The sequence below is a fragment of the Coloeus monedula genome, assembly GCF_965178545.1.
Source record: "Coloeus monedula genome assembly, chromosome: 9".
NCBI lineage: Eukaryota > Metazoa > Chordata > Aves > Passeriformes > Corvidae > Coloeus > Coloeus monedula.
The window spans coordinates 23,734,001-23,804,171 of NC_138789.1; the positions used below are offsets into that span (position 1 = coordinate 23,734,001).

The following is a 70,171-nucleotide window of genomic DNA, read 5'->3' on the forward strand; positions in this document are numbered from 1 at the left end:
GCCTGTTTATGCCTTTGGCTGTCTGGGAATGGGCCACCCTGGCATCGTCACCCCTCAACACTCAGGGATGAAACACCAAAGTAATGATGGATTCAAGTGGTGAGGTGGGACAGAGGCAGACAGCGAGTGGAGGCTGCTTTGTAAAACTTTATTTAGAAATATTCTTGATATATTCATTATATATATATATTTATATATACACACACATTACGACAAATGTGTTTTCTAAATAGCACATCCACAGTGGGTTGAGACTCAGGGTACCAGGTCTGGTTACTTCATTTCTGCAGAAAAAATGCAGAAATCCAAGGGGAGGGTGGCAGAGAAAGGGGCGGGGCTGAAAAAAACAAAATTCATAAGGCAGGAATTCACTCACACGGTACGACACTGCCCCAGAGCGCTGTTTCCAACAGGAATGGGGGGTGATGGCCCACACAGCGAGAGGTGAAGCAGGCAGGAGGAGAGGTGGGCAGAGGAAATGTACCATTCAAATCACAATTAAAGTACAACTGTACATACCCCGGGAGACCTGCGGCACTCCCTGCAGGAGTGCGAGTGCCTGGGGGCGTTTGGGGGTGCTGCCAAGGTTGTACCATTTTCCCGACTGCTCAGCTACCGAGAAAATATAAACAAGAAGTGATGGATTTGTGTGGAATGAGGGATTTCTGAGTATTGGTGAATTTTTTTTCTTGCGACAGTTTAATAACAAGGGTGCAAAACCCCCACATAGCCCACCCAGGGTTCTTTGGGAACCAGGAACAGTTTTACCTGTGTGACAGCACCGCCCTCCCTTCCCCGAGGGCCCCCTGGCAGCCCGCTGCTGCTTGCCCGTCCTACCCCTGGCACCAGTACCAGTCCAAACCTCTTCCTCAGCGTCACTTCCTCACCCACCAGCACCTTCCCTGGCCCAGCCCTGCAGGTAACCTCCTCTAGGAAAAACCCCCATGCACAATCCAGACCCAAGAGTTTTCCTCCTTTTCCCCAATTTAAGATGGGGGAGATTGGTGCTTTCCAAGAATTTGGGGGCTATGCTGGAAATCCTTGCATGGGCCAGGATCCCTTCCCAGGCAACTAATTCCGCCTAACAAGCCAAGCCACACGCCAGACTTTTACCTATTATTTACAAAGAGGTATCAAAACCAAGCAGGGATGGAAATGACACGGCTCTGAATTAAGCCTGGACAGGCTTGCAGACACGCACTCAAATTCTCTGTGTTCCCTTGTACCTCAGCACCCTTGGGAAGGCACGAGTGCGGTGGAAGATGTCCCCACTCAAAAAGATTTATTCCCTTCCAAAGGATGTTTGTGTGTGGGTTTGGGTTTTTTTTCTACTGTATCATGGTAGAGATTTCTGTGCCTTGACATATCTGCAGAGGGAGAGGATGGGTTTGGGGCAAACGCTCCATCAGGAGATGGGTTGGTGAGAGATGGTCCTGATGCAGTGGTGATGGGACAGGGTGGTTCTCAGCTCCCAGCCACCACAGCAGCAGCCTCCTGCTCCCCTGTTTCCCAAATATCCTCCTGGGGGCCAGCACAATCAGAGGATCAGCTCAGTCACAGAGCTCAGTTTTGCACTAATTTGAGCACTCAGGAATGGGGGCTAATCCCACACTGCTTTTACTGCTTCCCCACAAGATTCAGAGAGGATCTGTGGACTCCTACCAACCTTGACAGGTGAGGACCCTCCTAACGCCAAAATAAATCCAGCATTGTTGTCCACACTGTGGGCATTGGCACAGCTGAACCACCATTTTCACACAATAAAACCAAAAAATTCAAAGCATACCATTAAAAAACCTTTTTATAACCCTATGTACACGCACACTGTTGATACATCATTGACTCCTTTTGCCTTTTTTTTTTTGCTTTTTTGAATTTAAAAATCCCCCAGTCCAAGGAGATACTTCACTAGCAAATATTTTCTTTCCTTCCCAACTCTGAAATTCATCTTTCTTGAGAGAAGTTCTGGCCCTACAGAAACCACTGGAAAAACTCTAGGAGACTACAGCAGGCTTGAAACTCACCTGCTGAGTGTTACCATCAGAAGGATCAGGGACTGGGAGGGTGGCAGAAAACACCTATGTACCTTTTCATTCAGTGGATACTGCATGACAGTGTTAGACAGAAGTAATCCCACGTCATAAATACAACAAGCCCAAACAATCCAAAATCAGATAGAAGGGAAAGGAAGTAAGGGAAGGAAAAAAAAAAAAAAAAGGAAAGAAAAGAAAAGAAAAAAGGAGAGAAAAAGAAATACTCTAAATCCTTTTAATAGTTCTTTTGCTGAGGGTATTTTTTCACCTCTTTAAAAAGATACAGTCAAAAATTCTTGGACAACAGGAACACGTGGTCAAGCTCCTGCTCAGACCAGCTGGATGTGCCACAGGCTGGAGAAGTGCTGCAGCGCTGGAGTGATGCAGCAGTTTCCAGCACCACGTGGAGCTGGAAAGCACCGATGGCCTCCGTCAGCAGTGAAAGAGGAGTTCCATGTCTCCCCCAGATGATTGCTTGAAAAGAGACGGTCACCAAGTGGCCTGAAAACCCTCTAAACTCTGGAGAGGCACCAGCCACATCTCCTTCCCCTCTGCGGAGTCCCATCCCGAGCAGTTCTGTACAACGAAGATGAATTCAATGCTTTTCTTCTTTGTACGGTCACGTACCTAAACCCCGAACGTCCATCTGGGTTGGTCTTGTCCTCAGCTAACGTGCCGGCCTCTCTGCCCCAGGCTGGGGAGAGTGGGCAGCCCGAGCTCCCAGGGAAAGGCAGAGTCACAAATCCCACAAGCACAAGTTCCAGCAACGGCACAGCCAGGCCTGGCCTCTCCCCCGTGCGCCTCGGGAGCAGTGTGAGGGTAATCACCGCTGCGCGTTGCCTTCTACGGGGAGGATGGCGTGGTGCAGGCTCCGCGTGTGCTTCGAATCCAGCGCCTCGTGCTCTTCCGTGAAGCTGTCCGGGCTCGCCGCTCCGTCCAAAGAACTGCCACAGCTAGAGTTGGGAGACAACATGTCCTGCAGGAGGTCTTCCTGGACTATCCCCGAGTCTTTGTTCACTTTGCCCCTTTGGTTTCCTTCTTCCTCCTGGTCGTTGAGCAGCTTGGCCAGGAAGTTGATGTATTTCATAGCCAGGCGCAAAATCTCGTTCTTGCTCAGTTTTTTGTCAGGCGGGTGGGTGGGGATGAGCTTGCGCAGCTCTGCAAAGGCCCCGTTGACGTTCTGCTGCCTCCATCTCTCCCGGCTGTTGGTGAAAATGCGACGAACCACTTTCGTGTGAGGACCTGCAATCCCAAGCACGCAGAATTAGGAGCAGGGCTCAACAGGCCAGGTATTACTTTGCTGAAAAGGTCACTGTTTTGCAGATTAACTACCTGACTAATTTTAGTGAGGTTTAATCATCAGGGCAGTGAAATAAGAGTTTCCATCTAACTGGAGAAAGCCATAACTTCTGTTTGATCCACTGCAAGGGAAAAAGTTGAGGTGCATCTCTTTGGATCCTCAGATAGCTAAATTTACCTCTCATGTGTCATGATAAGTGCGCAGAAGGCTGCAATAATTTTAGGGTATCTCAACTCATCAACAAGGGTAACCCAGCAACAATGGTCCTATTAAAATTTTGTATCGCTAGATGGCTTTATTTTCTATCCCAAAAATTGTCTAAAGGACACACCATTGGGATGGGAGGGAATTAGCTTGAGCAGAGGCTTTGACAACTCTGAGATCCAGAGGTCTTCCCTGCTGAGAGCGACCACAGGGTTGCCACCAGCCCTCTGAGTGGAACAGGGCAATGGGGTTTGCCCCATAGGAATGAGGACAGGTAGCGATGTGACCCACAGAGGGAAGGCAGTGTCCTGCCAGAAGGGTGATCACAGGTGAGGATGGAACAGTTTCACGGCTGACCTGAGGACTGCCTGCTCTCTCTACACAGCTCTGCCACAGGGCAAAAACTCCCTCTGGCACTAGTTGGAGATGGGATCCCAAATTGCTGGAGGTGTCCATTTGGCCTAATTACATGTAGCCTCCAATTAAATCCTTGAAATTTTACAGCCATGTTTCTGACAGGGGATGCTACACAGGATGAAGGCACAAAACACACTAATTCTCCTTTCAGCACATCAGGGTAACTCCTGGTGGCATGAGAAAAGCTTTGTCTCTGTGCTAGAAGTGACCCAAAAGCACATCTACAGAAAAGTACAGCGCTGCAGGAGCAGCAGTGCTGTAAATCAGGATGGCAGGTTCTTGGGTCCATGGAAACCACCTCATGTAAGAGAACACTATCATGAGATGTTTTTATTATTACATCCTTTCCATCATCTCCTCCAGGAGACATCAACGATGGAAGGTCACCTCAATCTCATGAAAATCTGGAAGGATGACCACAGCAGAAACTCCCATGGGATTGGAAGCATCACATACAATGAAATCATCACAGAGTGGGAAGCAAAGACTTGCAGGTAACACTTCAGTGAGTCTTACCCCAAAGGACTGTGGAATTCCCATTCCCACCATCTCTCCCCTGTTTTCCCACTCTGAGACACCTGCCTAACTTCTCCCTCCTGGTGGGAACAAGCCCCTGGCCTTGGTGAGCAGTTTAAGCCACAGCTCTGACATCACCCAGTGAAACCAGCACCCCGGGGCTCATTTAAACACCTTTATTCTTTTCTAGCAAAACTCTTGGCTGCCTTGACTGTGGCACAGGAGCCAAACAGGTGTGACTTTTTATAAGTATCCTAGTCAGGCTGTACCTCCAGGTCCCACCTAGCACAACAGGAGAAGTGGTATCCCTTGTTCCAGATGATCAGATACCATCACACTTTCCTCCATTCAGGGGAAACTGAGTTCCTTCATCACATCCAGCACGTCACACAGAATACCCTGCACTGCAGGGTTTGCATGGGGACACACTCCCAAGCAGCCAGGTTAAAGCTGCCAGCTTATGGAGTGTGTGAGCAGCCACACAACTCACTCCTCCTCATGGTGTGCTCAGAGCTGGGAGTCCCCCAAAATCACAGAGAGTCCCTGGGATAAACTGGGGTTGTAGAAAGGACAGACACACCTATGACCTCTAAGATTCCAGTGTGATGCTTTAATAAAGGCAGTCTTCACCCCCAAACAGCACCTAATACCTTTGTACGAATCAATGTGCAAGAGCTCATGAAAAGGGAAGGTTTCTTGTCCCTGATGTGCACAGCCTGCTATGCCACAGGATTGTGGGGAAGGTGGCAGGGACCAAAGGGACCTCAGCAGCACTACTAATTAAGCAGTGAAGAATGTGCTACATCCTACTACAATATTATGACATTTTTAACACTTTACTGCTCTTTCCAGACAAGACAAAGTAAGCGGTCTTGAGTCCAGAAAGAGATGCAGCTTAAAAACTATTTACTCCCATAAGAGTATGAGAAATAACCCCATCTTGGATACTGCTCATTAAAAAAAAGCTAAAGAGACTTTAATTCTTCACAGGCTTTAAATATGTGTCTCTGTTCACTGAAAGCTGATGACTAAAAGACATCTGTTCATAAATAGGTCAGAAATCAGAAAAAAAAAATAAAAAAGACCTGTTCATTTTCATCCAGGGGCACCCAAATCAAGCTTCAGTATATAAAACAAATTCTGACACCACTCAAATTCTTGATTCCTCTACCAACTGAATTAAACATATATTTTAGAAGGAGATCAGGTTTTGGCCAAAATGTGTCAAGCAATGGAGAAAATTAAAATGCCCCATAGCTGTGTTATAATAGAAAATCTATTTCTCATAAAGAAACTTGCCTCATAATTAATCCAAGCAATCAGATGAGAATTTTTGCCTGGATTTTGTTCTAATGGATTGACTGATGCTTTTTTAATTGTAATAAGAAGTCTGAGGAAAATTAATAAAAAGATGATCTTCCAGAGTTCCAGGATATACTTTTTTAGAGATATTTTTTTTCATTTTTATCTTCACTTCTGGCTATTTTAAAAGAACATATTAAGTGGAACAAAATTTCCATAAAATAGATAAAGAAACACTTGCAAAACCCCCACCACTCATTTTCTTACGGATAAACCCCACAAGCACAAAGTCTGGCAAGACTGCCCTGCCCTTCTGCAGATCCCAAGGGCTGAGGACCCTCAAGAGTGGTGCTCCTGTGTGCTGTGGATGTCACCCAGCAGGTGACAATCAGAGCAATAAGCAAAGCCTCTCACGCTACACAGATGCCTCAGCATGGGATGTACATCCCTCCGAACTGCTCCTGTTTAGACAACATAACCTGACACCTATTTTTTCGCCCAAAAAATGTTGAGTCCAGTCTTGGAAATTCACATGAACCAGGACCTGCAGGATTGGGCCAAATCTGTACACCTGCATTAAACCACACGTTCAAAAACTTGGTTACAACCAAGTACTTCTGTAATCCTTAATACCTAATTTAGTAGCAAGTCCAAAGCTTTAGTCAGACACCGAGATTTGATGGGCTTTTCCCCGTAACCGCTAAGCCTCGGAATCAAAACCCAGACAAAAAGCCCTTCTTGTGCTGGGGCTGTGATATCCCCTGTCCCACGGGGCTGCAGTCTGAAAGGACCAAGAGGGCGGAAAGTGGGGACAGAAGGACTGATGAATGCAGATAATACCCTGAGCCTGTCATTTCGGGTTGTATTATTTTAGACTGATGCAGGTTATGATTTGATCTTAGATTAGCTGGGTAGAGAAAAGGATGGCTAGCTGGAAAGGAGGAAAATTAATTGTCCAGCAGTTTAAATACAGTGTTTACAATTGCTAAAGAGAAAACACATTTCAGTGAATCTCATGTGTACGGGCTAATAACTTCAGAGATAAACAGGGTGGCCTTCCACGTGTAAACTATTCTTGCAAATGTCCCTTTGCATGGGCAGCATCCCGTGGACAAATGCGCTCTTGCACACAGCATCCCACACCTGCTGCCAGGAGCAGGCAGTAGATCGTGCCCTGCCCTCTCCCTGCCTTCCATTCTCCGAAATTATCCTGCAGCTCCAACAGGGATGCCCGCATCTGGGACCACCAGAATGAAACACCAGAATGTCACCTTCCACATCTCCCCCCAGACTCTGCCACGAGACGTTTCTCCACGGCAGACGGGAACAGTTTGTGGATGTATACCGAATTAAGGCCACGATCCCACCGCGCCGCTGCAGACCTCAGCACGGTGTTAGCTCTTTGCTCCCCGGCGCTTTAAAGGCAGGTTGTCCTTTCTGCCCAAGGCTGTGGTCTGCAGTGCGAACGTCTCCTGGCTGGAAGGGTTTACGGACGCAACACCTCACTGCAATGGCCCTGATCTGCACTTCAACAGACTTATATTTATTTCCTTCTTTAGGGTCTAATCTCTAAGCAATTTGCAGAATAGGGATATAATTAGCCACAAACTGAACTGCTCCGCTGGGTGCTGGGTGAAGGCAAACTCATCGGGCACGCTGCTGGGGACCGCTGTGGGCTCCTCTTACCGGAGAGCCACCCTGACTCCCTGGGCATCCTACTCGCGTCTTGGGGGCTTTGGGGATTTAGTCCTTTTATTATTTCGGGATTTAGTGCCAGAGTGTGGCAAAGTGCAGGAACTTGTCCCCCTCAGCAGATGGGGACACCCCCACCCCCCCCCCCCAAGAGGTGGCGCAGGGGCGAAATTCTCTCACCGTCGGTGATCTCCATCTCGTATGGAGAGGGTCTCCGCTTCACCCGGTTGCTGCCGTACATGGAGAAAGAATCCGGTTCGCCGAAAAACCCGCTGCAAAGAAAGGCAGCGAGGCCGTGAGGACACACCGACACCCCCCGGCCCGGCCCCGCGGTAGGGGGAGCGTCCGGGGCCGGCGGGAAGCGGAGCCGCTCCGTGACCTCGGAGCGAGCTCACGGCTCACGAAGCCGAGCCCGGGGTCGTGCGGTGACACCACACGCGGCCAACCAGGGACACGCAGCGAGGGACGGCAGCCCGGCGTGGGCAGGGGGATGTGAGCGGCGTGGGGCGTCCAGACTTGCGGCTTAGGGCAAAATCCACCCCATTCCCGCGGCTTTGAGCTCTCCCGCAGGCGGGCACGCACGTCCACCCGGGCCGGGTCCGCACCGCAGTGGGTCCGTCCCTGCACACCCCCGGGCTGGCTCAGCCCCCTGTCAGAGCCTCTGCTGTGCCTTTCTCTAATTTGCGGGACTCGTCGGAGAACAGAGAGAGCCCTGGGAGCTCCGAAGAGCTAAAGCGGTTCTCATCCGTTTACTGACGGACCCTTTCGCTCTGCCCGGGACTTCACCACCGTAAATATTTTACCTTCGAGGAACGAGTTTTTCGTTTCTTTTTTTTACCTTTTTTTCCCCCCTTTTCCCTTTCTCTCTTTGCAAAGTTGTGTGCGCAAACCCGCGCTGCCTAAGCGACGAGCCCCGCGCGGAGGAAGGGATGCTGCTGCTTCTGCCCCCGCATCTCCGCCCCGCGCCTCCCGCCGCCCCGAACCGAGCCGCTTTCCCCCCCCCCCGGGGAAGCCGCTCCGGGATGGGATGGGATAGGGGAGACACGGACCTGTTGATGGTGGCCAGCGGCTGGCCCAGGTTGTAGAGCATGGCCCTGCCGTGGGGCTGCAGCGGGAGCGCGGGGGGGCTCAGCTGCACCATGCGGGCCTCGCAGGCGGCCTCGGCGGCGCGGCACGGCTCGGCTCCCGGCGCTCTCTGCATCGCCTCCCCCGCCGCCTCACGGCTTTTTATGTCCAGGGAGCCCCCCCGGCGCACCAGCTCGATGACGGGCACAGGGGCGGCGGGGGGCCCGGGGGAGGGCCGGCCCGCCTCCTTGGCCGCCCCGTTGAGCAGCAGCTGGGGGTCCGCCGGCGCCTCCATGCCCCCGCGGCTGCTCTCCGGCTCGCTCGTGGTCTCCGCTTCCGAGTCGTGCCGCCGGGCGGGGCGGGCATCGCGGGGGTCACTGGGGGGCGGCGGGGCGGGCGGCCTGTCCATCGTCCTGCGGAGAGAGGCAGCGGTCAGGGGAGGCCCCGGATGGGGACCAAGGGGGGCTTCACCCCTCCACGGGCACCGCCCCGACGTGGGGGGGCCGCTTCGGGGCTTAGACCTCGTCGGTGAGAAACGGGGGAGTTCCTGATCACCCCAAATCATTCAGAGTTTGCTGGCAGGCCGGGGGGGGGGGGGTCTGTGGGTCCACCCCACCCGCCCCGACCCTGCTGTGACGTCACGGGGCCTCGCGGAGCGGCGCTTTGACGTCTCGCAGCTCCCCGGTCCCGCACGCCGGGGACGGGCCGGACTCCCCGCCACGCTCCCGGCGCCCCTCGGGGATCCACATCGGCACCATCAGGGCGGCTGGAGCAGCGAGGGGGGCTCGGGCAGCGCCCGGAGCGCCGCCAAGGGTGCGGGTTAAATTATGCGGCCAAATTACGGAGAAGGCTCAGGGGCCTCCGCTATTTGGGGGTTATTTCTCCCCATTTTGGGGTCCCCGGCGGTGTCCGCTGCCCTGCGGAGACAGCCCAGTCGCGGCCCGGCCTGCCTGCAGCGGCCTTAGCCTCACGGGAGGCCCCTTCTCCTCCCATGATTATTTTTTATTATTTATAAACGATCGAAATACACCTAAAACCACTTTTTGGAGGAGAGCGGGTTAAACCAGCCCCTAACGGAGCCAATGCCCCCGCGCATTCTCTACCGCAGGAAGGAGGAAGGGGCCCGGCCGCGGCCGCACGCAGCATTGTCCCCCTTCTCCCACAGAACAAATGCTGTCGCGACAGGGCACCTCGCGCCGAGGCCAAACAGCGATATCGCGATTATTTCTATGCTTTATCTCCCACATATCACCTCGTTCGTTTTTAGATTACTTTTGTTTGATTGATTGGTTATTCTTTTCCATATAAATAAGGAGCTTCACGGAGCAGAGAGCTGCCACCCATCCTTCTCACTCCTTTGCCTCGAGAAATTTTTTATTTCGTTTCTGATAGGCTGAGTCGCGAGAACCCCCCCCTTTTTTTTTTTTTTTTTTTGGCCATATCTCACTATCTCGCTGGAAAACAAAATAAAAAAATACGACCACCTAAAGCACAAGTTCTCGGCCTTCCCTCCAGCCCCCTTCCCGCCAGCCCTCTAGAAAGAAAAATCTAATTGCCTATTCCGATATTGTATAGGAAGAGATTACTCACATGTGTCATATTTAAGTAGGGACACCGCAAGTCTCTCCTGTTTCAACAAAAGCGCTCTCAGTGTCAGGCTGAATTTACTCCTCCCACCTCAAGGTACTTACGACTTTACAGAGAGGAAGGACACCCGCATCGGGATAAAACTGCTAAATCCTGGGAGGAAGAGAAGGGGGGGAGAAAAAAAAAAAAAGGAGAGGGTGGATCTCGTGGGTCCGGATTGCCAGAGATCAGTGGAGGGAAAAAGGTGCAGGGGAGAGGGAAGGAGGGGACAGCACCCCGGGGAGGCCCCTGTGATAGGGGACAGCGGCCACCCCCGGGTCCCCCCCCCGCCGCCGCCGGGAGCCGCCGCCTCGCACACGGGGCCACAACGAGCGACGGCCATGGCCTGGCGTGGAAAAAAAAATAAACAGAGATAAAAAGGCGTGAAAATAAGCGCCCTATATTTGGGGCGAATTGGGCGGTTTTTTGGACACACTGCAAGCCCGGTCTTCCCGGGAGGAAATCACAGACGGGGCCGGACACGGGGTTGTTTTTCTCCCGATGGGCTCGCACGAAGCGGCGACGGCGGCGGCGTTTCTCCCACGTCCGGCTGGAAAATTTAATTCCTAAAGGGGCAAATTAAATTCCTCGAGGGGCCGGTTCCCGGCCGCGCTCCCGGGCCGAGGAACCGCGACAGCCGGCACCGGGCCGGCGGCAGAGTGAGCCTGCTCCCCGCCGCCCAGCGACAGGAAGGCGAGGCCGGTTCACCCCGCCAACGAAATTACAAAAAATTAGGTTTTCTCCTTCGTGAAAAAAGAAATAATCCCGATGGCGTCTGTTCCCGCATTCGTTAAAAAACGAAATATACAAAACCGCAAAGATAGCAGCAGTATTTTGCCTTAAATTAGGGTGGTTTCGTTTAGAAAAAAATGGAGGGGGGGCATTAAATCCCCGCCCGCTGGTTTCTGCTCCGCAAAATCCTTTTGTTTTCCAGCAGCCGATCAGCGGGAAATTTCCAACCCAAAAGCGCACCTCTCCCGCCGGCTCTTTGTAGGGATATCGCCCCAAAGAGAAGGGGCGGGAGGGAGCAGGATATCGGGGACCCCCTGTCGGGGACAAGCGCTCAGGTTCTGGCTGTCTGCCGGGCCGTGTCCTGGAGTTTGTCCCTGGGGAGAGGCTGCGGGACCCGGGCCCCGTGGGCGCTTCGCCCCCAGCGCCCCCCAGCCCGTCCCAGCCACCGCCTCGCAGCCGCAGCCCGAGGGTCCCGGCTTGGTGGGGGTGCCACACCCCACAGTTTCAAAGGGGAAAGCGTATTCTCCTCCTCACCCACCCCGCATCAAAGAATAAAAAAGATTAAACCCAACCGCGGAAAAGATTTTGTGTTTTTTTCCCTGCTCGCCTGTCTCTCACGTGGGGCAGAAGCCCCCCAAAGCCCACTCGCTGCCCTCCGGAGCCCCCCAAAACCGCATCCCGCCGCCCCCAGCGCCCAGCGCTCTGCAGAGCCGATTCTTCTTTACTCACCATTTGCTTTTCATTGGGAAAAGTGAGTGGAGCCATTTTGTGGCCTACGCATCGCGGCTATATTTGTAGTAAGTGTTGGGTGGCTTCAGCTGGGTAGGCTCTAATTCCACATCACGTCCAGTTTCCTATTTAGTATGGAGAGCGGAACACTACTGCAATGTGGCCGAGAGAGATAAAACCCCAGCAGTGGCCCGCCTGCCCTGATAAGCTTCTAAACCCATTATTTATGAAATGATTCATTATTATTTGGCAATTTTATCGAAGGAAAGCGGAAAATTATTGCAGGGATATGCATAGGAATAACTCCGGAATGCATGCCTTCTAGCTTTTTATGTGTGTGTGCTTAGATGCTCTTAAAAAGACACTGAAAAAAAAAAAAAAAAAAAAAAAAAGAGTAATAAAAAATTGCTCTGTGGCTGCCCGCATCTGAATAGCGATTCTTTATTTTAGTACTCTTGGAGGTTATTATGGCCCTGTTTTTTTTTTTTTTTCCCTTTTTTTTTTTTTTTTTTTTAATTATTAAATATGGAAAACCTACTCCGTTCTTAATTAAATTTAATGAGCCAAAATAAATTGTTGGAGATGTTGAGAGAGGGGGAAGGGGTGTGGGCTGCTTTGGGACAAGAGGAGGTAAATAAAGCACATCGAGAGGAGATGTTTCGGTGAAAAGCAGCCCCGTCCCCAACCTTCCTCCCCCCACACTGGGCATTTTTGCTGAAGGGCTGAATTGTGGCGAGCTCCCTGTCTCGTCTCCCGTTCTGGGGTGGGAGGAGGCCGAGCATCCTTGCCGAGCTGGGGGATGCTGGGGACTGTGAGCGGAGCAGGTACCGAGCCGGCACCTCTCGCCCTCCAGAAACCTGGGATGTGAGCGACGGAGCCTGGAGGACAGGGGCTTGGGGAAGGGAGAAAAAGGACCTGGGTCGTGCCGTAGCAGTGCGGGACGGCCAGCGGGGCTGAGAACCCCGTGGGGGCCGGAGCACGGGGCCGGCTGCGCGCCCCGTCGGGGAAGGGGCTGAGCCAGGCCGAGGCGAGCTCCGGCCCGGGCGGACAGGGACCCCTGGGCCTGGCCAAAGCCGCCGTGCCCCCGGAGCGGCTCGTGGGGACGGGAGGCGGGCGATGCGGCGGGCGCGGTGCCCTGCAAAGCAGCGGGACGGGTGGAAACGTCCCCGAAAAGCCAGAGGCTCCCGGCATGGAAAGGGGGAAGGCAGGAGCGGCTGGAGGCTCCCAGATCCGCTCCTCCGGGCACCCACGGGGAGCGCGGCCCTGAAGGCAGCGGCGGGCAGCGGTTTTGGACAGCTCGGGGGCCGGCCTGCGCGGGAACCCGAAAATCAACGAAATCACCCCCGGCGCGGGGCGGGGAGGAAGGGACCCGGGCTGAGCCCTTCCCGGGACGCCCCCAGTCCCCTCTACGGGGCTTGGGCCAGGCGGCGACCCCGGCCCTGCGCGGGGCTCGGAGGACAAGCGGCGGAGAGGCCCGGCCGCACCTGCCGTACGTGAGGGGGGCGGCGGCGGGGCCGGGGTGCGGGGGTCGCTATTGTCTCCCCGCCACCTGCGCGCCCTCCCGCAGGGGGAAATGCCGGAGCTGTTATTCTTCCTTTCACTCCTTCCCCTCAGCCTCCCGCTCTGGACGCGGCCGTGAGAGAGGTTTCCACAAGCCCCGGCCGCTCCCCCCGCGGCACGGCCGGGGCCGGGGCCGTGTCCCGGCCGGCAGGAGCCCGCACGATGCCGGCAGCGTGCGTGGGGCGGCGGGGCAGGGACGGTCACGACGCGCCGGAGAGCCCGCCGTGCCTCCCGCCAGGAAACACGACCATTTTCGAGCCGGCTCCTCTCACCAACAGGAAGCGTTAAAGATAGAACAGCCGGGGCTGGGCGGGGGAGATTAGGAAGCCGAGCATCTTCTGAGCACCGAGGGCCGCTGCGGGGCCATTCCCAGCCGTGCCTGCGCCCGCTGCGGTGGGAGCCGGGGCCGTGCTCAACCTAGCTCCGGCCCGCATTTTTACCTCTTCAAGTGAAAAGGGATCAAACCCTTCCGTTGGGAGGGGGAAAAACGATCCAGAGTAAAGCGGTCAGTGATGCACCTTTTCAACTAGCACTATAAATACCTTCCCTTAATTACAATAAGAAATGGCTAGAAACAATAGAAGAAAACAAAAACCAAATCAATAAAGCTTTAATGTTACCCCATTAGCCATGTCATTGCCTGGTGAGCTAGCTCTAGAGATTGGGCCCCAGTGCTCAGTTAACAAAGCCAGACCTGACTTTCCATGTGTTTTTTGCCTGAAATTGCAGTAGATGTTTCAGGGAAAAAAAGAAATCCAGACATTTTGAAATTACTCAGCACCACAATATGAAAGGAAAATTCTGCTTAAAGGGAAGGGTGTTGTTTGTTGTTTTGGTCCAGTAAATTAATGTTTTGCTTGCTCAGAGGTTGCTGTCCAGGATTATATGATTTGTGTAACTTACTATAACACCACACCCTTGTCCTGAGCTGTGTGCAAGTAGTTTGGCTTTTGTTTTCAAATTGTTTCTAGCCCTTGAGCATTTGAAGAAAGTCTTTAAAATATTAACCAATACAACTGTCATCTTCCTGTGTTTCCAGACATTTTACAATAGGAAACAAAGAACAAAACCCTGCAACAATAGCTCAGAGGTATGAATTGCCTCATTCATCTCACTGGAATGTTCAAAAACATTAACTATTTTTTGACTGATTCAGCAGAAAATGTGCTGGCAGATAATAAGCTTATGCCTGATCCAGGGGAGATGCAGGGACTGAGAAAGGTTTTATTTTTCAGCACAGCAAAGTAGCACCTTTCCTGAAAGGAAGCAAATACCCTTGTTGATGGAAGAGGCTGCGTGAGAAGAGAAATTCTGACATGGCTTAAAGGCAGCTGCTGCCTTCCTCCCTTTACTGGCTTCAAAATGGCACATGGCTTATCACAGACTAATTCTGTAAAAAATTAATTAGCAATTAGTGCCCACTCAAACATACCACAAACTAACACTGCAGTCCTTAGGATTTGACTGGGAAAGGCCCAGGATTTCAGTGGGGGGGTGTTTTAATCTCTAGTTTAACACTCAGAACAGGAAAGGCAAGGTCAGCACCACTGGCTGAACTGCTGTTGAGACAATGCCATCACTAAAACAGAGTTTGTTCCAATGCCTGTTAGAGAATGCTGATGTACTAAAAGGCCAGTGAGAAAACACAAGGCTCCACCATCATTCCACTGTCCTCGCACCAGGGGTGGGAATGAATCACCACTTCCAGCCTAATTCTTCACCTTGTGCAATATTATCATCACAAGGTTATGGGAAAAGAGCTGCTTCATTAATAGAGTGTAATGCTTGGTGACAGAATATTTCTGTATTAATTCAGAGCAAAGTAAATCTATTATTTCTGCATACCCCATCACCCAGTATCAGATCCTTGAGGAGTTCAGTAGCAGGTGAACCAGTGAAATTCAGGTTAACCATTCTAACAAGGACTGGGAAGCCACATGTGTCTTAAATAAAGGCAGCATTAGACAACTAAAGATTAATTTTTTTTAATGGAACCTTTGACCTTTATGAGCAGTATGTAATTTTAAATAAATAGAAAACACAGAGGTGAAAAAAACAATCACAAAAGTTTTAAAAGTGCCAGCTTTCCCCCCTTTCCTTCAAAGATTTCATGATACAGAGAGTTACATGGGCCATTTTGGCTGAATTCAAAATAATTTTATGCAAAGTAAAGCCAAAGTTATACTTCCCTTCCCCACAGACACAACACCCACACAGTAATCCAACCATTTCAACAAACTTCTAGAAATTAGTGCTTTAGCTCCTTTACCCCTGCTCTGCCACACACATTATCAGTGGCTCACAGTTGGCACAAACATGGAAAAGTCTGTTTTTAAAAAGTCAACAGAAGAACACTTAAGTAATCACCCTGTTAAAATTATATTAAAAGTACATCTTGGGCTCAGGTTGATTCATCTTCAATATGCTTTAAAATCACACCTAACTGTAAACAAAAGTGCACACATATGCCAATGCTGATCAGCACTGCCTCAGCCAGGCACTTTGAGGTGGCTGTCCCTGAGCTGGGCTGAAAACTCAGTTCTGCAAGTTTTACATTGCTACAACAGAGTGACCTCTTCAAAGACAGCTCAATCTGTGGTTTCCTGTAGTCTTTTACAGAGAGGTCCCTCTGATTTGAAGCAGTGGTTGCAATCATCTCAGGGGATGTTCAGAACAGCTTTGGTAATTGCCTGAGTTGTTTCACATCAAGAATGGTGCCAACAGAATTTATGCTGTTTGACTGGTTTAACATTTCAAGAGTTGGAGTATGTAGATTTCCACAGAAGGCCTGAGTATCTCCTTCATCTTTCCTGACAGGTTGTTCAGTGAATTCAACCCTCCCAGGTAACAATCTGGTTTTTGATTTTAAATCCTTTAGGAACTGAAATGAGTTTTCATCTGCTTGATCTGTTCTGGGAGGAAAAATTTCATTTGTAGTATTGCTTAAACCTGGGCTGTTTAATTCTGGTGGAGAAGCATTAGTAGTCAACTCTCTGCTGTGACTTTTTAGGTGAACGAGAGGTCTTCCATCCATTCTTTTGGATAATTGAGCCTGGTGGCTGAAGCTGTCCAACACAGGGGTACAGTTTTTATCTGGCATGCTTTTGCCAGTGCCAAAACTGCCATCTTGAGCCTGCAGTTCCTCTTCATCTTCACTGCTGTCATTGCCCTGTATCAGCCCATATCGCTTCATGTACTTCTTGGTTGCAAAAGACATATTGTTGGGTGAAATTAAACTCAGACCCACCATGCTCTTGTCCATATTTGTTTGCAAGATGTCTTGGAAGGAGAAATCTGCAGGAGGGTTTTGGCTTGAGCGACTGAGAGACAGCCGGGATAACTGATTTTCACTGAGATATTTGAGTGCTATAGCATTTGCTTCCATGCTCAGATCAACAACATTGGGACACATGCTGACACTGGCAAGTGACATGGAATTTAATCCAGGCACCACTGCTTCTGGACTTATGCATGCCAAAATGCTGAAATAAAACATCAAAAAGTTAGCTTAGCATTACAGGAAAAGCATGAGTTTCACCATTTTGCTCAGTGTACTGATTTCTCCTTTCTTCTGAACACCACAGCTCCATCAGGACTGAGATCTTATTATCTACACATACTGAAAAGCAGCTACCCACCCCCACAGTATCCAAACACTGTCAGAGGATGGATGATATTCCCTTCAATACACAGCACCCTCATATGAAGAGCCACCCATCTCTAGCAGATTACAGAGCTGGTTTTGCTTTTAAAGCAGATTTGAGCTCTTGGTCTTTTCTCACCAGTGAATGTGACATTATGTGTCTGATCCTACAACTCTGAATTCTACCATCCAACCCAAACTTTATAGCTAGAAATACAAGCCCAGTGACTGAGACCAAGAACATCTTTCCCAATGCATGGTAATTCCAGGATTTTTACAGAAACTCTGACATAGTATGTTTCCAGAAGCCTACAAGGTTCTAGTTTTTGAAGTATCTTCAAATGGGAAATGTTCATTTGTTCTGTTGCCTGATACAGCAATTTCTTGTATATCTATATATATATCTATATATATATCTATAGATATATCTATCTCAAATGTTTAAAGACTGAATGAACAAGCTCTGGTACACCAGTAACAGTTGTAAACCACTGCATTTAGTTCATACATCATATACTAGTTCACAAACCCAAGCTCCTCATATTAAGAGGCTTCCTATTTCACTGAGCACAAATTCTGAAGTTTGCCCAGGGAGAATAAACTGGCTCAGAACAACAACTACTTATTATGCTATGGAGCTGCACTGTTGTTTCCTTCTCTGCTGAGCTGTGGACCTTTTCTCAGAATTGTTTATCAGTCTTGAAAGTGGCAGAAGGAAGAACTCCACCCCACTCCCCAAGTTTGAAGAAAAAAACCCCAAGAGTTCCAGTTTTGCCTTATGGGCTCACATATTAGCATGTTATTGACATTAAAAGAACACTGACAGACTGTCCAGCCAGGAAAGTAGTCCAGAAACTCCAGAAAAACACCCAATAAAATACAAGTAAAAAGGAGAGAAAAGAGGTTAGAAACTGTATGACTGGAAACAGCTTTTGACACATGGCTGAAGAGAAGATTAATTAGGAGGTGGTTAGATTTTTTTGTTTACATAATAGCTACATCCTAGGACCAAGAAGACAATAAGGATGAAAGTGAAGCTGTACCAGGCAGTCAGCCTATGCCTACACAGCTACACAAGTAAATTCCTGTGCCTAAAAACCCTCCTCCAGAAGTTACTGCTCTGTTCCTTCCTCTGTTTCAACAAGAGTTTCCCTCCCCAACACTTTCTCTGTGCAAGGCACAGTCCCCACAGTAACAAGCAATTAGGAGAGAACCAGTTTTGATTAGACACCAAAGCCACAACAACAATTTCACCTATTCTGGTAAAGCGCAAGACAAAGGTTAAGAAGCAATGACAAAACACACAGCTGCTTAACATTCAGTCTCCCAAGTCCAGAGTTTCTCTAGAATACTTTGACACAGACCAAAGAACTGCCAAAAGCTTCCTTGTTATTCTAGAGACCTGCATGCTACTGCATGCACAATGCTTTAAGAATCACCAGATGCTCTAACAGCTAGAGCTACTTGTGTTATATTTAAATAATCTGAGTTTTGCTAGCAGAGCCCTTAAACCTATCTGAAATGCCCATAGCACAAGGCAGCGTTTCAATTTTGCAGGAAATGGAGATCAAGTTGCACCCAAATCCCAGCAGCAGTGAAAAGAGTCTTCTCTTGACTCATTGAGCCAAATCTTCATTTTCACTTGTATCTACACATTACTATTTGAAACCACCAGTATTTTACCTGGCATTCTCCACTTTGTGTGTATTTTCCTTCATATTGCCAGGTGAGTCCACTGTCACTCCAAGACTCCTCAGCTGTTTGAGTGTGGCACTAATGACACTCTCTTTGTCCACCCCTCCTGTGTCAGTTTCTGAAGCCACTTCTGCTGTACCATCAATATCCTGACACTTAGGACCATCACCATTAACAAATCCTGATTTTAAAGGCAAGTGATCTTGCTCTTCTGAGGACTTCAAGAGGTGGTTTACTTGGCCCTACAGAAAAAGGAGCAGGGAAAAGACCACATGGCAAAAACATCATGACATACAGGAGCTGTCAAATACCAAAATCCTGACTTATTCTTACACAACTTCAAATACAACTTGATGGATTAATAGCATATTCTGCTAAAGAATGAAAATTCAGATTCAGTTTAGATGCAATCACTTAAACTCACAGCAGTGTAGTCAAACACTAGAACATCTTACACTTCAAGCTTTCTATAAGAGTCTCTTCTGAATTTAAACACATCACATACTGATACTCTTCAAGATTAAAATATCTGCCCTTTAAGGGACTTGAATGTAAAATGCTGTGTTATTTTAAAGGCCACTAATTCAGAAAGTTATCAGCGGCTACTTTGAATTAAAGAATTATTATTTATTAGATAACAGACAGTACTCCAGGTATGCATGAAAGAGAACTACAAAACAACCACTTAAACATTAAAAAAAAAAAATTGAAGAACCACAAACTTGGAGCCTTCTGTAGAGCACAATGTGAATCTGAAAACCACACGCAGTTTTCATTCATGCCAATACCACATCATAACTTCAGCAGGGTGCTGTTCTGACTGTTGCACTCAGTGCAGAATATAAAATGTGCATGAATTACCAGTAAGTCCTGGTAAAGCTTCTGCTCCTCTGAGGGCTGCCGAGGCAGCAGCGAGGCGGGTGGCTCAGAGCTCTGCTCACTTGTTACCACCACCTGGCTCCTGGCTCCCTCCGATGGCTCTTTCTGTAAAGACACACTGACATTTTCTTCCAACGATGAACCACGAACAAGTGCTTGGGAAAAGTTTCCAGTTCTGGAAGAGAACACCAAGATAGCTACATACTTCCTTGAAACAGCAAAAGCATCATTACCACTACATGTACTTTATTTTTTCATGAACATCAGAGCAAGAGAACAATCAAGTACTGCAAACAGATCCTAACAGGTTTTAGTTTGCTTGCTGCTTGAGGCTTTGCTCCTTTCTGCAGTCACTTTCTTTCAAAAGTCATGAGGACTGAGAAAATACACCTCCAAGTGTGCAACTACAACAGCCCGACCAGGTTTTCAAAAGATGATTTCAAAGTGGCAACAGCATCTCTGAGTAGTCAAAACCCAGTGACACACTATGACTTACCCTTAAACCAGATGAAGGGAAAGTTACAAGCCTTTAGGAAGGAATACCTTCCGTATGCTCTGACACATGACATTCAAAAAGCAGCTTTTACCAAGCTACATAACTTATCATGGGATTCCTGTGGCAGTTTAAAAACCTCTCAAAGACAGTTACAAGTACACGGAATATCACAAACTGAGAACAAACACCTAGTTGAAATACTTTTTCAGTGAGAGATGTGAAAGAAGAGCTATAAAGGGTAAAAAGGGTAAATACTCTGAATGAGTTACAACACAATGCTCTGCACCCCCCTCAGTTGGTCTGTGCATGGCATAAGCCTCTGGAGACCAGACATATCAATACTACTATCATCCCAAGAAGATCCTTAAGCGACCCTCCTCCCCCTTCCTGTTCCTCCTGAGGAGACAAGTGTAAGATAAGGGAATTTCAGAACTCAACTGATCAATTGCCTGTGTTGAAAGCGATAAGATTTAAACCACGTGACAAACCAGATAGTCAGTGTAGGTTATCAGCTACTGTTACACTAGCAATTATTCATCATTCCCAAAAATGTTCCCCTCCTCCTCCTCAAAGAAATCTGTGTGATGCTCTACATTCTTACTATAAGATACTTTACAGCTATTTTACAGGTTTATGAATCCAAGTTGAAGAGAATCTTAAGATGGCATTGTCCTAATACAATGTTCATAAGATTGATCTGAATCCATAACATTTGTGGTAGCAGTATATGTTTGCAGATAGTACTTTAATCAAGGACTATGAATAGTTAAGTTATAGCTTAATTACCATCATTTTTCTCAATTTGAATATTTTAGAAACCTAATTTAACTGGAAGGGTATTCCCTCTCCTTTGGCTTTTTATACTTAGACAGTATTAGATCACTAGAGTGCTAAATTGTTGAGCTATTCCTATGTAGAAATAGCATCCATATAGATAATTAAAAATATTTTTTAAATCACTTCCCAAATTAGTCTGAAATTAGTCACTGCACTACAAAGAATCCGAGCTTAAAAATAATTAAATTAACAGCAGTGAAGTCAGTACATGCATGCACCACACACAAAGCAATTAGGCATAAAATAAAGAGAAACTCAGGGAACAGCCACATAATCAAACTCCTCATCCCAACCCCCCAGAACTGGAAGGGTTCTGAATGCTGACAAGGAAAAGCCACTGTAGGAAAACAACTGACTATAGCAGCATCTCCTTTTCCAGTCAGGATTCAAGGTAAGAAAAGGAATGCTGCCAGCACAGTGCATGCTTTTGCAAGTCAAAGGCTTTTGCCATCAGCTGCTGCTGATAGGCAGGGGAGCTACATCTGCATCACTGATAAATGCAGACTCTAAGGGCAACTGTGTTTTGGTGAGCTGTACAATTCAAAGCATAAATAAAAAAATCAAGAAGAGAGAGAACACAACAACTGAAGTCAGACTATTTATAACTCCTGAAGAAAAAAATATTACAGAAGTAGTAACTTATGTAAGACAGTTCAGCCCATTATGTGAGCACAGTGTGTTTCTGGTTACTTACTGGGGAGTGTGCTGATTAGTTCCTTCTTCCACAAGGTGAATACTCTCTACAAAGCTGGGCATGTCAACCACCCTTAAGGAAGAAGCAATACTTGTATTACTTGCATCTTGTTCAGCATTAATTGAAAAGTTTATGTCCTCCTTGGAAATCTCTCCATCTTCTTTTTTCCCTTGTGGTATGGAGTTGCCTTGTTTTTCTGAAGCTGTATTCCAAAATAAACTAGCACCTAGGACAAAATTAGAGATATAACTATTTAGAAAAAGTCATTACTTTCTTCTGAGACCCTTTGGCTTTGTATAGCTAGAGGAATAATTCTCTCCCGTTCATGTTTCTTTCACCATTTGGAAAGTGATTTACTGTTTAAATCAGCTAGAAGTTGCCAAAACATCATTCAGGTCCCAGTTTTTCCAAAGCATACTTGATGAAAAGAAATGGTTGTATTAAATCATTTTAATGCATTGACCTTGAGCCTGTTTCAAAGTTTCCTCCAGACTAACCACAACACTTCCATGGATTTAACAGGAACCAATATGTTAATATGCAGCTGTACAGATACAGCTGCATAACTTGCCTAACTTAAAGCAAATACAATATCCTCTTCATGCATGATTTACAAACAACATCAATAATATATCTATTGGAACACTATTTGGCATAGAAGCTATTACTTTTCAGAGCAGTATATTAAATCGAAAAAGATGTGTAGTTATGCTTCAATAGGACACGATTTTAAATAGAACACCTTTCTAAAGCTATCAGAAAAATAATTCTTTCAGTGATGGCAATCAAAGACAAAAGTAACTTCAGCCTAAACTTGCAAATAACACCTCAACAACTAAGATGTCTTTTGGATCTAGGTGCATGCTTGCCCAGCTTCAGCATTTCTGCAAAACATTTCCTCCATGTCCAAACGAACCACAGAAACGTCCAGAAAAAGTGGTGCCAGCCAGTCTGTTTTAAAAGAATGAAGCGTTACCTGTGCTCACAGCAACGCTCACACTTTCCCTCTTGTGTGACTGTGGTGAGGTCTGTGTTTCCATGGAAACGAGGTCCCCTGGCTTCTCTGGCTGCACAGCCTGGCTGGTGGCTCCCAGCTCCGAGGAACCCGCCTGGCGAGCCTGTGCTTCCAGTAAGCGCTGGATCTGTAACAGTCATCACTAAGTTAGGATATGGACAATAAAATATAAGCTGTAACAGGCAAAAGTGAATTCATTTGCTTCTGCTAAGATCTGGATTCAAATCCAAGCTGCACTGCCACAGCAGTCTGAACACCTTCCAGTTCTCAGCAGTGCACACAGCATAAATAAAAACACCAATTTTGATATTGGCAGAGCTAGCACAGAAGATCTTTAAGCACATTGGCAGAGGCAGCACCAAGACAACTTGGGTAAAGCCTATTTGCACCACACTTGCTGGAAGTGTTCCTCCCCTTTCATTCACATACAAAGCCTATTAACTGACTTACATGCCAACTGTCCCTGCACCAACTTTGTATTAATTACAAAGCTAAGCAATTAAATGATAAAATTAAGGTTGCCAAGCAATCTTCTCTCTAGGATTTTCATCCACCCTGTTCACCAATTAGTTTGCAGCTCCAGGGAGAAATATAGTAACAGTGAAAGCTGCATTAAGGAGGGGTTTCCCTCATGCACAAGCCATGCTTTGGGAGCTTGATTTTACACACAGGAACTATACCAAAAACATATTCCAGCTGTAATTTTCTAGTTTAAGTACTGCAAACTTCCCTGTTTGTCTTGTTCATCACCAGCAGCAAAATTTAGACTCAGGCTCTTCAGCCCCCAATCATACTCTGCAAAATACGGGGCCACCAGGTGAATCAAAGGGTTGGTATTTTGAAGAAACTTAACCTGGTAAGACAACAGAACTCAGCAAGACTCCCAAAGTCCAGTTTTCTAGCACAGCAACAAAGACCTGATCAATCAGGAATTGATGCAGACAACTTAAGTTTTCAAAGCAACAGCTCAGGGAGCTGCAGGCTTGAAGGTGGAAAAAGCAACATATGAGAACATTCTGTGCTACATCTGTATGTTTACAATAATTCCAAAGCCTATAGCCTATGCAGTAAGGTTTTTTTTTTTTTTTTTTTTTACACAGACAAGAATGTATATAGAAAAGCATTTATATAGAACATGTATCAGTTTGCACTACAAACAGTCAACTAAAAATAAACCTTCATGTTATGGAAATACCATAAAAATACATGCAAAATCTAATTAGATGTGAGTCAAGTAATTTTTATTTAAGGGACACCAGTTGGTAGAGCTAACTGAGTCCCCTCTCCATGCCCAGACTGCAGCTGGTACGACAGGCTCCCTTGTTCCAACATGGATAGACAACAGTTAATTTAATCCCTTTGGCAGAGGAACTATCAAAACATAATCACTAAGAGGGGAGAGGAGAAAGCTGACATTTCCACAAACCTGAGCTTGAAGTAATTTGAGTTGTCTGTCTTGCTCAGTAAGAAGCCTGTATGCATCTGGAGATAATCCCATCATTCCATTATCTGATCCTGCTGCAGGAGCAGGCGTGTGCAGGCATGGGGAGTGGGCTGCACAGCACTGTGGACTCGAGGAGCTTGCACTTGATGGCATCCTTACTCCAAGTGATAAGCCATTGTCAAGAGAACAGCTTCCTGTTTTCCCAGGATATTTCATGTTTATAGGGCTGCTTGTGGCATATCCTGGGTTGCAGCAAACATTTGGGCAAATGATATTTTGATGGAAAACTGCACAAGGATTTTGCTGAGCCATCTCTGATTGGATTTCCACTCCATATTTGGGGCTCATTTTACCAATTCCTTGCCATGAGTTTATGGGATTATACTGGAGAGAAGCAGGACACTGACAGCTGCATGCTGGACAACAAGGTGGCACTTGAACTGGCACCTGCAGGTCTGGTGGTTGTCTGCAGCTCTGTGGTGACAAAGCAGAGTTGTGGAGGACTGGCTGCGTGACAGCAGGAAGCTGCTTGGAACCAGATATTGATGTTCTCCTAACTGGAGGCTCTCCCTGTGGTGTGACACTTTCAGGATTTAACACAAGTTTTTCCAATGGCTTTCTGGAGTGGTGCACAGATGTATCTGGGGAAGGCCCACTACAAGGGGTTGAAGAAGATGATCCCGAACTTTTTCTTGATTGAGGGCAAGCCTTCTTACACTGCACCTGCTGCTGTAGTGGAGCTTGATTTCCTCTACAAGGCATTGAAGCTGGAATTTTCTGGCTTATAGGATTTGGTAATCGTCTCAAAGAGGGATCTCCCATATTAGCAGGAAAGTTCTGCTTGTCTTCAGAGTGCTGGCTGGGGTGACATGTAGATCTCATGCACCACTTCTCTCTAATAGGTTGATTTGGCCCTGTGGATAGACTTTTAGCATTTGAAGTCCCCACAGGCTTAGATGGTTGTCCTGATTCTATGAAACTCCCATCCAAAATAAGTGACAGCTCTGGCACTGAAGGAAAAACTCTGGTAACCTGAAGGAACAATTACACACATGTATGATAGCTTAAAACATTGTCTGCTCTTTGAATGCAGGATTTCCTCAAAGAAAACATTTTCATTTAAAATCAATATATGATGATTATCAGCCCCAAACCAACTACATGTTAAACACATTCCTAAATGATTGGAGAATCCAGGCACAGAAAAAGCAGCGAGATCTCTAGGATCATTCTTAAAGGACAAAACTGCTTTCATATAGCGCAACAGCCACGTCTGCCAAATGAATGCTCCATGTAATTCAGGAGCACATTTCAGAATATGGATATTCCCTTTCTAGAAATAGACTGTAAGTTCCCTCTCACTATTCTTAGACCCAGGAGACAGTGGCAACAGAACATATTTTATACACAACTATCACATCCTTCTACACCTAATGCTGTACAAGTGCTGGTATTTATTGTATTTGTACACACTTCAGCAGAAAAAGGACAGAGCAGCAGATCTTTTGGGTAAATGCAATAAAAAACCAGAAGAGCTTGCTGTCTCTGTCTCAAGACACCCCAGCTCTTCCATTCAATAACAGTGAGATTCCTAAAGTAGAAACTACTCTCTCTGTTCCCAAACCATAGCCTGGTACAGGAATTAAAGTATCTAGAATCCTGGAAAAATGGCAGGTTAACTAGAGCAGGAGTTGGGACTTTTGGTTCATTTCTTCACTGTTTTCCCCTGCTAGCACTTTGAGAGAGAAGTTTTACACTGTCCAGTTCCCTTACAATGAGTTTTGCTGCTCTATCACATCTGGGATACCCAGAACAATTACTTGTTTAGTTACCTGTTGACTCACTGGGTGAGGACTTGGAATTGGTCTGGGGGATAAATCCTCATCTTCCACACCAGAGTCGTGATCGCTTGCTGACAGTTTGCTGGGTGAAGAGCCTTGGGGAGGACTAAAACCAAAATAAATCAAAGTAAAAATGTTTGCTTGTCAGATTTGGCAGCAGTAACACGAAACTTCATGTTTTTCAATGTGCCATCTACAATGCATCATTTTTTCAAGAAGCAGTTGCTATCCATCTTCTCCCTGGTTAGCTGAGGAGTTCACCCAGCAAACAGTTCTAAGATCAAATGATGAAAATACAAATACTGCTTTTGGGCAAGGAGATAAAAACCCTCTCTCCCCACAGCCTCACACAAACACACCTTTAAAGTGACATTCTAACAGCAAAGCACTGATTTATATTTAAAAGATAGGAGGTGCTACAGTGAAGATTGTAACATTGTTTGAAGGAAAATAAAGGCCATCTTCTAGATAAAAATTTGATGGATTTGACTGAGGTTCTTAAAAATCACTAGAGGTTCAACCTATCCAGGTCTTGAAGCTCCAAAAAGTGGGAAGAAAAAAGGAATTACCAACTCAAGTAGATTTCAATTAGAGATTTGCTTCAAAGGACAGATCTCACTTAAAGCTTAATACAGTGAACTAAGCCTCATCAGTGAGGAAGGCTTTTTAGAAACATCCATTGTATAAATTACAACCACCAGTACCAAGTAGTTTTTCTTGGAATACAGTCATCTTACTTGAAAACTATTAACTCTAGGAATAATAAAAAGCACATATACAGATTTTAATGCAAGAAAATGTATGTACAGCTAAACTGACCCATAGCACAGAACAGAGCAAAAACTTCATCCAATAAATACTTCATTTTTGCATATAAATGGCATCTGAAAGATTTACCTTTTGATTGGTAGTTTCTTGCAAATTCTGCTGAAGAACTCAGTTTCTGCATTTTGGTTTTCTGCACTCAACTCAAACTGGATAGGATTCTTGTCTGATGGTTCAACATTCTGGAATGAAGTGTTCCATATTTGTGAAGCAAGAAACCTTCAAACTTTCAATCACTGAGGCACTACTTCCAAAGAAACAGCTTTAAGGACATTTATGTGATTATTTGCTGCCTGTCCCCTACTTTCAAATTTTTCACCACTGCAAGTAGGCAGGCAACTTCCCTTTCTGTTCAACACTGTTTCCCTGCTACTCTGTAAAGTAGTTGGGCTAATTATAGCCATGAGCAGATGCTTCCTCACTGTAACTGCTCAGATACTCCCTCCAGGGCTGTCACCACTACAGGAAACAGCAAACGTTCCTGTACTGTTTCACACACCACAGCTGGGCAACTCCTGGAGACAACAGAAGTGAGCTTCTGTGGAGAGATCTGTCATCTTTAGAAAGCTAAGCTGTCCCTAGGCTGAAGGTAGAAGGCAGCCCTGAAAACAAGGAAATTCAATTGGGAAGAGAACTGTGTAGGACATGTTACACTCACTGCTTCTCTGACAGAGCACAGCAGCATTTATTGAGCAAATTAACAACTCAGCTTCAGGTTCTGCACAAGCCTAGGAAGACACATTAGGAACTGAGATTTCCTAGAACTTCTCAAACCTTACTAGCCATCTCCCAGACATGGTGTCAAATTCTTTCAAAGAGTTACTTTGCACAAAGATAAAATTTGATGAAATTAGCAACCATTGAATTCCTTTTCGCATTCAACTTCAGGCAAAGCACGACACTCAGCTTTGCTCTCCAGCAAGCATCACCCAGAGCAGCTGTCAGATGTGGCCAAGGGGCACAGAGCACACCAGAGTAACAAATGCTATAGGAAGTCTGAGTCTCTGCTCAGAAGGCCAGAAGGTCACTAGCAGGAAGGAACACTAACCAAGTACAACACAGCACAGTACATTTGAAAGACAGATCCTTAATGCTATTAGAAAAGTGAGCAGTGCTGACTTTGGAAGCAATTTCTCAATTTGAGGGACAAACTGTATTTACAATAATCACCAGGAAAAAGCAGCTTTATAGAGCTACATCATTTTCAAACACTGCAGATCCATTTGGGTCACATCATAATGACTAAGGCAAATTTTACCACAATGTAGTAGGAAAGCAAGACACTTACTTTGAAGAGGTGAACTGTTTCATGGCAAGTTAGGATCTGAAACCCCAGCTCAGTCTGCCCACTGCATGGAACACACTCATAAAACTCTGGTTCCTTATGTGTCAATGAATAAAGCACAATAAGAAAACTTCCAGATTCTGAAAAAACCCTGAAACAGAAGAAAACCACATCTTTAAATAACTTAAACAGGAAGGAGGCCCTTAAATTCTCAATACAGTGAGCAAATTTTCACACAGTTTAGCAAACTGGTGGATCACATTTTGAGTGGTGCTGAGCTATAGATAGTGCAGATGGATTTATGACCGTAGCCACATGCAAGAACCAAAGAAAAGTAGAGAAATGGGAATAAATTATCTCCTTTGTATTTCAAACCTTTACAATCACTTAGCACTTTAAATGAATTCCTGGAAGACCTTAAGCACAACACAGAAGAAAACATCTGTAAGAATGATACTGTGTTTTATTTTCATTTTAGTTTTTAATTGAAGATGCATTATAAAGACACCTAGTGACTTGGTTATCCCTAAACATTCAAAAAATATTCACTAGCAAACAGGTTTTCTTTTTAAGGAAAATTATATTGAAGCTCTTTTTCTACAAGTTGAGAATAGTGAGTAAAACAGTCAGCACTTAAAACAAGTCCAAGGATAATGACAATAACGTGTGTTTCCAGGAAAAAGTAGAACTACTTTCAGAACAGTTTTTCTTTTTATAGCCCTTGTAACATGCTTGTTTGTGGGATTTTTTTATTTGTTTGCTTTTTCATTAAGTAATGTATGTGACAGAAAAAGCAGTAGAAACAGGATGCTTGAAAAACACATTCATACAACTTCAAAATTATACTTACAGCTTAAAGAGTTAAAAACATATGATGCACAGATTAGGCAGTTAGCCTGCAGAGGTTAATGCTGTTTGCATGGTTCATCAAATCTCCCTAATCCATGATGGAATCAGTGAAAGTTAATGAGAGTCAAGCATCTAACTTGCCTATCTAATAATCTAATTGGTCTCTTATCTGTGTTTGGACATATTTCAGTTGTTCAGGAAAAGAAGTCTATTTTGTAATTGCAGACACATCTGTTCACCAAACGTGGCTGTATTTCATAATTTAAAAACAAGTGTGGTCAATCAGAAGTGCTTATGCATACAGCTTATTTCAAAGTCTCATTTACCTGAGGTGCAGTTTCAAACTAGGAATACCTGAACTCTCTCTCAGCTTCCATACAGATAAAACTTGGCAAATATTACAAGTGAAAAGATGTAGAAAATGAGGAATGATTATTCACTAATGTCACAATGAAAAAATACCCCAGAATGCAAACACGCCTACAAAACCTGAACATTTAACAGAAAGTCATAACAGGACAGCAGAGGCTGCAAATCAATATGCTTCAATATGTTGGTCAGCCACAACCAGGAAGAAAACTTATCTCAAAGAAAATACCCCTAAAAAAGTTCAAAACCAAAACCCCCACCACTGTTTAAACTACTGTTTCCTGCTTGTGGCTTCTTATTTAAACTAAAATGCAGTGACCTTAATGATATTAATGTTTACCCTCTTCTGACTTTGAGATATCAGCTCAGCTTTATAACACTTCGGTCACAGAAAATTTTTGTGCAGAAGCCAAAACCAAAAAGAACATTTAAGCCAGACAGCCTTACCTCTATACAACCTATAAATCACAGAATTTCCTCAAATATCTTTGAGCAGAGCCCATGTTGTCATGCATTTCTGTGGAATACTTTTTTAGGCAGCCAATAGCTTCTATGTTTTACCCATAAAAGTGACTTGCCTTTCTTGAATTGAAGAACTGAACAAATATCGCAAGCAACAGGCCCAGACTTGAGGACTACAGATATGAGTAACTCCACTCAGCCAACTAGAAATAAGGAAAAAAATCTAATTAGAGACAATTCTGTTGCCAAGTTTTTGCTATGTAATCCCTCAGATACATCTCAAATCAATGTGTGTATTAATCTGGACAAACACTTACACTCCAACTAATGGCAGAGCATAAGCCTTGGGATCAGACTCAAGAAGCAAAAGCAATTTCCGTGTTTGGTCCATAGTAAGGTAGCTGAAAGAAAGCAAAAGTTGGGGTTTTTTAGTATTTTGGAAGGCAGTTTTTCAGGGGAAAAAAATCCTGAAGAGATAAGTACAAGTTTAGAAAATACAGTAAGAAAAGAAGTTTGAGAAAAAAAAATTAAAAATCAAAACTACTCTTACTCCACACACTTACAGCAACTCCCCAGCTTTTCATCAATTCCCTGTGTATCAAAGGGTCATCAAGGACAAAATTTATTTAGTACTATTTGTAGTATTTTAGTGAATACCAGAAGTAGTATTCATAACAAATCCAGAAATACAAGTCATGTTAAATTTGAAAAGTAACCTTCAGAGAGGCATCCGTAAAGTCCCTCTCCAAATAAAATGACATTCAGTTGCTTCAAATTATTTCCCTGATCTATCCTTAGTTCATCCTACTAAATTAGTTACCAGTCAGAATGATGACTCCCCAATATCATCTCAGAAGCACAATTAACAAAAAAAAAAGCTTTGGTTTGCATTCATCTGATTTTCATTGTAGGGCAAGCACTGATGTTGCTTAAAAAGCTGGAAGCTGTTCATATTTATTATGTTGACTAGAGGTGTGCTCCCCTGCCCCAGCAGGAAGATCCTTTCACTGAAGCCAAAAGCAAGAACTCCTACTGAACCAGTTAATGCTTTTGCTCCACCCCATTTCCTGTTTCTTGTTCATAACTTCTAATATAGTTCCAAGGCCAGAAAACATGTTATTTTTATGCCAGTTATTTTACTAAAAAAGCAAAGTAAAGTTAAGATCTCTCCTACCTACCTCCTTTAGGAAAGGCAACAAACTGACAGGCAACTTGGACAGTTTTAGCACCACCCGTTACTCACCCACATTTGTAAGTTCCTTGAACTTGTGCAATATTCATAGGACTGTTCAAATTTCTTGCTAGAGCTGTTGGAATAATTGGGACAGACTTCACAGGAGTGTATTCCAAAATATTCGCCACAGTAAGAGAAGCCCAGCGAAAATTAAAATGCAGGTTATCCAGATTTTCTGTGAAAACAATGTGAGCTCTAAGAGTGAGCAGTTTAGAAAGATCCAGAGATTCTTTACTGCACAGACTCTGCTGCAGACCCTAGAAGTAAGACAAAAAAAAAATACACTAAATTATTTTCACATGATTACCGTGATTCAAGATGTATTACACTAGGAACTCAAATTATTCATCACAGCTACTATTGCCATAGGTACTATACAAAAAGCCATTAACCCAGGTCTCCAAAGCTCACTGCTCTACTGAATATAATGAATGACGCAGAATACACTTGAAAATTAGCTACACACAGCTTAGCACTGTTTTATGATATATTAGAAAACCTGGGGTTACCCAAATTATATAAAAATTAATACAACAGCAGACAACTAAAAGGCTCAAACTGATTTGTCAAGGTTTTCTTTCTTGCATTCAAGAAATTTGTAATTTAACATCTGGATGTATCATCATGAGAAAGCTCATATGTGAAGCAACCTTAATTTGTATTATAAAACACTACACACTACAACAGCTACAGGGAAAAGTTTACATGAATAGAAAGTGTATTTACTAGATTACTTGTCTACAGCACAGAAGCAACAGGCACACAATTCAGCTATGGCTGCTAAGCTACACAGAGCTTTACACATTTTGGGTGAGTCACTTGCCTAGCAACACTTCAGCAACAACTGCCCAAATACTGCAACTCATGAATGACAGTTTTGAGGAAAAAAAGAAAAAAAGCTGTTTTCTCTTCTTAAAGTAACTCTGCTGCTATTACTTTTGTTTTGCTGGTTAGACCAGCTGAAAAACTTTGGCCAATCAGCAAGATTTTAATCCAAGATTAAAGACTGTGTGATCCTTAAACACCTGTGAGGTCTAACTGATTTCAACAGTTTCCAATACACTTTGCAATGACACTCAAGCAGCTCATTTCACACAATTACATAGTCTTGCTTCAGCCATACCCTTGCTGTGCTGGAAATCAAGCCCTGTGCATAGTCCAGCATCCTGCCTAGCAGACAGTTCCCTGTTTAAGAGACCCAAAAGTTCCTAAGAGCTGCTTACCTTGAAAGCCAAGCTGATATCTTCAGGACTGTGCACTGTAATATTATCTGAACAAGGTCCCCAGGCATTAACTGTACATGGAATCAAAAACTCTCCAGGAAGGGATGCAGTTGGAATTTTGCCCGATCCACCAGCAACCTCTCGGCCAGGATCAAAGCGGTCTATTGTTAGCGTTATGCCTTCCCCATCTTCAAAATAAATAAATAAAGTTAGAGTCCAAGGGCAACAACTCAGGCTCCTTAATGACAGCTTAACCAACCAAACAATATTGCCTGTCTACCTCACGTTTAGAATTACCTTCATCTACTGCCAAGGTCCCAAGCAAAAAACAGGAAAATGATTTCTTTTCATTCTGCTTAGCATGGCGATAGGCAAGCCGCAAGGTTTTCTCCACCACAGACAGTTTGGGGTTTCTAAAAAGAGACAATAAGCAAGTTTAAGTCATAAAATCTTTTTAATGCTTGCTTTTAAAAAGTATCATTTATCCATATGGGAAGAAAATGGAAAGAAATTTTAAGTTACTTTAGACTGATGCATCGTCAAGCCACTGGACTGTGTTACACAAAGCAAAGGAAACTCAAATCTTTCCAATGAAAATCCCTATATGCTTATAGCAAACACACTGCTTCCTCTTCCTTTGGGCCTTGTCATGCAGCAGAATCAAAGGATAAAATGAGGCTTTGCATCACATAGTCCATAATTTATTTTAACCTTTAGCTTCCCCAAAAAGGTTACTGATACCTGTAATACGTGATGTGTGCGCCAATGACATCACCCATGGGGACTGGGTCCCAAAGTGCACACTTGGACAGAGGGAAACTGAAAGGGACCATCCTTCTGGGAAAAATCTGGGAAGATCACAGAGATTTAAAAAAAAAAATGGATTAGGGTACATAGTTATCTTACAACGTTTAAAAGAAGGAACAAAAGCACGACACAGTAAGAAAACCAAGCTCAGGATACATAAAATGTTAGTACTTTTTTTGTTTCAAGTCCAGGCCAACAAAGCAGAAACTTTGTCCAACAAAGTTGTCAGAGTTACGAAGTCAACACAAAACTTTTATTGTCCACCTGACAGTTTCTTTGTGGAACCTTGGAAGATGTGTAGGCCAAAATACAAGTTTGCAGACAAAGCTTAAGGAAAAGCTGCTCTGAATATAGTTTAGGGAAAAAAAGAGTTATCACTAATTAGAAACTCCCATGGCACACAAAAACTGATTTAGCAAATGTAACACTAGATCAGCTTCCTAAAGCCCTGTTTCAGTCTTGGGATTTCAAGTGAGCATTCAAACCACTTAAAATTTGAAGACTTCTGAAATAAAGCTCTGGCTTAACTCAAATAATACAGTGCAAAACTTGCAGTCAGACTTCAAAGAGCCCTGAAGATATCAGCATGTAATCACGTTAACTTATTTACACGAGCGGGATTAGATTTTTTTGAGGTGCCTAAACAAAGTAATTTACAAAACAATTGACAGCCCATATAATTTGGCAAACACCTCAATACCTTTTAACAAATAAGCAAGAAGTCTCTTTGTAGTTATCTCAAGCATGAAACTTTGCCAAGCAAAGGTGCTTCCTCTGCATTTCCACTTGCCAGAAAAGACCTTTATTTTTAAGGCAGCCCTCTAAGGAACTCAGGCCCCTCTCGTGTTTCCAGCGGCAGTTAATTAATTCCCATTAATAGCCAAATGCCCATATAATCCTCAAACTTAAGCCTGTAAAAGAGGAATTTTTTTTTAAAACCCCACTGTTTCCATTTGACAAACACGAAGCTGAAAGCCACTACCCCCCGCCTCTCTAGCTCTTTACACCCAGAGCCGCACTCGCAGAGGGGCACCGGGCGCGGCGTGCCCGGCGGGGCTGGGGGCGATGCGGGCCCTCCCGGCGCCGAGTCGGTACCTCAGATCTGGGCCGGGCCAAACGGGGTCCGGGCAGGGCCGCAGCTCTGCACTCTCCTCTTCTCCCTCTCCCGGGCGCGGGGCCTGCCCGCTGCAGCCCCCGGCTCAGCCGGGCGGTGGCCGTGAGAAGAGAGCGGCACGGCCCCGACGGCCCCTCAGGCTCAAAGCCCCACTCCGCCGCTCCCGCCGCGTCCCGCCCGCCCCGGCGCCTTCTGAGGCCCCGGCCGGCCCTCGCTCCGCGCCGGCCAATCAGAGCGCAGAACCCGCCCCCTCCGCCTGCCGCGGCCCAATCGACGCGCGGCGGGGAACGGCCCGCTCGGCCAATCAGAGCGCGCCTCGGGGAAACCAACCGCCAGCGCGCGCGCAGGGGGTTTAAAAATGCCAGTGGGCGGGGAGCGCGCAGGCGCAGTGCGGCGATGCGGCGGCGTTGCCATGGCAGCGGGGGCGCCGCCGCTCGCCCGGGCCCGGCCGTGCCGGGAAGGGCTGTGGCGGGGTGAGCTGTGAACGGACACGCCCGCTCCCGCTGGAGCGCCGCGCCGGCCTTGGCCTTCCAGCCGGGGTCCGGGGCCGTGAATCCCGGCAGAGCCGCCGCCGCCGCCGCCGCCGCCGCCGCCAGCCCCGCGCCCACGTGCCCGCCCCGCCCCGCCCGGGACCCGGAAGCACTTTCCCTCCGCGGGGACAGCGCGGCGGCGGTGGTGCCACAGTCACAGCCCCGGTCACAGCCCCGGCTTCGGCCCCGCTGCTCCCCTTCCGCCCCTCGGCCGCCCCACGGCCGCCGCCCCGTCGCCGCTGTCCTGCTGCTGCAACGCCGCCGCCTCCTTCTCCTGATGAAGCCCGTCGTCGTCTTCGTCCTCGGCGGGCCCGGGGCGGGCAAGGGGACGCAGTGCGCTCGCATCGTGGAGGTGAGGTGGAGGGGATGCGGGACTGCGCGGCCTGGCGACCCCCCGGCCGCGGGGGGCCCTGGGAGTTGTAGGATCCCTCTGTGGAGCCCCTGGCCCTCTTTGGGGTGGTTGCTTGGGGGTCGTGTCCCTCTCTGCTCGGTGGCGGGACCCTCATCTGCCTTTCGGTCTGGTCTCTTGTCGAGCCTCCATCCATTTCTCTTCCCTTCGAGGCGATAAATAATAATAACTGACCCACATCTCCCCCTTAGTGGGTGAAGTGGTGGGGCAGCCCCTCCGTTCCCTTCCAGGCCCTGTCAGGCCGCCTGGCCTTTTCCCTCCTGCCTTTTCCCTCAGTCCCGCGGGATCACACCCCACCCGGTGGGTCTGCCTGCGCTGGCATCCACGCTGGGGACACCACTGGCGTTTTTGCATCCACTGGGGGGACAGCCACTTGGGGTCTGGAGGCTGCCCCAGTTTTGGCTGGGAGCACCGATTGCCCTCTGTGCCTTGGCGGAGGGGCAGGACAGCGGCCCTGGAGAAGTTCCCGGCCGCCCGGGCGGTGCTGCCTTGTCAGGCCAGTCCTGCAGCCCATCCCGAGTGGGTGGCTCCGTACACGTCTGCATGGCCACGTAGGTGGCTAGGGGCTGCCACCCGGATGCTGAGGCAGCCGGGGCTGTGGCCTCGGAGAGGACGTGAGGTGTCTTACAGCGATTGGGAATACGTGCACTTCAAATGGATCAAGGTCCATGTCTTCTGAGGCCTGTCCCATAAATGTTACAGCTGGTACAGCAGACATTGCAGGGTGCTGGCTTTTTGACCCAGTGCCATTTCAATAAGTTGTGGAAGTAACACGTTAAAAATAGGACAAATTTTTTTTTTTTCTGTGACACAATATGGTAGAGGTCAAAGGATATCCTGATCCCATAGATGGTTCATCTTATTCTTTCTTTTTAAAAAGCTTAAGACTGACAGTATAAGTTGACTAAACTTTCAGTTATATTATCAAATTTTCAGTTTTCCGAATACGTTTTTTCCGGCCTTTTGAGACAACAAATATCTAAGAAAGAACGGTGGATGATACATGGTGTCCTTTTAAACACCAAAAACCGCAGGGGTAATTACACTGTATCCAGGTGGATAATTACGGAAATAGTTAGAGCTGAATGCTTCCAAACATGTGTGTATGCTGGATTTGAAACAGCTCTTTTATCTTTTTTTTTTTCCCCTTTTTTTTTACTGAGCAGTTGTATGTACTTTTCTTACTAAAAGCTATATAGGATCAAAGCTTATCCATACCCTCACCAAAAGAAATGTTTAAGAACTGTGGTGATGCCCATGTTCCTGAAACTATTGGTGGGAAAGAACCTCAAAACTCCTGGAACAGGCACATTGTGTGTGTCCTCTGTTCTGGTGGTGCCCTGGGAGTACTGTTACAGTTTATCCACGCTGCTGTTACATCCCAGACCTCTGTGTTGTATAACTAAGTTAAGTGAATTTGGTCCAGACTTAAAAATGCCGTTATGACTTTAGTTCTGAAGGATTTAAACCACAAAGTACAGACTTGCATTCAAACCAGCATATTCATTAAATTAAATTGTGGGATGGAAGGTTCATTGTGCTCATAAAGCCTTTTTGGTAAGGTCAAATTCAGCCCTTGGCATGTAGCAAACAAATGAGCTTAAACTATAGGGGGACCTTGTAGGCTGTCATTAATGGCTTTCACTAAACCATTAGGGTAGCCTCAGGGCTGAAGTACCTTGTGTGGCTGCTGGCCTGTGTTTAGGAGGATAAATGCCTGTGGCTGGATAGGCTGATACAATTGGATAAAGACCACTTTATTAGCAGGAGTTCAAATGAGCCATTGCTACTCAAATTGTATTTCCAGCTAGAAAGGAAAAAAGAAAAACCTTGCTTGTGCTGTATTTATTTTCTTCTCTAAGCCTGGAAAAGGAAATCCAAATTCAAATAAATGCAAATTTGCTTTAATTCTGTTAATCCTGTTCATCACATGGAAAGAAGTTTATTGAAGTCAGTGGGCAGACAGTAGAAAGCACTCAGACCTGTTGAATGCAAAGGACAACCTTCGTGCTGGCTCAGACACCTCCATGAGAGTCACTGGCTAAACTGGGAGGCGCAAAGGGTCTGAGGTAGTTTAAGAAACAGTTGGACTGATGCAAGTGTGCTGGAAAACTTTAGAAAAAGGGTACATGAACAGAGAAGTGTGGGTGAAACACAGCAGAGGTACTGGAGAGCAGCAGCTTTTCTAAGCACAAATCCTCAACCTGGCCCCTGGCAGCCCCCAGAGAGCCCTGCTGCAGGCGAGTGAGCAGCCTGTGTGCAGTCAACGCTGCCTTTAGGTTGGAAATCTATTTTTATTTGTACTTTAAACCCTGTTGGCTGTTTGCCACAGAGGAAAGGGGGCTGTAGCTGAGTAATAATAAACCTCATTCATCCTTGTTGTAAATGGACTGCATAGTATTAGTTTACATTTGGAATGAATCTGACCCAGTATCTTGCTGTAGAGCTGAAGGTTGTGCTGAACAAAAAGTCAGTATGAGCTATAAATACGTCTTGTTTGCTGTTCATACTGGAGATTTGGGACAGAGCACATCACAAGTGGAAGAAGTCTCATTTGGCTGAGGTGAGATCTTGTATGATTTTAGCATCAAACCATTTTTATTAAAAACCAAGGGTGTCTGTGTTTTGTAGAGTAAAGGGGATATTATGTACTTACTACCTGGGAACGATTTCTCAAAGAAGTGTTGTAATTTCTTTTGCTGACTGTGCTTTACGTTCCCAGAAAAGGGAGATGGGTATCCCATGTTGTAGGTGAAACAGGTGTTTGTTAAGTACTAGCCTAAGTCATAACTGCTCAATATGTGTGTGCTGGAGTCCCTGAATGTGGAGAAGGCATGTATTCGTGCCAAATTTGGACACAAACTGAGAAATTATTTGAAGGAAGAAGACCTAATAACAAGTGGAAATGGATATTGACACAATGTAAGAAAGGGAGCAGTGGGTAAGTGATTAGGATTCTTTATCTCCACAGATAAGGTTGGATGAAACAGCTGAACCAGGCTGGTTTTCTCCGATACAGAGGGAAGACTCAACTCCTGTATGTTCCACAGACACACAGAATTGTCAGAGAAATGCAAATGCTGCAGAACTGCTGCTGTTCTGGAGCAGTTCCTCCTATTTAGAGAGGGATGAAGTAGAATTCCCTCTTAAGTTCTTATCCTCTCCCTTCCAGCTTTGCAGATTAACTCCTGAAACCTTCCACAGCTTTGTTAGGTGGAGCTTGCCATCATCTGGGGCTGTTGCGTAGCTGTCATGTGAGGCAGAATATTTGAGCTAGAGTTGAATGATGTCATTTGAATGCAGGTTCTTGCAATAACCTTCATGCTTTCCACAGTGTATCTTCTGTGACTGTGAGATAATGAAATGTGCTTTATTGCTGACTTCTGAACTTTGCTTATAAAATCATTACAGTAAAGTCAAGGGAAAAAAATGCATTCAGCAAATCTGCACAAAATATGCTTTCTTATGCTTAAATTTTAAATCCTTATAACCTCTGCCTGGGATGCAAAGCTCTTTGGTTGGTGGGAAGAATAATAACTAAATCACTTGTCTTTATTCCAAACAAGATTTGAGATGTACTTTTTTGTCTGTTTGTTTTGGCAAGGTGATCTGTAGAGATTTGGGGTATGCAACACATCGCTCTCAGTGTACCTAAAATACAATTCACCTCTGCCACAGCCCTATCCTGTATGTTTGTGGTTAAATCTAAAATTAATTCCAGAAGGTGGGATGCTGAGCCTTTTCGTTTTTGTAGGAGCATAAGTTAATATCCAAATGGAAAAAGCTGTTAAGTTGCTTTGGGATATATGATAAGGAGATTTCCTAGGGTGAAGGAAACAGTGCAAAGAATAATTCTTTGTATCAGAAATGCCTCTCTGAAAGTAGCAGAGGATTTAGGTTTTGCTGTCATGAGTTAATTGTCTTCTAGAAGTCTGCTGAGAGACGGTGTTAACTTCCCTGAAATAAAAACGGGGTTTGAATTGTTTGCTTTAAACTCACCTTCCGAAATCGCTTTAATGAGTGTCAAGTATTAGTATTCTACTTAGCCTTAAGTTCTCATAGTTGATTTTTAGAATATGAATTTTTATTTCTGAACTTTGCAGCTTTTTTTTTTTTAAAGCATGGTGAGTGTTTTAATCTACCCCCTGAAGATTTAGCCCTGAACATCTCCGTTTTGCAGAACACTGGGCATTAAATTTTAGACTTTCCTGAACATACTGGGGGTGCCTTGTATTGAGTCAGTGCTCCTGAAGCACTGGGGTGCTCTGTTTGCCCCTTTCTCCCTTGGAGGCACTGTCAGTGTTGTGTGTTTTGGTTTGTTAATGTGGGGTTTTTGTTTGTTTTTCTTTCCCAGAGACAAGAACACATTTCAAACTAAGAAAATTTCTTCCATTTTTTAAAATTGGAATAAGCAGACAAGGTTTATTACTGTATTATAGTCTGTACCCCAAAGATTTAATTCCATGTGCTAATAGGTCAGACAAAAACTTTCTAGGTTAAAAAAACCCCAAATGCTGCAGGCTTTACACAGTTCTATTTTTTATTTTAACTAGTTCTTGAATGGTGTATGTAGCAAGTTTTGGTTGTTTATTAAGGTTGCCCAAGAGATGACAGGTCAGAACTGGGGCAATAAAAGTTTGTATTTTATTTGTTTAAATCTTAAGCCCTGTGACTTTCATTTTCAAACAATGATAAGCCAAGATAGGAGTCAAGGTCAAAGCAGTAATTTGTGTTTCTCTTGCTTCTTGGCTTCTGCTCCCTTAAGGAAGTCTCAAGCTGTGTGTTTAGTGGGGAGATGTGTTGCAAGACCACACAGGGCTGAATCAGAAATAAACCCCGTGCCCTTCGGAAGGGGCTGTGGAAGGAGTCCCAGCGGCAGCTGCCGCACACCACCGATCCTTCCTGACACCACCGATCCTTCCTGACACCACCGATCCTTCCTGACTGCCCGAGATTGCTGGAGCAGACTCCGCCTGGTTCCAGCGTGGCACAGATGTGACTCATGGATTTCCAGTTCTGTTCATCTGTTTATTGTATTTACGGAAAACAAAGCGTGTTCTGTCTGCAGAGGGAAAGTTGCAAATCCCGGCTGACAGAAGGAAGCTGGAAGGGCTGGAGGGCAGGGGAGGGAAGGGCATCCCGGGGAGGCTGCAGTCTCGGGTTGGAATTTGGAGATGTGGAGCACACAGCTTGTGTGTCCCAGTTTGTCCTGCTGCGTGGGGGCTGACTGACCAGGCAGAGAGAGACAAACAGCAAGTGGTGTTCTGATCTGCTCTATCCACTGCTGCTGTGATGGGATTGATGGACTTTGATCTTGCCTTTCCATTTCACTGGGATTTCTTTTTTTTTTAATGATTTTTATGTTTTAATTTTTTTAAAGCAGAAGAGGAGGATGTCTACAGTGGTGCTGAAGACAGCACTTTTTCATTCACAATTGGTTTTTGTAAATTATATTTGGAGACCCGTAATTCAGAAATATAGTTTTAAAGATAATGAGAACTGGTGTAATAGAGTAGAGCTGGCACTACTCTTGACAGTTTTAATCAAGGTGTTCAGGGCACAAAAATTTCTTTTATTTTAGGTGAGAGAAACCCTCAGCAAGTGTCCTGAATTGGAACAAATCATTGCAGCATGAAGGGCTTGCACTACTTGTGTAATAATGAGAACTTGTGTAATTGTAACTTAGATCTTTTCATAGATCCCACCAGCCTGACAGCATAGCAGAAAACATTATCCCTGAAATACATGTTAGAATAGTTAATTCTGTATTTTCTTTTTCCTTCTCTGTAATATCAGAATCCCTCCAGATTTTAGGTGCTTGGCATCCAAGTATTTGGAAATATTTTTTTTGACCTAATTTTTTTTCAAGTCATCCTTTCAATCTGACATGTGTCTAGTAAGAGCTGGGGAAACTTCTTTTTCGTTGTTTGGCAGCCACAATCCTGCTCCCTTTTTGACTGCAGAGGAGAAGGATTAGGCAGGAGGGGCAACGAGTCCCATTCTGGGGATTGCATCAAGATGTGCTTGGCACTGCTGGAAAGTCCTGCTGGCACAAGGCAGACCTTGTCAAGACGCGAGAGCGTTTTGACCCTGTTTTGTGCAGTTACATCACAGTTTCTGCTGCGAGCCCTTGGCACTGCGATGATTTGCTCCTGTTCAGGACGCTTGCTGAGGGTTTCTCTCACCTAAAACGAAAGAAAACTTTTTGTCCTGAATGCCTGGATTAAAACTGGCAAGGGTAGCGTGAGCACCACATCTCTGAAGCCTTCTGTGTGTGGAGCAGCAGCCAAGCCGTTCTCCCCCCTTGTTTGCATTGTTTAAACCGATGTGTTTTCTTTGGCTCTTGCCTCAGTACAGTTAACAAATAGATGTTTTGCCCCTGAAGGAGAGGTTTGTTTTTCTTATTGCCTGGTTAAGCCATTCTGAGAGTTAGTCTTGAATATAATTTATTATTATCTCAAACAAGTCTGTTTGTACAACAGCACTTTAAAACACTTCTGTCTTTTACTTTCCAGTTCAGCCGTTAAAAACTACTTTAGTTTGCTGTTGCAAAAGATGGAGAATTCCAACAATTGTCTGACTCAATTTCATTTTTATGCATGAAAAGGGAAATGCCAAGGAAAATTAAATGGTTTGGTAATCCTCTAAAACCTAAGGGATTATATTTTCCTCCTGTTTTCTCCTTTGTAGAAACCTGATGTTAAAAAAATCATCATTCTATAACTTTAGCAAGAAGAACTATGTGTTAATTTAGCATTCAGCAGAGGAATGTTTCTTGCTTATAAGGAATGATTTATTCTGGTTTATGGCTTCTGTAGGTTATAAATATATAGATTAGCAATTAGTTTGGCATATCCAAATGCAATGTACATTAAGCAAGAGTACAGTGAGCTTACAGAGGATGTCTGTGGAGCTTTTCCTTCACAGTTACTTACAGCAAAATCTTACTTCTGTTTTTTGCCAACTGTGTACAGTTTTGGAGATTTAGGTAATTATATCCCTTCTTAAATTATGACTATGGCAGAACTAACTTTCCATGCTTTTGTGGGTGAAATTGGAAAGCAACTGAAATGTTTTAAAGTCACTTAGTGGGTTGTGTAATATTTCTGTTGTACTTAGTTTGGTAGCCAAGTTTTTAAATCCTAAGTTCACAGCCTCACCAAGTGTGTAGTCACATTATTATGCCTCTCAGACACCTTGTTTAAAATTTGCTTTGGATGTGGCTGCAGCCAAACTGATAACCCTGAAGTTTTTTGCTGTTGCTTTTGTTTTGTGTAAAAACTTTCAGGTGAGAATGTATATGTGTGCTCTGTTTTGGATGTATAGCTAGCTTAGGCACTCACCAAGGAGATGTCTTTATTGCCTGTTTTTATGGACTATATTTGGTTGAGGAGAATAGTGCACTTCGTTACTTTTCTTGCAGTGTTAAATGAGCTGAGAAAATTACTAGTTTGTGCTGTGAAATTTCCCCTGTAACAATGCATTTCTCTTAGGAATGTATGCTTGCACTAGGATCTATTTACAATGATAAATGCCTGAGAAATTCAAGTGTAATAAATACTTTCCCTCAGTATTTTTTATTAGTGACTATTTTAGCTGCAGTTTGAGGTGAAAGAGCAATGGTGTGTGCCGTTTTCCTGCACACTGCTATCAAGATTGATAGATCTGAACCTGATCTCTCTGCTCTCTCTATTTACTCTTGGTGGTGTGACAGAGGGTGGCACCAGTGTAGTTATTTACCTTCATGTGCCACGTCATCCTTAGGAGAAGTCACTGGTTTTCCCCAAGGGCTGCTCTCCGGGTTTGTCATGGTCATCCCAGGGAAGAAGGTAGCAGGGGCAGGAGGACTGTGCAGCTGCCGTGTTATAGGTGATTTCACCAAGGTAGGAGAGGAAGTTGATGCCAGAACCACATGAACATAGGGATTTCTGACTTACCCTGTGCTTGGGACATTCCTCCAGCTCCAAAGGACCTGCAATCACTTTATATGTTTTCTTTAAGTGGGTAGTCAAACAAAAGTCTTGTCTTGTTTCCAAACATAACAAAATTGCCTTTGAAAACTGTACACAAATACCTGACCAAAGCCCTGTTGAGCATTTTACCCAAGGATGTCCAGTTCTGGTCCCCTCACTTCAAAAAGACATTGAGGTGCTGGGGTGTGTCCAGAGAACGGTAATGGAGCTGGGGAAGGGTCTGGAGAGTGAGTCCTCTGAGCAGCAGCTGAGGGAACTGGGGGTGTTTAGCCTGAAGAAAAGGAGGCTTGGGGGAAACCTCATGCAGAGCTCCCTGAAAGGAGTTTTACTAAGATAAGAGTCAGCCTCTTCTCCCTGGCAGCCAGGAACAGGACAAGAGGAAATGGCCTGAAGCTGTACCAGGGGAGGTTTAGGTTGAACATCTGGAAGAATTTCATCACTGAAATGGTTGTCAGACACTGGAACAGGCTGCCCAGGGAGGTGGTGGAGTCACCATTCATGGAAGGATTCAAGAAACAACTGCACGTGGCACTTAAAGCTTTGGTTTCATTGTCACAATGATGCTTGGCCAAAGGCTGGACTCAGTGATCTTGGAGGTCTTTTCCATCTTTCATGACTCTCTGATTCTTCCTGTGTATGCTCTGTGCAGAGTGTGCTTGAGATTGCACACTGAAGATGGAACAGATCTGTCACTAGCAAGATGCAATTCCCTGGGTTTTTCTGTTGCAATGCAAGGATGAGTAGGGCTGACACTGTTGGCTGATGTCAGGTTTGCACAAGTGCTCTGACTGAAGGGAGCCTGTGTTTGTTTTGCCATTGCAGAAATACGGCTACACGCACCTTTCTGCCGGTGACCTCCTCCGGGATGAGCGGAAAAGGCCGGGCTCCCAGTATGGAGAACTCATTGAGAACTACATTAAGGAGGGGGAAATCGTGCCGGTTGAAATAACAATCAGCTTGCTGAAGAGGGTAAGGAAAGGGCCATTTCCTTGCAGGGTCACTCTTGCAGACTAAGCAGCAAAGCAGTGGCTGTGTTCTGGCAGAGCTGCCTTTCCTCCAGTGTGAGCGGTGTGAATGGGCAGACACGGAGAGGCTTCTCTCAGCAATCACTTGTGTTTCCTTCTGACTGCTGGAGTGCTGAGGGCCTCTCCTACCTGGGGATCTGTGAAAATGGATTATTTTTCTTTTTCTTTATTTTTTAGTAGCTCTAGAAAAATCAATGAAACTGTATTTCTTATTTTCCTGCACTAGCTTTTGAACCTCTTGGTCCACTCAGTCATATTTGATTGGAGGTTAGAGGCCTTAAAGGCACTAAGATTTGTAAGTTTAATCACAAAATAGATAGTCAGTTGAAGGAGAAGAGCACCTACTGATGTTCTTGTGGAAGGAAAAGCTCCAGCCTTTATCCTTATTGGATGTCCATGAAAACAATGGGAGTATCTCTTTTCAGTCAAAAAAAGGCTGCTGTTCGTGGCACTAAATGTATCTGGAGCTTTTCCCTTAGAATTAACTCTAGATCAGGAATGTTTTGATGCCTTATTGTGTAAAGACACTTCCCAGTATCTTGTAGAGAATCAGATTTAAAGCTGTGATTGTGTTATGAGATTTTGAGCTTTGTGAAATAATGAATTCAGTTTGAATAATAGCTGTGTTGGTGCAACAGTGAATTAACCAGCATGCATTGATAATGAAACAAAAGCACATTTTGTAAATCTGCAATAACCCTAAAATAAATGCTTCTCAATTTACCATGTCAGCATTTTGGGGGTAAATTAATAAGTAGATAAATCAGTGTATGGGCAGGAGATTGTGAACTGAATTATCTTTTATCAGGCTATGGATCAAACAATGGCTGCCAATTCCCAGAAGAACAAGTTTTTGATTGATGGGTTTCCCAGGAATGAAGATAATCTTCAAGGCTGGAATAAGACTATGGATGGAAAGGCGGATGTTTCCTTTGTTCTCTTTTTTGATTGTGACAATGAGGTAATGAAGTGTGTAATTCTGTAACTTCCTTTCTTGCATTATTGTGAGAATCATTCAAGAAGAACAATTAAACTCTGTCAGGGAGAATGGGCTAATGTAAGAATTGAAGGAAAACTTGGCCTGTGAGTTTGAAGGATTTTTTGGCAACTTGTTTTAGCAGATGAAAAGCTGCATGTTTATTGAAATAGACAGCTAATGACACTTGGTATAATCGTATGTGAATAAATTATATTGAGGAAGTACTCCAGGCAATTGCATTCCTAAAGGAGATTTATCAAAACTTTAAATACATTTTACAAAATTATTTGGTTACTTTTCAGGAAATATTACTCTGTTTACTCTTAATAATTGGTTGTTTAGTCCAAAATGAACTTGGTACAGTGTCTGCTTTAATTCTGAAGTGCAGGAGCAATCTTTAGTTTCATAGTTATGAGCTGTGCTATAGGATAGTCAGTAATCAATATTTTATTCAGCAAGTCATTAGATTACAAGGGCATTTTGACAGTGATCCATTACATTCCTTTAACAAGTGCCATGATGTGCTGTCTTTTTAATATGTCAGTGCCCTTGAGCATGAAAACTGATATGAATATCCCAGCACCTTAAGCTGACATTTTTCCTTTTACCCCTTCCCCCAACTTCCTGAGATTTTGTTACTTTTCTTTTTTACTTATTTGCAATTATTTTGTAATCCTAAAGAGCATGTGAGGGATTATTATTTTTCTGTTAAAAACCTGAATAAGACTTAATTAATTTTTTCACTTGGTGGGGCTTTTATTTTGGCATTCTGATTTTTGTACTAGATCTACAAATAGACAATGCCTAAATAATCCTTACCATGATTGCACTATGTAGGAAAAAAATATTTTTAACCATTGTACCTCTTGCATGAGTAGGATAAATGTATTCATGGAGTGTACATGGGTCAGCTTTGCTTATTTAACGAGAGGTTTAAAAAAGTCTATTGGGACACTTCTAGCTATGGTTAGTTCTTCATTTTTTATTTAGATTTTTGAAGTCTTCATTATAGCAATATCAAGTAAGAACATTTTAACTGATAATAACTTAGTATTGTCAGTGTGCCTGACAAAATTCTTGAGAGAGCATTCAGTGACTTTCCTTTAGTGCAGACATATATTAATAGTCCCATTTCACATGCTGCTTTTCAGAAAGCCTGAGCACATCCTTGAAAATCAGGTAATTTTCTTTTTTAAATGTCTCAGGTCAGAGATCCAGTCAAACCACAGAGCTTGATGTTGCTTTTACTTCCTCTGACCCCAATCCCATTTTAATAAACTGAAGTGTAAACCACCATCCTTCTTCTCTGGAAGAACCTAACTTCTCTTGTGAGTTCTCCTTACATCCACCACATCTGGACTGTATTTTGTGTACCAGGCCAATTCAGATTTTCAGGATTTTTGGTTGTTTCTGCTCTTAGGATGATGGCAGCTTGTGTTCCTGGCTGTAGTCATCCTTTTGATGTTTTTTTGTAGATATGTATTGGCCGCTGTCTTGAAAGAGGCAAGAGCAGTGGTAGGAGTGATGATAATCGGGAGAGCCTGGAAAAGAGGTACTGTCTTCAAAACTTTTCAGTCCCCTTCTCTTTATATTTCACTATGTAATGTGGATTTTTTCTCCCTCTGCTTTCTCTTAGAATTCATACATATCTGCAGTCTACTAGGCCTATCATAGATTTGTATGAGAGAATGGGAAAAGTCAGAAAAGTGGATGCCTCCAAATCTGTTGATGAAGTAAGTATATAAGCCAAAAAAACATGGGGATGACAGTGGCAGGGTACAGACTTTTGGCATTCTCCTGAGATGTGTGTGTGTGTGGTTAGCCTGCTACTTAAGCACTGATGTTAGTACTGAGGGAGGTTGTGGAACTCTTGATTTGACTCTTGAAGGACCGAGTAAGATGTGAATATATTACTGTATCCCGCAGCTGTAGGGAGGAGAGGAGAGGTCCAACAGGCAGGAATTGTGCAGCAAGATTGATTTCTTTAATAATTTTACAAACTCTTTAATAGACTTTTTTCTTCATAGTCTAATTGGACAAAGGATCAGCCACCCCCTGGGTGGATTGGCTAGAAATCCTAAACATCCATTGTCAAAATATTTTCCTACTGTACCATACACTTAGTTCTACAAGGTCGCAGGTGTTCATAGTTTACAGAACTTCTGCTGATCTCTTTGTGAGAGAAAAAAGTATCCCACAGGCTTAGAAAGAAGCAAGAAAATTCTTGCTAGCAGCAATATTGTATCCACATGAATAACTTGAGGAAATTGATTAATTCTGCTTGAGTGTGAGCTGGACTTAACACATTTCCAGTGTTTCTGTGTTTAACAGGGTCTTGCCTTTTATATTTTCATGACTCTTCTGAAGTAGTGTTGCTCTTCTATCTGCTTTCCAAAATTGATGCCAATTTCACTGTTAAAGAATTACTGTGAATGTTCTAAAAAACCCCTATATATTTTTAAAAATACTTTTAAGTACTGTCTATGTTGGTTTAACTTGAAGTAACTGTTTGATGAACGCTTCATAAAATTCTTCTTTATCTTTTTAGGTTTTTGAAAAAGTTGTACAAATTTTCGACAAAGAAGGCTAATTCCCAGCTTGAAATGTCACTTAAACTTGTGCTTGAATCTTGCTTGAATAGCTGCTACTGCAGTCCACTCTTTGTAATTATTTTAAAAGATTTTTTTTATTTTTTTTCACATATCTAAAGATGATTGGAAAAGCAGTTGATTAGAAATGGATCTGTTTTTTAAATAGGAAATAATTTCTTGTGGCTATAGTATACAAGTTTCAGGGTTCTCCATTAGTGCAAGTTCAGTTACTCACATGGCAGAATCACAGTTAATACATCTTTCTGAAGAAACTGTTTATTCTGTCACAGTTCTGTGCCTGTCATGGGCAGTCCTTCTTCTCCCTTATTGCCATACACCTACTTTTTTTTTTAAGGATCAACTGAACAGCAGCATTAAGCAATGAAGGACCCATGTACCCTTGTTTGTTTTTTAGATGCTTGGACCAAGTTTAGCAAGTTGTTTTTTGGTTTTTTTCCAAAGTATATTTTCATCCAAAATTCCCTTATATCCCCAAACCTGAATTCTCTAGGTTAAGCTAGGTTAAGCTAGTTAGTATGAGAATCTGTTTTAGCAGTTCTCAAAAAACTATTAAATATGCTTTTCAGGAATAGACATACAAAGTACTTCATGAAAAGTGGTGCTTCCTTATGACTCTGGATGTAAACTGTCTTGCAAGTTCTTGGATGACATGGCCCTGGATTTTTCCTTGTTTTCATCTGCAAAAGATTAAGAAAGTCAGTTTAGTATTTCAATACTCATTTATCTTAAATGATAGTTATGTTCTTAACTACAGCATGGTCTTCACAAGATGGCAAAGCTCTTAAATAGTGTACAGTAAACAAAATCTTCTAACAGTTCTGTCTTTTGTAACAAGTGGAAGGGTTTTTCCTTATTATTATTGAAATACTGTCTTACCAAATGCTTTAAGGTTTGTTACCTGGGAAAATATTTTTATGGTTAAACTAGTGGATTTGTTTCCCTAAAAAAGTGTAATTTTAGTAGCTGTTTGTTTGAGAAGCTTGTAAGTTATTGCACTTTTGTTATGATATGGTCAGCTGAGGGGAAGATAACTGCAGGAAAAAGTTTCATTCCCTGAAACAGAGTCCTGCTTCACCATGTTCTCTTGAATTAGACAAGTGCAGTCAGCAGCAAAAGCTGGAGTGAGCAGGGAGCTGGTTGAAACAACCTGATTTGCACAGATGTACAATTTTGTCTTTTGTTTAAGCTTTTCTGTCCCCTGTATAGTATGCATAGGTCTGGGGGCGGGGCCCAACCATGCATTCCTTGCATGCCCTAAGCTTCTACTGAAGGCCTGAAGATGAGAGTTTTATCTGATTTTAGTGATAGAGTGGTTGTTCCCACATTAACTGACGCTATAATTGGTTTGTGACATGCTAATTACACAGAATTGCAGTTTGGAAATCTTGATGCTCAGCTTTTCTTTAGTCATGACTTTCTCTGCTTAGGAAAAAGTTTAAATTAAGCTTAGCTTTTAATTAGAATCAGATGTGTTGGTCCTCATCCTACAGTCAGATTTGTATTTTCAGGAGTTCTCATCTTGCTGAGGTTATTGAGGCTGCTGGACTGGGGAAGAGATGAGTACAGAAACAAGGGTAAACTGCAGTAGCTTTTCCAGTCTGGTAGGAGTTCAGGCAATGGACTGGCCACAAATAGCTGTTTACTACTGCAGCATATATGGACCATGACTGCTTCTGTGAGTGTGGGAGGCCAATGCTCTCACTTTATGAATTTCTCCTTAAAAAAAAAAAAAAAGAAAAAAAAAGAAAACTTGGAATTTAATTCTTACTGTATAAGTATGCTGACATGGATAGGATCCAGCAAAACTGCATCTTTTAATATGAAGGTTAGAATCAGGGTTTTTCAAAAAAATACTTCAAACTGGATTCTTTAATTCAGAGAGATTTAATTCACTCTTGTTTCTAAGTTATTGGTTTTTACAAGTTCTGTTCAGAATAGAGTATCCATTTTCTCTCATCATATACTTTTCTGTGTATTTAAGTGCTGGAGCAAAAAAAAAAACCTCTGGAGCAAGTTTTAGAAAAACACCCAACAATGTTTTGGCAATATTGAATTTGGAGTGGATTGTAATGTGTCTGTGCAAGGACTAGATTTTTTGTCATTTTATTTATTGAAGATGCCATTAAATGTGTTACCACTTCTTTCAAGATGGACTTATGATTGAAATAAAGATTAAAGGCAATATGCCAATGTGTTGTGTCCATTTAGCAGCAAAACTGTATAAAGAATTTGAGGAGATCCAATAAACTTTGTTCTGTGGCTTAATGAGTGCCTGGATTACAGTTTTCTGTCACAAGTGATATTTTTCATATATATCCATCTATATAAAGTGAGTATTTATTAGAGTTAGATACTTCATGTGGCCACATGCACAGGTATGTGTGTGAAAGTGCAGTTTTCACCATCAAAAGTAAAGTCCTGAAGATCCTTTTAGGCACAGGATAAGATCAGGCCATTGCCTGTGGAATTGTTACTTTTTTTTGGTTATACAGTTTGTGAAATGACTCTATTCATATAGTAAAGTGATAATTCATTTGACACGTGTGAAAGGAAAGGACTTGGAATGGTCTAGGAAACACAAACCTATTGTTCACCTGCTGTTGGAGACACTTTTTGTCTGGATTTCTCATGATTCCCTGCTCAATCAGCAGCTGATCTCCTGACTGCCGTTCTGCTGGCTCTGCAGCACATGCCTGCGTGCTGTACTCCAGGCTGTTCTTAAAGGAAATTGGCACAACATAATATTCTCTATAAAAGAAACTGAGAGGCTGCCAGGCTCATTTTGAAATAACCCATTTTATGTAAAGGTTTGTTACAAAAGAGGTTATTTTGTCACATGTAGCTTCCTATTAAACAATGTGTTGAACTTAGAATCATAGAATCATTTGGGTTGGAAAAGACCTCTAAGATCAGCGAATCCAACCCTTCCAACTTGAAACTTTACTCTGGAAAGATTTGCAGAGCTGGTCTGAAGGGTGGGGAAAGCAGGGGATTTTTCAGCAGTGGTAGTACCTTTCTGCTGCTAAAACTGCAGAGACCAAACTTTTGCTGAAACCTCACACTGAAGTTGTAGTGTCTCCTCAGGGACATACTGACAGGGGCAAAGCTACCCGTCAAATTTGCACCTTTTGGACAGAGATTTTGAGTTAAGTCTCCCACTGTGGGAGTAGGGGCAGGCAGAGATGACTATAAGCATGCTCTTGAGGATTGCCTCATTGTAAGATATCCCCCACTAGCAACAATTTGTCCTTAATAAGAAGAGCTGGCTCATGAGGGAGTTTCAAGGTCTTGTGGAAAATTCTGTGTCTTACAACAGTGGGGACATCTGTGTGCTGCTGCCCAGGCTGGACTGGGGAGAAGGGGAGAGTTAAATGGAAAAAATGCTCAGTTCAGAGCGGAGCTGCCAGCTGTCGTTACCGGTTGGCAGTTTCTGGCTGCCAGCATTTAGGAAAGTTGCAGCTTAGGGGATTACTTTCTTCCTCTGGTGTGAGGTTCAGTACCAGTTCGGTCCCTGTTGTGGTACAGATGTCTCCGAAGGCTATAATCTGTGACAGCTCTGTTGGCCTTTGCTCTGGGGGGCAACAGTTGGCTCCTTGGCACAATCAGGTTATTTCTTCAAGCCGTGGTGCAGCAGGACTTGGAGACCTGGGGCTGTGCCCTTGCCACAGTCCAAACATCCCAGGGTTAACGGCTGATAATGAAAACTGCAAGACAATGTGAAGAGGATTTGCCTGATCAGGTAACAAAGGAGGCAGTAAATGTTAAATAATATAAAAATACTAAAATGTAGCTTCATATAGCAGCAGTGTGCACACTCTTGATCTGTAGACCTTTATAAGCCTTCCATAGAGATAGGGGAGCATGGAAGAATTTAATCTTGCATCTGTGCTGTTTTTCATGGATTGCTTAGTTTAAGATGGTGGGTTTCAGCCTGTGTATTTGTAGAGTATTTCTGTTGGTAACAATAGGCATCTTTATTGAGTCTTCTAATCTGCTCAGCTGAGGTATGCTCTATCCTCTTTGCTTTCTGCCTTTTAACGCCTTTTCCTTACCTTTCTGAATTGCAGATGCTCTTTTGGATAGGGAAGGGGGGGTGCTCTTGCCAATCTCTATGTGCCTTGCTAAATAAAGAAAACCTTTAAACCTTCCTCTGGAGCAATCTGAACCTGTTTCTGACATGAACTCGGTACATAAGCTGTTACAAAACCGACATAAAGCACGTGGCTTTTTTTTTTCCCCAGCTACAGGAAATCTCAGTGTAGTACCTCTGCTCTTTTCTCCTGTGGGAGTCAGATCAGCTGTGTCTGCCTTGCTTCAACACAGTGCTTAGCTGCAGTTGTATGAGAAAACCTCCTCAGTCACTAGATGTTAAACCAGCAGTGACAAGTTATGAATGGAGGCAAGTGAGATGGTTGAGGAGGGAAGACCCTTAGAGAAGCTCAGTCAATTCTGCTTCACTCCTCAGACTTCAGCTTTAGATAAATACCTGTTCCACGGGGCAGCGATGCTTGTGGGGTGCAGCTATTTCATGACTGTGCTGTACAGAAATTAATGCAAAAGCAATCCCTGCCTACAAGTTCCTCGTCTCCCCTCGTTGAATCTACCACCTCTAATGCCAGGGGTTGTGGAGAGAGGAATTTTTCTTCAGGATAACACTGTAGAAACTAAACTAGGCAGAGTGAAGGCAATGTGAGCCTTGCATGTGAAGCATGAGATTCACAGTGTATTTCAGTGTGGGCAGCAGTGCCAGGCTCTTTTGTCGTCCTGCCTTATAACTGCATTCAGACAGCAAAGCAGAAATTTTCTTACCCCTCAAATGTTTGGCAGAAAGCTTGCTTTTGTCTAAAATGCTTCTTAAGCACTGTGTGAACCATTCAGTCCTAAACCAAATACCAGTTTGAGTTGTGCTTTTTCTATCCAATTTACAAATAGGAGGGTTTGGTTTAGTTTTTTGTAGTAAGTGCTGCAGCGAGACAACTCTTGGAAAATACCAGGCACCATCCCAAAAGATATTATCTGCTTTACTCTGGAGGGCTTTTTAGCACAATGCTGTTTTCTGTGTGGTAAGAAATGGCAAAGATTGCTGTGTGACTACCAAAGTGTGATGGGCTGGGTATGGTACGTGAAAATGGCATCTTGGACAGCTTCTGTTCTCAGCATGCATTTCCATTTAGTGCCATGAGGTATAAAAAGAGATTGGGGGTAGAATTAGATCAAGTCTTAGGAGTAAAGCTTAATCTATCATGGAGGCCTTCAGGAACTCTCAGGATCTATCAGGGTATATGGAGGATATAATATCTGGTGGTCATCTCTCCTGACTGAGCATAGGACAACTATTTAGGCTTCTATTCAGGGCATTACTACTGTTGTCTTCTTCAACCAGAACCAGCTGAAGTTCCCAGCTATGGTCACCAAGTGTGCTGAGGTCTGTATTATGTTCTAACTCAAATACCTCTGTTCTGCCTGAACACCCCCTCCACCTTTGTTTGGATGTGATGAAAATCATCAGGGAGAGGACTGGCACAGTTAAACTGCTGCTCCACCTCGTATTCTGCACACAGACTTTTATGAGAGGAGATACTTTCTGGGAGCTGTAGTGGCTTCCTTACTTCCATTTTCCCTTCCAGGACATGCATGCTGGATGCACAAGAGTTCCCAAGGTAGAGCAGTATCTCCATACCCCAAGAGGGGAGGTGGTAGCTGGACCATGGAAGAAGCCCTTGGGCAGAGAAGACAACAATAGCTTGAAACATCCTGGGTGCATTTTTCAAACGAAAGTATAATCAGGAGCCACTCTTTTGCTGGGTAATCAAAATGCCCGTGGAAAAGAAACAGGGATGATTTCTCAGTGTTCTTTCTAATTTAAAATTTCTGTGGAAAGAAAGTGCATTTGACCACTTCCTTGTGACAGCAAGCACAGGGTTTTAAGTGCTGTTCCTGAAGCAAGCATTGCTTTTGGCTTACTATGTGTGACTCCTTGTGAAGCTTCCCTGGGCTCTTGGACGCTGCTCTTGCCAGTGAGAGCCCAGATTGCTTCCAGCAATAAACATCCCACAAAATTATGTATGTTCTTTAAGAAAAGTACCAAGATTTTCTGCTAATTGCAAAAATACATAATGGATGCTTTCAGCATCTGTTATTTATTCTCTAACCAGCTTTCATCCAAAAGTAACCTTTAAACAAACATTAAGATTGAGGAGTGTAACTGTTTCAATGTGTCACACATGTCTACTGCCTCCAGTTTAATGATGTTTGAAACGTGTGCTTAGAGTTGACTTCTAGAAGCAGAAGTTGTTTATGTCTCTAGCTCGGAGACGTTCACAACATGGAGAAGGTGGTGCTTGGTGCCAGAGATGATGGATGTCTCTGTGCTCTTTTTTGGGAGCCAACGCCCAGCAGAGAGGATTTTGCTCGCACGACAGTTGCTTCGATGCACCACAAGGAGGGGTGCAAGGCTCGCGGAGAGCAGGATGCAGCTTGGAAGTGGCATTCATGGGATGTACAGTACTGCCCGTATATTGAAAGACCCGATTTTTAGTTAAAAAGCCTGACTATTTTTAACGGTGTAACTTAACAAAAAAAAAAAAAAAAATCCACATAAAGAAATATTTTAAATGAGTTTTTTGTTGCACTGAGATCGATCTGCTAAGTTGATTACTTGGCAACAGTCATTGTCATGCCTCTTCCTTTTTTTTTTTTTTTGGTCAGTTTATTTAATTGTATCTAATGAGAACAACTAGATGGGGCCCTCTTAATTATTGTGGCTGATCTGTGCAACTACATTCGTGACAGCATGGACCACAGGGACCAAAAGGTAACTTTCTGAGATAATCTTGAGTGAGACCTCTCCATGAGTGAAGGGCTTTGATACGTGGTACCATGGCAGAGAAGTATTCCTGGTGTCTCTCCATCCCAGAGTGCCTCAGAAGTGAGGTCTAGGCTGGACTGGCAGAGGGAGCGCTAAAAGTGAGGCTGCTGGGAAGACCTGAGTGGTAAGCACCCGATTCCCTTTCATGGGTGCATTGCATCTGATTCCCTTCCACAGGAAGATTTTAGAGAGAAAATTTTGTAGCAACACAGTCAAAACCTTAATTGCTTTGTCTGTTGATTGATGTTTTTTGTCAAAATCTTCTAGTTGCCCTTCCATCCTATTATTCCTTCCAAATGACTTTGATGGAAAAGCATGGACCAGTTTACTCCTTCAGGCATGGCAGTGCAGATGCTCCCTGAGTATCCTTCAGCAAGAACAAGCCCATGCTTTCCCAAAAGGACCTCATGGTGGGGGAATGGGAAGAGACAGAATGGGGTTGGCATCTTGGCTGGTGCAGGGCAGAGATGAGAAGTGTGGAGGTGCCAGCAGGATTAGACTTTGTTTTGACAACACTTTGTGCTGGGGCATGGCCAGTAATTCTGACCATGGGGCATGAGCAAGACTGGTACTGGCAGCCATCCCCTGGGTAGGCTCAGCATCTCTGCTATTCCACTGACATCTGGGTCTTGTGACACTTCCCAGAGACACAGCAGAGCAGCACTGTTGGGGGCTCAGCACTAATGAATTTGCAGCCCCTTTGCAGCAGATCTATTCCTCTCTGCTTAGAGATGTTCCCCTTTACTAATCAGCATGTATTACAGATGGGGAGATCAATGTACAAAGGGACTCTCAAATTTGGCAGAAATACATCCTACATGTCTGGCAAAAGGAGAAATATCCTTTTGCAAAGAGCAGCTGCTCAAATTTGACCAAACTGGCTCCTAACTCTCTGCAGTTAGTAGGACAAGGTTCCTTAGGAAGGGCAGGCTTACTGGGGTTTACGAGAATTCACTGCATCTCTTCAAAGAACCAGGAGTCATTCGTCCCCGGAGTTAGTCCAGGTGTTTAAGTTAGGATGTTAATTCTGATGATTTTCTAAAGGACTGAGAGAAGAGTTTTTTTTTTTTTCAGGGAAATTCATCAATACAATTTTTTAGGGCACCTGTTGATGCTGGTAGAGGAGTGCCTCAAGAACAAGTTAAATGTGGACAGAGTCTGAGAACCAAAACAGAATTGGAAGTCCAGTCCTCCATGAAGGTTGTGACGTCTCTCAGCAGTCATGTCCAACCTGCTAAAGTTCATCTGCACTGCAGAATAAAAGAGTAGATAATTATGTTTTGGATAACATGTGTTTTTAAAAGTTAAGAAGAACGTCAGTTAATGAAAATGATAAGGCATAAGTGACATCATTAATAAGAATAATTAAAAGTCATAGCCTTAATTTTGAAAATTAGGGGGGAAATGATGCCTCCGTTAACTGACACTGTGATGGAGATTGCTCTGGAGAAGGGAGAGTTTGAGTCTCTTTGGGAGAGCAGGTAGGTTTCTGCTGCCTGAGTAGGCACAGGGTCACCACAGCAGCTAATGAAGGTTGGAGGAGGCACATGAAGACCCTTAATTAGCTTGGTTGTTATTCTTTCATCATGAACAATTCATTAACTCCTGCCTTATCTACGCTGCCGTTCCCTCCCTGAGCTGCACAGTCCCTTAACAATATGAGCTCTGGGGGGAAAGGGTAAAAGTGGGGGGATGAGAACCCCCACAAACAGCAGAGGAGATTCTGAAGGGCGAAGAAATTGGTCAGGTCTTTGGCAAATACCTCATGTGAGAGTTCTTAGCACAAACACTGATGTGCTGCTAATTGTTCTAATCGGTTCCAGCAGGGAACCCAGCCCAGAAGGGTGAGGACAGGCATTTACTAACTGGGCTCCTACTGGTCCCCAGAAGTCAACGTGGAATTGCTGAAAGGATATCACACCCAGCAAAGAAAGTACTGGTCCTACAGCCCTGGTTTGGGATCCAGGGAAGGAGCAGAGGTGAGAGCTCTGGGTTTGGTTGTTGCTGTATTGGTTTGTTTAGGGGAGAAGTTGCTGGAGCCTTTGGGCTGTCTGAGAGGGGCTGAGCTGGATGAGGGGAAGGTGCCAGGGTTTTTTTTGACCAGTCCCAAGGACATTTGGCTGAGGAGCTCCGTTGTATTTCATAGGGCATTCTTGGAGGCAGAATGGGGACTGGAGCCCAAAACCTTGGGATCCCTTAGGTAGAGGTCTCCATCAAGCTCGGGTCTTTTCTGTACTCCTGGTCCCTTTTCCCTGCCAGTAAATGCCCCCAAACTCCCAAGTTGCTGAGGAGTTTGATAACTGAGGAGTTACTTAAGGGGAGGGACTTTGGTGCCCCAAAACCTTCGTGACTGGAGAGCCTGCCAGGCAGTCAGAGAGCATGAAATCCAGTTAGAAATCATCTGAAGCTTGGTTTTGGTTGTTTTTTGTCTTTCTTTTCTTCTTCCTTTGTTTCCTTGTTTTTGGTTTGTTTCTGTCCAATAACCACAAGGAGTAGGAAAGATGGTTTGGGTTTTTTTTTCTCTTTTTAAGTGGACTCAGATTTCTGTATCATCTATTGGAGCTTTATTTAAAGGAAAAAAAAAAAAAAATCCTACTCGACTCCCTCTGACTCCAGTATTGAAAGCTTTAAGGAGGCATTGCTAGCTCTATTCAGTGGGAAAGCTTCCCCTGCTCTGTGCTGCAGGCTTTAAATTTAAATGAAGAAAATGGGTAAAGGACAACAGGTGAAAGAAATGCTGAAGGTTAAATGAGTTATCACACAGCTGTAGCAAGTCAGTGAACCTTCCTTGCTTGCTGGAGGAGCTGCCCTGCTTTATCAGACTGGTGGCAAGAGCCACCTGCCAGGGCTCTGCCCTGCCCACAGCTCATCAGTTTGTGTGATGCTGAGGAGTTGGGCTGTTCTTGGCTTGGTTTTAATTCAGAGCTAGCTCTAAGTAATGGGCAAGTGAGCTGCATGAGTAAACCCTGACCCCTCCTCTGCAGCTGACAGAGGTGAGACAGAACGACCATGGCCCACCAGCCCTGTTCTCTGTTTCATGTACAGCTGATTCTATTCTCCCTTTTCTGCTACAAAGGGATGTTTCAAACACCTGAGAGGCATAAGCAAAATGAGAACTGTTTGCCCAGTGCTGAGATCCTGCTGTGGATCTGCTGGCTGCTGCTGTTCCTGGCTACAGTGACAGACCCTCTTCTCCCCAGCAAACTCCCAGCCTTGATCCTTTGTGCTGTTAAGTCTGTGATGGTGTGAGCAGAAGAAGTGGGCTCTTTGTGTGCCTAAAACCGGGTGTCCATTAAAACATGGCTGTGGAATGGGTTCATCAGGTGGCCATCCATGGGGACATAGGGCCCTTGCCTGGGCTCTGCTCATCCCATCCCAACACACACGGACACTGGTCCCCTGCTTCTTTAGGGTTGATGTTACCAGCTTCCCATGAGGTCCCTGGGGGTGAAATCACAGCAGCAGAGTTTAAAAGCCTTTCTCGAGGTAAATAAAGGCCCAAGCTCTCCTATGATTTTAAAGAAGCTGCCTCCCACGTGTGACCTTGGGGTGTGTGTTGATAGGAGCCTGCCGCAAGGGTTTAGTCTGTAACCAAATCCCCTCTCCCTCTGCCTTTCTCCCCAAAATGGGAGCTGTCATCATCCTGCTCAATCTTTTAAGTCAGCCTGAATGCTGATTATCTCTCTTTACTAAAAAGCAAGAGTCTGGGATGCTGCATGAGGCTATGGCTCTGCTTTAAGGTGTGCTCTCTCTTGCTCTTTGGTATTTGCCTGGTCTCCTCTGCTGTGTGGCTCCAGTGAAGGTGCATTCCTGATGAAAGGTTTGTTTTAGTGAAAGTGAGGCAGATGGCAGGTCCTGTTGTTGAGGCCACTGTAGTTTCTTGGAGTGGGCAGCTGTTGGTAGTGAGGGGAGGAAGGACAGGCACCCAGGGTGGCTGCAGGTCCCCCATGCTCTGTTGGTGAGAGGAACTCTGGGGGTCACCCCTTTCCTCATGGGTGAGAGCATGGCTGTGGGGTAGGTGAGGGTGAGGCAGGCAGAAATTGGGCTCTTGCTGCTCCCTGATGGAAGACACAACCATGAAACTGCTCAAAATACCCATCATAAGTAACAAGCCCACCAGCAGCTGCCAGGAAGCTTTTGGGGATGGACCAGCATTGGGATGTTCTCTGCTGAGCCCTGGCTTGAGAGCATTGGGCTGATTCAGTGGGGAGATGATATATCCCAGGTGAAACATAATCCCTCTGACAGGGATGAAATAAACTCTCTCAGCAGGTACTTTCCCTGCTGACTGTGGTCTTTTCCTTTTTTGGTTCAGACCACAGCCTGCTTGACAGGGACATCTTTAAGCAAGTCAGTTGAAGGATGGTGGGGAAGAGAAGATGGACATGATGTTCTGTGATACAAAATATCTCTTTGGCCAGTCTGGGTCAGCTGTTCTGGCCGTGCTCCTGCCCAGTTTCCCTTGCCTCCCCTCACTGGCAGAGTATGTGAGATGGAAAAGTTCTTGACTCAGAGTAAGCCCCACTTAGCAACAATTAAATATCCATGTGTTATCAACATTATTCTCTAAATTACTAAATACAAACCCCAGAACTGTACCAGCTGTTAGGAAGAAAAATAACTGAATACCAATCAAAACCAGTTGTTGCCTGGAGTTAAACCATGGTGCTCAGGTGAAACGCAATCCCTCTGCCAGGGATGAAACAAGCTCTCACGGCAGGTACCTTTCCCTGCTGACTGTGGTCTTTTCCCTTTTTGGCCCCAGACCACAGCCTGCTTGACAGGGGCATCTTTAGTGGTGTCAATCAAAGTGCAGTGGAGAAGAGAAGGCAAACAGGAAGAGCTCAGTGGAAGGGCAATTTTGAGTGCCCTGATGATGGGGTGGGGACACAAATCATTGGAGCGTGGGTGAAATGAATGGCTCCAGCAATGAAATGCTCAGTCTTTCAGTGAACATGAGGAGGAAAAACTGTCTGGCTCCAGGACAATACCTGGTGACTTGTGTAGAGGAAGAGCTCTGGCACTGACCAATGCATGAGGCTGATGAGAAGTGATCTGGGCAGGTCATTCAGAAAATCTGGTTTGCTGGCCTGGGAAGGACATAATCACCTTGGGCTGATGTTATCTGGGAGGCTGTGTTGAGGAGGAGGCAGCGAAATGGGTGGGCAAGCAAGAGCTTTTGGCTCAAAGTCAAGCCTTGAGGTCCCAGGGAGGGGTGATGCTGGTGGGAGAGAGGATTTGAGTCACCTGTGCTGGGGAGGGATGCAAGTCCTTGGCAGAGCTGGTTGGGATGAGTCTGCTTTAACCTGGCTCAACTTTATCTCTGTCCTTTCTGATGCTGGGTGCAATAGTTTTCAGTTCTGTTTCTAAGCATGTTCTTTTAATGTGGTTGGTAACTTGAATCTCTCTCTCAAAATGAAATTTCATCAAAATCTGTAATTTTAAAGAAAAGTTTTAATTTTTATCTGCTTGCACACCTTTGAAGCTAGAGATTAACATACCACAGATCCTGGCTGGGCAAGAGTGAGGCCCTGGATTTCAATGTGCAGTAGGGTGATCCCAAATCCCACAAGATCCCAAAATGTGGATCTCTGTGGGAACTAGATATCTAGCTCCTGATAAATGGAGCTGAAGTGACTTTCCCAAAGTTCTGGGGCACAAAAGGTAAAAGTTTCCAAATGTCCAAGCCAACATTAAAGCACAAAAGCATCCTGTCTCCTCCTTAGTCTGTATTGACAGGCAACAAACTCATGGTACCTATTAGCACAAAACCTTGTTCATATTGGCTGGTTTAGTACTGAAATTGGTGTCTTTCTAAGTTAATCACAAAAATGTCTTGGTTTATTATTATTTTCGATGACATTCTTATTTTCAGATGGTAACATCATGAATAGGAGGGACCTGCTGAATAAACAGCTATTGCCTTTCTTTGTGAAGAGATTATGTTTTGTTGTGCTTGCAAAAATGACTTCTGCTGCCATGTATTGCCCTTTAAAAGCTAAAGAATAATAAATGAGCAAGAACAAGCATCTCAGATACAGTGCCTATTTGGAAGGAAAAATCAGTTTGGTATTGTGTGCATCGTTCAATTTATTTTATGTTAATTTGATCTTTTTCTTTTTTATTTTGGTGTAGCCTGATTAGTTCCACATGTTTTCCCCTAAGGATTGGACAGTAAAACTGCTTGTCTGAGTCATCAACTAGATAAATAATTGGCAAATTCAAGGTCTCATCTCCTAAATCATTCCACGGTTGCTTGTGCGCTTGAGTCAGCGGTTCAGTCCCCAGTCTGGGCTTTCACTGGTCCCAGGAGACCAACAAACCTTCGATTACAGAGCCTCACATCGGCTTGTCTTGGCACATCTGCTGCGAGAACGCGGGGAGCCGCTGGGATCCTGCGGTCAGGGCTGGTATTTACAGCCAGGGCGGAGGAGCCTTCCCGAAATGGGCACCCTGGAGTGCACACCTGGCAGCTGTGCCACCCCCCTGCACGGGGCTGGGGCTGTGTCCTGTGGGGAGGTGCTGAGGTGTCTCCTTCTCACTGGGTTTTCTGAGCCCACAGCTCGGGAGGTGCTGACCTGCCACACAGGGATGCCTGGGGATGCCACACTGACCTCTGAGTTAACAGGCTGACGATGAAATGGGCCATCCCAGCATCCTTATTTTTTCCAGCTGTAGGTATCAGTCCCAGGTCCAGCTGGCCTAAATATAACCCCACTCATGGGTCCTGCAGAGAAGCCATGAGATGGGAAATGAGAATGTGAATATGGTCCCTGGGATCCAGCTGTGTGCGAGCATCGAGAGATTTGACATGGACACGTAGCTGCTTCTTCATATGTGGCGGTTGTCCGGTTGCTGAGAGAAGAATGAATCCCTCTACTTGAGTAAGAGAGATGTTGGACTTCTGTTCTTCTGTCCCTGTGGGTTATTTCTGGCTTGGATTATTTTTTTTTAAGCGGTGCCACTTGTGTCTAATGGAAATAATATCCAAAGTGTAACCCCGGCTGGAGACGTTGTACTGCTGTCCTGGGAATGTTAAAGGAGCTGAACTGGATGGTCCCTTGTCTGGATATGTTGGTTTTGTTGGTTTATTTTTGGGGAGGGAGTATGATTGCAGTTTAAAATGAAAGGAAGTGCCAAAAGCAGAATGAGAGACAGCTCAGTGGTGATCTCTGAGCTTAAGGAAAAACAGTGTAAATCTGGAACAGGCTCACAGTCTTCAGAGTGGGCTCCAGACTTCTTAGCAGGAGAGTCACAGTTTCTGCTGAATTGGAAAAACAAAGCAGCCCAAATGCCTCTCGTGAGAGGTCCTGGCCCCTTGGCTCAAGCCAAGCGTGTTTGGAGCAAACCTGATGCCTTGAAGGGGAAGCCACTGAGCCCCAAGGAAATCACTGGGGATGCTGGGCATGAGGGATGCAGAGCCCTCCCCTCCTTTGGATGGTGCTGAGGAGTAAAAGGAAGTGAAGCTGAAGGAGAATGAGTGGATTGTGCTTTGCTGGAAAAAAAGGTCACTTTAGCACACTGCAATGTGTGACAATGACACCTGTGAAAGTTAAATTGGCTCATTGAGTTAAAGCTGAGCAAAGCTGTGTGCTTTTGTGTACTTGTCCCCATCAGGATTTTAGCTACCTTGGCTTTTGTGGTGGCACTTTTGGACGTGGGCATCCAGAGCCTGGTCAAGTCCTCCTTTGGCTGGTGCCTGGTGTGGATGCTGGGTGCAGGCACTGCTGGCAGTGTGGACACCTGCTTGACTGGGGAGGTGACCCACATCGTGTGGTGGTACTAAGCAGGAAGCCAGAGCATTGTCCTCTGTAATGCCTACATTATCCCAATTAAAACAATGATGAGGAACTCGATGGGCACCTTCCTGCAGGGACTAACCTCTGGTCTGTGGTGGTCTGCCTTTGGTCCTCTTCTTGTTTCCCCTGTTTTTCCAGGAAGCAAATTGGTTGTGCAGCTGAGAGCTTTATTTTTGTAGGTTTCACTTTCTTTTTAATTATCAAGCTCTTGCTGCTTGGGGAATGGTTTCCTAAGAGAGCACACTGTGTGTCCATGTACAGCATGTACCATGGGGGTGTAGCATGGGGCTGGGGTGGAGAACTTCACCCCAGTCCTGGAGTTGTCTGGGTGCTCCCAAGAACTCATCAGCCACTCTGTGCCAGGGGAAAGGAGCTGAGCCAGCCCTTTTCATGGATATTTCCCATGCAAATGATGAACTACCCTGGCAAGACAACTTGGAGACAGCCACCAAGTCTTACTCCATTCTCTAATCATCATCTTAATATAAGCTTTCTTATTTCTCCATGCCCTCTTAGCATTTGAATTTGGATCTAGGTCTAGCTTATCAAGAGAACAACTCTCCTCTCTATTGGCTGCTTAGACCCTTCTCATCCTCCTCTTCCAGCTCAGGAAAAACTGGAGTGGTTGATGTTCTTCTTGTGGGTCTAGAGGGTCCCTCCATGTACAGTGAATATTTGGTGGTGCAAAAGAGTAAAAAAGCAGCAGAGGACTGGAATAAGCAATTTGGCAGTCAGTGCAACTGGCTGGCTTGAATTACGTGTTAAAGTTTTGCCAGTTGTCAGTGTGTTGAGCATTTTGTATCATTATAAGATATTAGGAGTTCCAATGCAGATTTTCTATGTTTTGTTGTCTGAGATTTGTGTGGTTTTTCTATTGTAGAAAGAAAACTCGCCCAGCAATTTGCTGCACACATTTATGCCTTTTTTTTTTTTAATGTACAGTGGAAACAAGCATCTGAAATCTATTCTTCTCCTTCTGACAACAACATCTGTAAAACTTTAATGTTGGAAGGAGGCAGGAACCAAGAGATTTATAACCCCCTGCTGAAATATTGGAACGACCTTATTTCCCGGCAATTAGCTTTGCTCAAAACATTTTTGTTTCCTATTAGAAGCAATCTACTAACATTTACATTGATGTGTTTAATAGTTGTTGGCCATCTCTGAATTCAAGCAGGCAAGGCAGGAGGAGAGGGAAGGAACATGCTTTGTAAACCGTGAGAGTCTTTGCGTTGTGTTGTGTGCGCCGATAGCGGTGAAAACATCCGTCATGCTCTGCTCCAGGGTGGGAATGACATCTTTTGGGAAAGGGAAGAGAACTGATATTTGACCAAAGCTTCTCTACCACTGCAGCATATCAGCACCAGCTCCAGCAATTGCTGGAGAGTGGATCTTGATTCAGATGCAGCCCCTGAAGAGTGGAGAGGTGAGAAGAGGAAGGAACAGCACCTGCATGCAAGATGCTGGAGGAATGAGTGAGGTCAAATGGTGAGGAGTTAGGTTGAGGAATGGGTGAATGAATGGATCATTCCCCTTCTTCAGAGGATGCATTGATCTCCAGCAGAGACAGCAGCTCCTGAAACCTCTCTGGGGCCTTCAGCAACAAGTAGATTTTTGATTAGGTGGCTGAGTTTGGGTTTGTTTGGGGTTTTTTGACCTTTTTTTTTTTTTTTTCCTAGGATGTTGAGAGCATGATGTAATGGGATGAGACTAAGAATCAGGTATTTTAGGTTGAGTTGCAACATGAGGAATGCCTCATGTCTGAATGCATTGATAACCTGGGCTGGAAGTGGCGGTAAATACTGTGGCAGTACTGTTTTGTAGGACCAGAGGAAAGAAATGCCTCTTTTCTCCTTGGCTTTGAGATCAGGAAGATTAATGTGTATCTAGATGAGGTCCCGAGTGGATCTGAAAAAGATGAATTGTTTAATTGTTGAAAAAAGGCAATTTTAGGGATGTTGAAACAAAGTTGAACTTGAAATATTGGGGATGTTTAAGGACAGTGTCTTGTGTCTTTGTTTTGAAATTAACGTGCCTTGAAAATGGAAAGAACATAAAAATTTCAATTTAGGATATTGTTCACTGGCTCTGGGATGTCCCTGTGAGGGGCAGCGTGGAAGAGAATATTCTTGGGGAAATGCCATGGCCCTGCAGGTGATGGATGATCACCCTTGGCATTCCACAGGCTTTTGTTGTCTTTGCTTTCTGGAGGTTTCCTTCACCATGAGATATCATTTTAGAAGTTTGCTCCAGGATGGGCAGCAGACGGTGTCAACTCAATTTTGCTGAAGTCACAGATGATTCACTCACTTTGGCTGAAAATGAGCTTTTCCTGGCCCAGTTGCTCTTCCAGCTATGCCCCAGCTCCCCATCCCTTATTCTGAGTGGCTGTAAGTGTTTTATGAGGCCAAGTGTTTAGCTGGATATCCAAATGGTCTGGGTTAAAAACTGATCTCTCTTTGGAGGTGGCAGTGAACTGTAGCCTGAAGCTGCAGACATTTGGGGTGGTAACTGCTCAGTCTGGCTCTGCTTTGGGAGCCAAGGCTTTGCAGAGTTGTATGTGAATATTCCATCATCCAGATGATCTCTCTCCATAAGTCATCCCAATGGCCAATTGCTTCCTCAGTTGTGGATGTGCTGACATAGGTACTTCCTAGCAAAACTAGAGGTGAAGAGGGTCTTTTGACAGCCTTGGGGAGCAAAGATGTGTGCCCCAAAGAGGCAGTGGTTACCTGCCCTCTCTCTTGCCCTGGGGACGCTGGTTGGGTTCTCAGTGGGGTTTGGGGCACCTCTCCTGCATCTGACTGGTGTGGGAGTGAGGGTTGATATCTCTCTTTGTGGTATCACTTCCAAGTCCACCTTGTTCCTTAGTCTTCATGCATGGCTGGAGCATGAAAACACAAGTTGAGAACTGAGACATCAAACCTCCACTGATGTGTGGAGGCACCAGGGGCTGAGATGAACTCACCTCTCCTGCTCTTTGCCACAGCCTGCTGCAAGAGGGGGGCTGCTGCTGTCAGTCATCAGCCTGTCTCACTCCAGGCATTCCTGGCACAAGTCTCTTCAGGTTTGCCTCTTTGTGCACAGTCTGGTAATTCCTCCTCTGTGGAGTTTATTTGTCTTTGCTTTTACTTTCTGCGAGGCTGGAGTAACTCCCTACTCCCCACCCTCCTCTCCTAGGACACAGCCTGAAAAATTACCCTCCTCTTCAGCTGCAGACAGGGTCCCTGGTGCACGTCTTGGGCTGTCCTGGACAGTCCCTGCACCAGCAGAAAAACTTGTTTAAGCACCAGCAGGAGCAACGCCGTGGCTGAACACCAAGGGGGAGAAGGAGGGGTGTTCAGGAATCCTGTTGGTTCCCCTGGCAAGGGATAAAGTGGCTATGGATCAACTTACTCTTTAAGCATCAGAAGGTGAAGGGCTGAAGCCAATTAATGTAGGATTTGGTGGGAGGCAAAAACTCAAGTGAGTTTTTCTGAAAGGGACAAGTTGCCTTAAGAACCTCTTTAACGTATCTTTCCCTGTGGAAATATTTCCATAGTATCCACCCCACACAGATTACTTGCCCCCTTAAACAGTGTTGTGGGTAGAGGAGCACCAGGGAGGCTTTTTTTCCTCATTACCAGGTCTGTACATTCCCTTTCATCGCCCAGACTGTGAGTGTTCTCCCTGTGCTGTGCTGCTGGTACCCCAAGGGCAGTAGGAGGAACAAGCCCGGGTTGGGTTGGACTCTGGCAGCTTGTTTGATTTGCATCTTGTTCCCAGAGCTTCATCTGGTCACAAGTGGTGCGTAGCTGGGAGAAAGGATGCAGAGATGCAAACTGTTCCCCACTCTTAAATAGCTGGAAGTATTTGGGGAAATGATGTGTTCATTTCATACATGGCACCAAGGACTCATCCCATGCGAAACTGTTGTGCTTGCAGCTGCCTGGGACAGCTTCCATATGTTCCCCTTTAAAATGGAGGGTGCCCTGTCCTTCTCCTCATCTGCTGGACAAAGAGGCTTTTCAGCAGTGAAGATGCCTTAATTCAACTGAGTATTTTAACTGAAGGATGTTGCTCTGTGCTTTGGGTGTTCTGTTGTGCCAGAAACTGTCACACAGTGTGTGGGAAAGTCCCCTTTCCCTTTTCCTGAAGGACAGGTTTCTTTTCACCTCCCAGCTGCAGGCAGGCTCAGCACACAGATTTATTTGGGGCCAGGGATGTGTGCGTGCATGTGTTTATTTTATTTTTCTTTTTGAAAGAACAATGTTGTGGCGGCCGACAGCTAATCCTAAATTTGGGATACCTGAAAACAAACCTTTCTGCACTTAAAATGAGTGACAGGCCAGGTTTGGCCCCAGCAACCTTCAGAACTGGTTTGACCTTGCAACCAGATCTCCTGGGCTGACTGACAGCTTTTTACAGTCGCATTAGGGCTGAGCTGACCTTGTTTATCTGGGGATTCACCTGGGAGACAGCAGACATGTCCAGGGATATTAAGTCTCAAGCTGAAAATGTTTGCTCAGGTATTAGGGGGAGAGTTAATTTAGACTGAATACCTCCTATGTGGCACCAGCCACTGCTCTGAGGGATGCTGTGCCCCCTGGCTGACGACAGTTGGTTTAGACTTTCTTTAGAAAGTGGAGTCTCCTTTGAGTGGAGCAATGCAGAGCCCTTCAACTTGCTCTGAATTTCCCTTCACATTTAATATTTTCAGGGTTTTGCTTAAATAGAGCTCAGGTGAAGGGGCAGATTGATCTTCCTGCAAAGGAGTCTTGCTGCTGCTACCAGAAGTGTGTTGGACCAGGGGGACTCTCTTTTGTTTTATAAAATCTGACACATGGGAGCTGATATCTGTCCCAACTGTGGCTGGTATCTCCTTTATCTGGTACCTACCAGGTCCTTCCTTCCCATGCAGGGGGATGTACTTTCCCTGCTGCAGTGACTCAGGAAAAAGCTAAGGACCAGCAGTTCTTCATCCTTGCTTGTGTGGACTCAGAACTTAGGACCAAGCCCTGGGGCTGCCCTCCTCCTGCACCCGAGGCTGGGCAGAACAGAGGCACCCTGTAGATGATGCTCTGCCCTGTCTGCCCCTGTCTACACATTTGAGAGCATCCAAGGGGTGCTGCCTGAAGCCTGACCCATGCTGATGTCACCTGGGCAACTCAGCCATCCCAGCAGAATGATTCCATCTGCTGTGTGATTGGTTGCAGCCTTTGATTTCCAGCAGCACACATGTGCTCTGGGCAGGTGACACAGCCCTCCTGCAGCATCTCTTGATGCAGGGAGATCTTAGGATTTAAATTTTTTAAAGTTATTTCGTTGGGTTAGGCAACTAACAGCCCTCAATGTGTGAATGAGTGTGTGGGTGGTCCTGGCTGTGTCCCGCCCCTCAGGGGCACAGAGCATTGCTGTTCCCTGGGGTCAGGCAGGTACCTTCACTGCTGAGATTCTCCAGGTTTTCCTCTCCTGGTTTTTATGATGAATCACAACCAATCCCTCCTTTTTAGATTCCTCTGACAAGTTTGTTTTCCTCCTACCATAGTAACTTTTTAAGAGTGAAGGTTTCATGTGCTAGCATCCCTCATGTGGGTGTCTGGTCTCTGCTGAATGGGGTTGGGCTCATGGCAGAGAGTGGCTTGGGGGAAATCTAGTAACAACACAGATGTCCATGGTGTGACATCCCTTGCAGATGGAATTATTCCCTGGTGTTGTAAGGAAGATTTTATTTAGTTATTTCTCTCCCATTTTTCCTGCTGGTATCACCTCCTGCATTTCTTCTCCTCAGGTTTTACCTCAGCCCTCCCTCTCCCCTCCCATATGCCTGTTTGGGAATGTTGGGGTAATTGTTTGCTCGCTGGATTGCATATTTCCACCTTGGCACTGGATTTTTGCCCCCCAGCCAAGGTGAGAAGTTAAAATGTCTGCCTAGTGTGAGAGAAGACAACCTTGTCAGGATTGCCCATAAGCAGCAGAAACTGAAATCTTCAGCGAGGAAGGCTTTAAAGTCAATTTCTTTGCAGTTTGTGAAGGCAAGAGATGATTTTCTTTGACTGTCATAGTTCCACAAAAATTTTGAGACCAGATAGGAGAATTTGAAATCCCTCATTATAGGTTTGACTTCATTCAAATATCACATGATGTGCTGAAGTGCAAAGTTAGCTGCTGCTCTGCTAGGGGACAGCCAGCAGCCAGCCACGGTGCCTGCTGTCTGTGCACCACACCAGAGCTGTGTCCTATTCTTCTGCATTGTTTCTGTCCAGCTCAGGGTCTCAGGTCCCCAAGGAGCCTCTCCTGAGGTCCCCAATGTCCCCAGGTGGAGAAGGGAGGAAGGCACAGTTGAAAGGATGCCAAGGAGGAGTAGGATGTGGTGGTGCATCCTACAATGGAGAAAGAGCAAGAAGCTAACTGGGTAATGCAAGTGCCCCAAATCCTGAATATTTGTTTCTCTGCCTGACCCACCCTGCTTTGCCTTCCTCTGCATCAAGGTCTGGCAGGTCTCTAAAGGCAGAGAGTTCACCTGGGCAGGAAAAGCCCTTTGTACCAACCTGGGAAGGATGTCCATACTATCTGGTGTTCCTACACGGTGCTCCTGGGAGCTGGTGGGGAAACATAAGCTGAAAGTGCCCTCTGGATGTGTCGATCCTCAGCACAGCATGAGCACTACTGTGGGTCCTTCCTGAACCAGTCCACCCTCAGTAATGAGTCCAGCAAAGAGGGGAAGCATTGCAGCAGTTTGGCCTGGAGGGCTGGAAATGTGGCTGCTGCAGCGTGAAGCCTCCCTGTGCTGGGGGAGGCTGGGATCCTGCTGCTGAGCTATTTATTTAAGAAAAAAAATATTATCATTTCAGGCGTTGGCAGCATGGGGTGTATCAGCCATTGTATCAAAGATGTGGTTTTAATGCACTTTCCTCCGCTTAAATGCTATTTGCCTTCTCCTTCAGGCAATTGAATTTAAGAAAACTCTGGTTGCCCAGGTTTTGTTGAACAAATTGGTCCCTGCACACACAATTCCCAGGAGGAGCCAGCTCTGCAGAAACTCTGGGAGCTGTCACTTCAGTGCATGGCTGGGATGGGCTGAACGGATTACCCAGCTCTGCATCGTCTGCTCTTTTATCTGTCTCAAAGCAATGGGAAGCCGGGAATAACCCCTCGGGGTTCCTCTGAGCCCGGCGGTTTCTGGAGCCCGGGGTCAGATGACTGTTATTGTAGCTAAAGGTGTTTAACCCCAATTGATTTTGACAAGCCCTATTAGCGAATCCCACAATTACTTATTGGGTTTGGAGAGGAACGTTGTCGATTTAAGGCTGGATGCTCTAACCTGAGTGCTGCTGACAGGATGCCATAGGTGGTATCAAAGCTGTTTCTGCAGGAATAGATGGAAAAACTCCCCGTCAATCTTTGGGGCCCAATTCTGGCCCTTCCCCAGGGCCCAGCAGTTCTCAGGGGTATCAGAGTCAGCCCCAAAAAACAATGGGTTGGAATAAGATGTATGAAGCCTCCTACTCTGCAAAGTATAGAGCATCACTGGGCTGGGCTTAAATAAGCCTTGTTTGCAGCACAGCTGCCTGCATCCCAGTCCTAGGAAGTGGTGCAGGAGCCATGGGACGTGGTGCAAAGCATAGGAGAGTCCTTGGAAAGCTGCCCAGAACAGGCTGAGTGTTGTTTCTGTTCCCCTTCAGAACTGACCTGTCCCCCAGCTCGGTCCCAACTTGTGGAGAAGAGAGCTGAGGGTGTCTGGTACCTGTGGCTGCATGAGCAGAGGGAGACTGCTCAGCATCTTCGTGTGCTCAGAACCAATGTTTATCCCACGGGATTGAGTCCAGAGCCCCAAAGCCCCGCAGGCTGGAGCCGCCGCTGGGCAGGCAGAGAAACTGCATGGAGACTCGTGTCTGAGAAATTCCAAGTGATGAGTTCTCTGAGGCTCATACCCCAAAGACGCCTGCGATCATTTGGATGTGAATGGGAGTTATGTGCCTAAGTAATCTCAGAGGATCTGGGTTTAACAGCGTTGCTGAATTTCTTTTTTTACTTTTTACATATATATATATATATAATGTAGCAGCTGGGGAAATAAAATCATGATCTAAGGAAGGAAATCACTGC

The 70,171-nt window shown here is 45.0% G+C and overlaps 3 protein-coding genes across 4 annotated transcripts; 1 reads left to right on the forward strand and 2 right to left on the reverse strand.

The window, feature by feature from the left end:
• Positions 1-1,783: 1,783 nt before the first annotated feature.
• TAL1 (TAL bHLH transcription factor 1, erythroid differentiation factor) lies at positions 1,784-11,753 on the reverse strand. 2 transcript variants are annotated; one of them, XM_082287577.1, is made up of 5 exons: positions 11,617-11,753; positions 10,120-10,269; positions 8,514-8,942; positions 7,645-7,736; positions 1,784-3,275 (listed from the first exon to the last, which is right to left on the reverse strand). In XM_082287577.1, coding segments are annotated over exons 2-5 (942 nt in total). In that variant the 5' UTR covers positions 10,122-10,269; positions 11,617-11,753; the 3' UTR covers positions 1,784-2,856. The 2 variants fall into 2 exon arrangements, with proteins under 2 accessions (XP_082143703.1, XP_082143702.1); XM_082287576.1 differs by lacking the exon at positions 10,120-10,269 and having other exon boundaries at positions 11,617-11,710.
• Positions 11,754-15,830: 4,077 nt separating this feature from the next.
• STIL (STIL centriolar assembly protein) lies at positions 15,831-33,892 on the reverse strand. The gene is made up of 16 exons (XM_082287523.1): positions 33,870-33,892; positions 32,709-32,815; positions 32,265-32,380; positions 31,968-32,155; positions 30,754-31,001; positions 29,828-29,911; positions 29,627-29,713; positions 27,834-27,981; positions 26,618-26,727; positions 25,712-25,826; positions 23,862-24,911; positions 22,397-22,562; positions 21,421-21,646; positions 19,376-19,568; positions 18,503-18,756; positions 15,831-16,658 (listed from the first exon to the last, which is right to left on the reverse strand). Exons 2-16 carry the CDS (start codon positions 32,798-32,800, stop codon positions 15,845-15,847), a joined length of 3,891 nt encoding a protein of 1,296 aa, XP_082143649.1. The 5' UTR covers positions 32,801-32,815; positions 33,870-33,892; the 3' UTR covers positions 15,831-15,844.
• A 662-nt stretch (positions 33,893-34,554) lies between these two features.
• CMPK1 (cytidine/uridine monophosphate kinase 1) lies at positions 34,555-49,663 on the forward strand. Its single transcript, XM_082286825.1, has 6 exons — positions 34,555-34,770; positions 43,623-43,769; positions 44,634-44,786; positions 46,280-46,356; positions 46,441-46,537; positions 47,353-49,663. The coding sequence occupies exons 1-6, from the start codon at positions 34,696-34,698 to the stop codon at positions 47,392-47,394; spliced, it is 591 nt and encodes a 196-aa protein (XP_082142951.1). The 5' UTR covers positions 34,555-34,695; the 3' UTR covers positions 47,395-49,663.
• The last annotated feature ends 20,508 nt before the right edge of the window (positions 49,664-70,171 follow it).

What these genes read in the sequence shown, in the direction of transcription:
- TAL1 (XM_082287576.1), bottom strand. An exon ending in CCGCTGGCCACCATCAACAG is followed by an intron (nt 7,737 to 8,513) that starts GTCCGTGTCTCC and finishes CTTTCTTTGCAG; the next exon opens with CGGGTTTTTCGGCGAACCGG. An exon ending in CGAGATGGAGATCACCGACG is followed by an intron (nt 3,276 to 7,644) that starts GTGAGAGAATTT and finishes TTGGGATTGCAG; the next exon opens with GTCCTCACACGAAAGTGGTT.
- STIL (XM_082287523.1), bottom strand. Translation starts at nt 32,800, where the DNA reads ATGGTCCCTTTCAGTTTCCCTCTGTCCAAGTGTGCACTTTGGGACCCA. An exon ending in AAGAAACTACCAATCAAAAG is followed by an intron (nt 25,827 to 26,617) that starts GTAAATCTTTCA and finishes TTTTGGTTTTAG; the next exon opens with TCCTCCCCAAGGCTCTTCAC. An exon ending in CTCACCCAGTGAGTCAACAG is followed by an intron (nt 24,912 to 25,711) that starts GTAACTAAACAA and finishes TTGTTCCTTCAG; the next exon opens with GTTACCAGAGTTTTTCCTTC.
- CMPK1 (XM_082286825.1), top strand. Translation starts at nt 34,696, where the DNA reads ATGAAGCCCGTCGTCGTCTTCGTCCTCGGCGGGCCCGGGGCGGGCAAG. An exon ending in CAATCAGCTTGCTGAAGAGG is followed by an intron (nt 43,770 to 44,633) that starts GTAAGGAAAGGG and finishes ATCTTTTATCAG; the next exon opens with GCTATGGATCAAACAATGGC. An exon ending in CGGGAGAGCCTGGAAAAGAG is followed by an intron (nt 46,357 to 46,440) that starts GTACTGTCTTCA and finishes GCTTTCTCTTAG; the next exon opens with AATTCATACATATCTGCAGT.